At 40.4% G+C, this 72089-nt stretch overlaps 3 protein-coding genes across 7 annotated transcripts in view; 2 read left to right on the forward strand and 1 right to left on the reverse strand.

Annotated features, from left to right (window-relative positions):
- Positions 1-1507: 1507 nt before the first annotated feature.
- LOC132981693 (liprin-alpha-1) lies at positions 1508-43694 on the reverse strand. Of its 5 annotated transcripts, none has more exons than XM_061047690.1 (8): positions 43528-43694; positions 39351-39505; positions 36965-37221; positions 35646-35733; positions 33794-33906; positions 33113-33256; positions 32943-33024; positions 1508-1803 (listed from the first exon to the last, which is right to left on the reverse strand). In XM_061047690.1, exons 1-8 carry the CDS (start codon positions 43646-43648, stop codon positions 1765-1767), a joined length of 999 nt encoding a protein of 332 aa, XP_060903673.1. In that variant the 5' UTR covers positions 43649-43694; the 3' UTR covers positions 1508-1764. The 5 variants fall into 5 exon arrangements, with proteins under 5 accessions (XP_060903673.1, XP_060903671.1, XP_060903672.1 ...); XM_061047688.1 differs by having other exon boundaries at positions 39351-39508; positions 43528-43692; XM_061047689.1 differs by having other exon boundaries at positions 32943-33021; positions 39351-39508; positions 43528-43690.
- A 14250-nt stretch (positions 43695-57944) lies between these two features.
- Positions 57945-60246, forward strand: LOC132981512 (probable pancreatic secretory proteinase inhibitor). The gene is made up of 4 exons (XM_061047458.1): positions 57945-58143; positions 58315-58346; positions 58847-58959; positions 60010-60246. The coding sequence occupies exons 1-4, from the start codon at positions 58092-58094 to the stop codon at positions 60053-60055; spliced, it is 243 nt and encodes an 80-aa protein (XP_060903441.1). The 5' UTR covers positions 57945-58091; the 3' UTR covers positions 60056-60246.
- Positions 60247-62848: 2602 nt separating this feature from the next.
- polr2b (RNA polymerase II subunit B) overlaps positions 62849-72089 on the forward strand; it is a 13637-nt gene continuing 4396 nt past the window's right edge. Inside the window, exons 1-15 of the mRNA XM_061047693.1 lie at positions 62849-62964; positions 63970-64042; positions 64334-64484; positions 64602-64714; positions 64800-65019; positions 65177-65335; positions 65980-66144; positions 66240-66436; positions 66575-66694; positions 67406-67592; positions 67689-67832; positions 67997-68136; positions 68942-69053; positions 69344-69498; positions 71736-71934. Of these exons, the coding sequence (XP_060903676.1) occupies positions 62946-62964; positions 63970-64042; positions 64334-64484; positions 64602-64714; positions 64800-65019; positions 65177-65335; positions 65980-66144; positions 66240-66436; positions 66575-66694; positions 67406-67592; positions 67689-67832; positions 67997-68136; positions 68942-69053; positions 69344-69498; positions 71736-71934 (2154 nt within the window). The 5' untranslated portion in view covers positions 62849-62945. The remainder of the gene's footprint in view (positions 62965-63969; positions 64043-64333; positions 64485-64601; positions 64715-64799; positions 65020-65176; positions 65336-65979; positions 66145-66239; positions 66437-66574; positions 66695-67405; positions 67593-67688; positions 67833-67996; positions 68137-68941; positions 69054-69343; positions 69499-71735; positions 71935-72089) is intronic.

Below are 72089 nucleotides of genomic sequence, written 5' to 3' on the forward strand. Positions count from 1 at the left end.
GTGCATCTTCAGCTGCTTTGGTAGCAAACTCTCACTTTAACAGGAAGGATTCATCAAGTTGTTCTTCCTGATTATGCAGCCGATGTTTGAGCTCAACAGGAAAGAAAAAGGCAGGTCAAGCCAACCATTCACACACTGATGGCTGCTGTGTAACATGTCCCTCAGAAGCAACTAATCCCATTCATACACATTCATACACCGACTCGACCACTAATCCAAAATCTGCTGGTTTTGTGAAGATATCTGCTTCTGGTTTTGTAGTTTATTTCCTTGAAAGAAGCTCGTTTTCTGTTTCCTGTAATTATTTGGCTTTTTGTTAATAAGAACGTCATGCTTTCCCTTTTTCATTCCTGTTTTTTCCTGTTATGCCCCACATGTAACAACAAGTAATTTAACCCTTCCACAAAGCCTAAAGACCTTTTTCCAGTATTTTGTCTAAGTTTCTTTTATCTGCAGAGTGAAAATGTGCATAAATGCTGTCGATTAGAGCCCACCTTTAGTCCGTGCTTCATATGTCTTTCCCCCAAACATTTGCTTTGTGTGTAAACTGTTGTTGTGTGCTTCATATGGTTCACATGTGAGGAAGCCTCTTTAATCAGAGCCAGTAGAAACTCAAACACACACTTTAAAGACTCCTTCTGACAAGTGAAGGCAAGAGATAAGTGAAGAGATTCTCAGCGGGGGGAGGGGGGGGGGTGCCCTTCAGTAGGACTTCTGGTTTTAGCAGTGCTTTTCCTTATTTTGCTCTGTGGACCAGCTGCTGCTTCTTTGTGTGGACTCGCTGGCAAAACAACAAGAGGAGCATTCTCAGGTGCTTTTCGTTCTTGTTAGCGTTAGCTTGTGATCACAAAGGTCTGAATCATGGACGGCTAACAGGAGGATGTGACTTTGGGAACGTATGGTATGGTTTGAAAACGTTCTGTCCAAGCCAAAACTAAGGACATGTGTACAGATCAAAAATCCTTTTATGCCCGAGTTATTTGTAACGTGTCGTTTATCTAGAAGCCAAAGATCCTCGGTCGCATAGTTGAGATCTGCTATTCTCCCTCTAGACGTTGAAGTCGGTCGATTCAAAAATATTCCAGTAGAAAACAGACTTTGTGAGATGTGTGAGTTGGACGAAGTTGAAACGGAGTCCCATTTTCTTTTTGCATTGTAGAAAATCTGATGATTTAAGAGAATTATTGTTTCATGAAGTAAAATCTGAAATATTGGGGCGGACAGATGTGCAGAAACTGGAATGGCTGTTTAAGTTTGATGTGTTTAAATTTGATAATTTTGTTTCAAAAGCTTGGAAAAGAAGACAGGATATTCTGTTTGATTAGTTTGACTTCTTGCTTTCTCTTTTTGTTTCTTGAGAATGAGTATAGCTAACCTAGTGCACTCTGATCCAGGAACGTTTTTTAATTTATGGTGTCATGTAATGCAGGCTGGGAATATGGATGTATGTATGACACAATAATAAAATAAATGTGCATGTGTGACAGTAAAAACGAGGACAGGAGGACGTGGTACAAGTCGTTTAATTCAGTCATCTATCATGAAGCAGATTCTTTTTACAGACAGTCGAAACAATGCTGGAAGAAAAAACTTGAAATGTTTTGGTTCCACAGGTTTGTGTTATTCCAAGAGTTGCTTGACAAAGACTGGGATGTAATCCACAAATTCAGAACCACGCACACAAACATGTAGTCGTCATCTTCTGGTCTGCAGAAGGTGGGAAGGGGAAAGAGAAGACGAGTGCAGGCTCCGGGCTTTCTGTCCTCAAGGAGGTTTCTGGTGTCCGTTGATAGGGCTCCCCGCCTGAGGTCAGACAAATAAAGCGTAAGTGAAGATGACCAAAGACAATAAACATGAAGTGTGTGCAAGAGGGGAAATCAGAGAGAGAGAGAGAATAGCTGGAGGAAACAATGTCCCAGTGTGTAATTATGGGTCAAGACATCCAGATATTAAGTTGTCTATAACGTCTGTTCCAACTGCATATCAGGGATTGTTTTACACTTTGGAAACTGAAGTCGGGATGAAGCTTTTTAAAGAGTTACTGAAGAGGATGTTGAAACACCTCAGAGACTCACAGAGCAGGACTGAGATCTGTCTTTGCTCTAAAGGTTTAGTTCCTGCAAGTGTACAGGAGGCGTCTCTGTTCTCCACAGAGGGAGGCGGTTCGTTTGTTTGTTTTATTTGGATCCCCATTAGCTTCAGCATGTTCTTACTGGGGTCCGCAGTTTATATTGTGACAATACATTTTACAAATTCATATTATATATTATTCTTTTCACACTACACAAACATTCCACAACATTTCTTCAATAACTAAAAATAATAGACAATTTACATAAATGAACAAAAAACCCAAAAGAAACAGACAAACACAAAAGGCTCCGTCTGATTTACAGCATCTAAGACATAACATGGTTACACAAAAAAAGGCCCAGTAGTCCTATCAGTACTGACTAAAGTTTCTCTGTAGATAATGTTCTTTAAGACTTCTTTTAAAACTGTATCCAGTGCTTTGTTGTTTAACATTACTTGGGAGTGAATTCCATTCCAGCATTGTTCTGTGTGTTACTGAACGTTGAGACGCTGATGTTCTTGATTTAGGAAGAGTAAAACAACCTCCCACAGCATGCCTTGTTGGATAATGGTGTGTGTCTGCACTGAAAGATAATCTTCTGTACAAGTTAAAAGGAGTTTTTGTTGTCATCATGTTCCGTAAGAAAACCATGAGTGAATATAATAATCTATGTTTAACTTCCAACCAAGAGAGGCGTTCATGCATCTTACTGACATTTGATCTGAAACCACATGAGAGAGCTACTCGTGCAGCTTTATTCTGGACCAGATGCAAAAAAAATTTACGTTACTTATTGAAATATTTGACCAAACCACAGAGCAATAATCAAGATGAGAGAAAACTAAGGCTTGAATGACTTGTTTAAGTGTTTGTTGTGTCAAGTTTTTTGATCATGGACAAAGTATTTCCCATTTTTGTTATTAATTTCTGTACATGTTTGTCCCATGAAAGTCTGTTGTCAATGATAACGCCCAACAGTTTGATTTCTTCTACTTGTTTTATTATTGTCTGAGTTATACTTAGATCAAGCTTTGGATTAGCACATAAAGAATAATTATTTCCAACCACTAAACTGTTTGTTTTAGATACATTTAGAATTAGTTTATTACTACTGATCCAGTCTACAACTGACTTTAATTCTCTCTGTAAATTAGTATTTAATTCATTGATGTTTCCATCTGCTAAATATATGGTGGAGTCATCTGCATACATTGAGATACTTGCTCTTTCTAATACTGAGGGAAGATAATTCGTGAAGATCGTGTACAGGAGTGGCCCAAGACAGCTTCCTTGAGGAACTCCATGTTTCACAAGTTTCACATCTGAAAAACTTCCATTAAAATACACCGACTGCTTTCTATCAGTCAAATAACTTTTCATCCACAGTAATGCAGTTTGAGAAAAAACATAATATTTAAATTTTTCCAACATGAACTTATGATCAATAATATCAAAAGCTGTAGAGAAATCAAGCATAATAACACCAATTATTTTCCTCGACTCTATATCCTGAGACCAGTCATCAACAATCTGAGTCAGGGCAGTGGCTGTAGAGTACTTTTCTCTGTATGCATGCTGAAAATGTGTTATTAAATTATTATTTGAAAAATAAACCTGAATTTGTTCATAGACAATTCTTTCCATTATCTTACCTAGAATTGGTAATAAACTTATTGGTCGACTATTGGAACCAGGGAACGGCTTTCTTTTATCTTTAGGTATTGGGACAATTTTTGACATTTTCCATGATTGCAAACATACATTTTCATTAAAACACTTGTTTATAATGTGTGCAATTATTGAAGCTATAGGTTTTAGCAGCTTGCTGTCAAGATAGTCAACCCCTGGTGGTTTATTTTTACAATTCACAAGAAGTAATTCCACTTTAGCAACACTGATATTCTTAAATTCAAAGCTGCATGTTTTACTTTCCATTATCTTATTTATTAGTTTGTTTGATATATCAGTCTTTTGGTTTAGTTAAAAAAATCACCTTCATTTTCTAAATAAGCTGGGGTTGATTTAGTATTTCCTCTTAATATATAATTCAAGGTATTCCAAAATTGTTTTTTATCATTTTTTATTTCTTTAATTTTATTTTCATAAAACAATTTATTTTTCTTCTTATTTGATTTTGTGATAAAATTCCTAAGTTTACAGTATATTTGTCAATCCAACTTAAAATGAGATGAAACTGCTGTTAGTTTGGCTTGATCCCTTTGCTTCATTAGGTCTTTTAATTCTTCATATAACCACGGGGCACTAACATTTCGAACCGTGAACTTTTTGATCGGTGCATGATAATCAACAATTGTCATCAAAGTTTGATCAAAAACCTGGAATGCTTTCTCTGGATCTAATTGTAAGAATACTTCTGACCAGTTAGCCTTTTTTACATCATCTACATAACAGGACTGCGTAAATCTCCTGAAGGATCTTTTCATTATGATTTTTGGACCCGCTTTAGGAACTTTAGTTTTCCTCACAATAGCAACAAGATTATGGTCACTAAAGCCGGTCGGTACAGATGTGGCGTTTGAGCAGAATTCTGGTCTATTCACAAAGATGTGGTCTATACAGGAAACTGATCGAGTGCCATCTCCTTTTATGCATATTCTTGTTGGTTTATCAATGACCTGTGATAATCCACAGGCGCAAGATGCACTCATTAGTTTCATCTTCATTGGACAGAAGGAGGAGTTCCAATCTATATTCAGATCACCCATGAAGTAAATTTCATGATTTGTACTACTAGCATAGTCCAACATATCACAGATTTGATCTAAATACCCACTATTAGCACTAGGAGGTCTGTAACAACATCCAATCATAATAGACCTCAAATGTTTCAAAGCAACTTGTAGCCATATTACTTCAATATCAGAAAACATGAAATCTGGCATCACTTTTACAGGTATATGACTCTGAATATAGATGGCAACCCCTCCTCCATATACATTCCTGTCATTTCTATAAATGTTATATCCATGTATCATTAGGGATGTGTCTTCAAATGTAGAATCTAAATGGGTTTCAGAGACTGCCAATATGTGTATGTTGTTTAGTAAAAGTACATTTGTCAAATCATTTAATTTATTCCTTAAACTACATATATTTATATGGGCTATTTTAAGACCTTTCTTAGGTAATGTAAGTATCATACCAAAGATTAATACTTTGATTCATACTGATAAATTCAAAATCGGAGCAACACAAATCAAAATAGAGAACTACATTTAACCACACACACATACAGACACTCAAAAACACACAAAAAATAATGTTTGCCACTCTGCCTGTCAAAGTTGCACTCCTAGGTAGGCTGATCTCCTCTTTTTCTTTAAATTATTCTATTATTTAACACAGTAACTCAGACTGACAAAATATTTTGCTATTAATACTCTTTATTTGCACTGGGTTCTTATTAAATGTATTTTCCATCGAAATAGATTATTGCATTCTTAATCTGTGTACCAAACTAAAAAGGCCCAATGCTTTATCAAATCATATTACTCATTTCTTTTCCTCATTTCCTGACATCAGGTTAATCCGTTGGGTATAATATAAACAGAAAAAATGTATTTCCTACAAAGAATTCTCTCCATTGGTCCAGCAAAAATGTTAAATGTCTGTTATATTTAACAGTACCTCATGTTGTTCAGAAACATCTGTTTACATGTCCATAGAGTTTTTAATTCAGTCCAGTTCTGGTAAAAAGTAAATCCAGCTGCAGTCGTTTTAATATTAACTGTTTCTTACCATCGTTACTTGTCCCTTCTGCACACTGCTATCACCTTTCACGAACTGACCGGCAACGTCGGTGTAATTGATTGATTAAGGTAATTTTCTGCAGTTTTATGATCCTGGAAATATTTTGTTTCTCTGTTAAGTGTTATGATTAGTGTTGCTGGGTGAATCAGACCGTGTTTTATTCCTGCCTGATGTAACTTCATCCTGAGATCCTTGAACTGCGCTCTTTTTTTGGATACCACCGCTGTCAAATCCGGGAAATTTTTTATCTTCATCTCTTTGAAATTCAGCACCCTCTCCTTCTTCGCTATTTGTAAAATAGCGTCTTTCGCCATGTACCTTTGCATTCGGACGATCATCGGTCTGCAACCAGATTTTGTGGCAGGCCCCACTCTGTGCGCATTTTCCACATCGGGTTGGCATGGAAGATTTTTTTCTTTAAATACTTCATTGAAGAATGAATTCGGTAGGACGTCCCTTTTCCACGTCTTTGTCAAGGCCAAACACTCACGTTAAATCTGCGGCTGTACATCTCCAGGGTTTTCAGTTTTTTCTCTTAATTCCTTGTTTTCTTTGCGGAGAGTTGTACACTCATTCTCCACTTCAGCCATCCTATTGTGTACATCCGATAGAGCCAGCTCCACATCATCCAGTTTGTTCTTACATTCCTTTAATCCGATCTGTAAAGTGTCCAGTTGAGGATTTAATTTACTTATTGCCTCGCTTATTTCTTCTTTAATTATTGAACGGATTAATGCAGCCAGTTCGGATTGATTTGCCTGCACTGCTCCAGCTGCCATCTCGGTACTCTCAGCTGTGACAGGTGAGATGATTGTCGTTTCTTTTTTAGCTTTTTTAGGCATCAGATTTTCTCCAGCTCCTCTCCCAATTTTTAGATAGTGTTTAACATCAACTACTGGAAAGTAGATGCTTTTGGATCTTTTAAATTCTGGGTTACTTGTTATAATTGTTTGAGGATTCAGCGGCCTCGGCGTTCCATGCTCTCACTCACTGCAACCGGACATGACGTTGGTTAGTTGGTTAGTCATCTGTAAACCGTTAACTGATCTGCTGAAAGAATGCTATCAGAGGTAATAACTGTGTGAGTGAGCTAACGCTGTAACGGCTCCATTTGTAACCTGAGTGTGGGATTTGATCTCATGGTGTTAACTGTGCAAAGCTGATGGGAAAATTGGCAGAGGGCGGCATATTCAAAGGTATTTTTGTGTGGATTTTGGCGCCCCCTGTGGACAGAGTATGTACTGCGTCGCCCCATTGAGAGCACTGGCAATCCAGATTTGTTAATCCTTAGTATCTAACTGGATCTGGGCCTGGGCGATAAAACAATAACGATAATTATCGCGATATAATTTTTGTCAACATAAATATTAAAAATGTTCGATAAAAGGTCGATAGATTTAAACCTGTAATTACACCATCCAACCACTGGGAAACACAGGGGCGCTAATGTGCCTTGGACGCTAGTTGCCACTCGACATTAAAGAGAAGAAGAAAAAGACTACGAACAGCCAATCATGTCGCAGGGATATGGGTAGGCGGGCTTACAGACGCTCGGAGCGGAAAGGAAACAGCCGAAATTAGGGATAGCTACTCTGAAGAAAACGCCGAACCTACCGGCTCAAAGCAGGAGAAATAATCCTCGACGAGATGACAAGAAATGCCGTTTAACTTCCAGAGTTTAGAGACATTTTGTCTATTTACAGTCCGACAAAAAACAGAGCGGGCCAGTGAGTGTTACTCTCCAACAACAAACGGTCATATCAGTGTTTTCCAGCTCAGTTTGTCTTTGAAAGATGGATTACCTGACACTGGATAGTAAAGAAAGTCCATTTCCATATCTGGATCATTCATATTAAATCTTTCAAAAGTCGCCTATTTATCAGTTTCTTGCAAGTTGACTGCCGGATAAGATGACTACCTGTCCACTTTGACTTCCAGCGTTACTTTTTGCTTCTATTTATCGCTATTGAAACTGTTATTTTCAGCGATATCACACTGGAGGTGGCTCTGTGGGTCGGCTGTGTGTATAATAAATCCTGCCTGAGCTGGTAATGTGTTTTATCACGGTTGGCTGTTTCCTCTCTTGTCTCCGGCGATCCCCGCTCCTCCAGCTACATTTCCCCCCTCTCTCTCTCTCTCTCTCTCTCTCTCTCTCTTTCTCGGGTTTCATCGGGTTGGCATGGAAGATTTTTTTCTTTAAATACTTCATTGAAGAATGAATTCGGAAGGACGTCCCTTTTCCACGTCTTTGTCAAGGCCAAACACTCTGACGTTAAATCTGCGGCTGTACATCTCCAGCTTTTCAGTTTTTTCTCTTAATTCCTTGTTTTCTTTGCGGAGAGTTGTACACTCATTCTCCACTTCAGCCATCCTATTGTGTACATCCGATAGAGCCAGCTCCACATCATCCAGTTTGTTCTTACATTCCTTTAATCCGATCTGTAAAGTGTCCAGTTGAGGATTTAATTTACTTATTGCCTCGCTTATTTCTTCTTTAATTATTGAACGGATTAATGCAGCCAGTTCGGATTGATTTGCCTGCACTGCTCCAGCTGCCATCTCGGTACTCTCAGCTGTGACAGGTGAGATGATTGTCGTTTCTTTTTTAGCTTTTTTAGGCATCAGATTTTCTCCAGCTCCTCTCCCAATTTTTAGATAGTGTTTAACATCAACTACTGGAAAGTAGATGCTTTTGGATCTTTTAAATTCTGGGTTACTTGTTATAATTGTTTGAGGATTCAGCGGCCTCGGCGTTCCATGCTCTCACTCACTGCAACCGGACATGACGTTGGTTAGTTGGTTAGTCATCTGTAAACCGTTAACTGATCTGCTGAAAGAATGCTATCAGAGGTAATAACTGTGTGAGTGAGCTAACGCTGTAACGGCTCCATTTGTAACCTGAGTGTGGGATTTGATCTCATGGTGTTAACTGTGCAAAGCTGATGGGAAAATTGGCAGAGGGCGGCATATTCAAAGGTATTTTTGTGTGGATTTTGGCGCCCCCTGTGGACAGAGTATGTACTGCGTCGCCCCATTGAGAGCACTGGCAATCCAGATTTGTTAATCCTTAGTATCTAACTGGATCTGGGCCTGGGCGATAAAACAATAACGATAATTATCGCGATATAATTTTTGTCAACATAAATATTAAAAATGTTCGATAAAAGGTCGATAGATTTAAACCTGTAATTACACCATCCAACCACTGGGAAACACAGGGGCGCTAATGTGCCTTGGACGCTAGTTGCCACTCGACATTAAAGAGAAGAAGAAAAAGACTACGAACAGCCAATCATGTCGCAGGGATATGGGTAGGCGGGCTTACAGACGCTCGGAGCGGAAAGGAAACAGCCGAAATTAGGGATAGCTACTCTGAAGAAAACGCCGAACCTACCGGCTCAAAGCAGGAGAAATAATCCTCGACGAGATGACAAGAAATGCCGTTTAACTTCCAGAGTTTAGAGACATTTTGTCTATTTACAGTCCGACAAAAAACAGAGCGGGCCAGTGAGTGTTACTCTCCAACAACAAACGGTCATATCAGTGTTTTCCAGCTCAGTTTGTCTTTGAAAGATGGATTACCTGACACTGGATAGTAAAGAAAGTCCATTTCCATATCTGGATCATTCATATTAAATCTTTCAAAAGTCGCCTATTTATCAGTTTCTTGCAAGTTGACTGCCGGATAAGATGACTACCTGTCCACTTTGACTTCCAGCGTTACTTTTTGCTTCTATTTATCGCTATTGAAACTGTTATTTTCAGCGATATCACACTGGAGGTGGCTCTGTGGGTCGGCTGTGTGTATAATAAATCCTGCCTGAGCTGGTAATGTGTTTTATCACGGTTGGCTGTTTCCTCTCTTGTCTCCGGCGATCCCCGCTCCTCCAGCTACATTTCCCCCCTCTCTCTCTCTCTCTCTCTCTCTCTCTCTCTTTCTTAGCTCTGCAGAGACTTCAGGGAAGCGGGGGGAAAAAAAGCATCATCTGCACTCAATCAGAATAATTATCTGAAGAAATGCACAGTGAGAGGTGAGGGGGAATGAAGCACAGAGGCTCCCTCCAGTCTTTATTAGTCATCTCTCTGCGCTGCCTTGGAAGAGAACCCGGACGGCTTTGGGAGGAAGCCATGTGCAGCAGACAGAAAGACAGACGGACAGACAGGGGAAAAGGCCTTAATGTGGAGACTCCCCGTGCCCAGAAAGTATCAGCAATCTCTCAAGGTTTTGGCAGCGGCTGCAGCTCCTCTGGGGACTGGCAGCAACACGAGGATCAGCCCTATGTTCTGTCTGTCAGGCTTCCTCTTATCCACAGATTCCTTAAAACACTGCAACCTGTCAACCCTGAAAGATGTGGGAGCTTTAACCAGAGAGCACCTTTTTAGGGATCTTCACTATCAACATAATCCAGGAGGATGAGGCGTTTGAGGTCCTGTCAGGATTTGTGAGCGCTTTCTGGAGCAGCTCTTTATGAGACACTGTAGGGTTCCTCCTTGATTGCAAAAATGGCTTTTATTTTTTGCAATCAAAGCTCTCTCACTTTTCAAGAGCAGTCAGACAGACAGAAGAATAAATCATTGATTAGACTCGTCTGGTCGTCTGGTGCCCGTGAAGTATCAGTTTTATGAATGTCCTGGCAGAACTACAAGTCCACAGGGGGGCTGGCGGCCGTTCTCAGATGGATATCTCTCCGTTTTGAATTTCTATTTCACCCCCTGAGATTTGCATTTGACCCTGATCCAGACTGGTCTCTCTAAAGGTACAGGGTCTTTTGTCAAATCCAGAGACAGCTTCAGTTCTTTGGAGTCAGATTAATGAATAAACCCTGAGATCAGAGACACAGTATGACTCCTCTCTGATGAGGATCCCTTTTGATTATTTAAAGACACCCAAAAAAAAAATCCCCTCAAAGCTTGTTTACTTGCTGAATCAGGAGTGTCTCATGAATTCAGATAATCCCCCCGCCTCTTCATCTATTCAGCCATGCAACTTTTCTTGTGTTTGTAGCTTTGGCCAAAAGTTCAGTTTTCAAAACCGTTGCTGAGGTCAAGCAATTTAAGGCAAAACTGCCAGTGAGCACATTAAAGATCTACCATAATCACCAAATCCCAGCAGTTAAACAGAAGGTAGGTGGTTTTAAGACATAAGAGCAACAGGAGAGCTTGACTCCTGTGAACAGTAACAAGACTCATAAGACTAAGACTAACAACAGAAGAGACGCCAGCCTTAAAAGAGCCTATCATCTGGACCAAAAAAAGAGAAACAAACTTTAATTTAAGGTGAATGATCAGGTTGACCTGGTTGTGCACTTGGGCCTTTTGAACATTTGCTGCTCCAGCTTTGGTTTTGGTTCCAGAAGATCTGCCTGCCCAGAGACAGGTAGAAGGTGCTTTTCCTCAACCCAGCAGGGCCTCAAGGTCCTCACATGATGGAGGCACTTGTAGGCCGTCACCGACAGCGTTCCCGAGAGACTACTAATAACTATCGACGCCTCCCAATCAGGCTGGGGCACTATCTGAGAGGGCAGGTCTGTTCGGGGTCACTGGGGTTCTGCACAGCAGAGGTTGTACTTGAATCTCCTCGAGATGGAGGCGCTTTACATGGCTCTGTTACTTTCTCTGTAGTATACGGGGGAGGCAGGTTATGGTGATAACAGACAGCATGGCAGTGGTTTCTTACATCAACCATCAGGGGGGGCTGAAGTGTCCGACCCTGCATGTGTTGACTGCTCTTGTGGGCTCAGTCCAAGGGATGGAACAGCGTCCGGCCCATTGGTCACATATCACGGCGGTCACACTGCAGCGTTCACAAACCATCACTGTAAAGAGGTCTGAGCTGAAAGCAGCCAGGACTCCTGGTGTTGTCGTAGTGATGTTTCGGATGTGTTACTGCCCTTATTACTGTATCTTCCTCACAGATGGAATCATCATGATCGGCTCTAAAGCTGAAGTCTTTATAGGTTTTCTGATGTATTTTAACTCCAGTCTGAACCCGTTGATCTACACCTGTGTCTACCCGTGGTTTAGGAGAACTATTAGACTCATTGTTACATTAAAGATAACACATCCTGGCTCCTGTGATGCAAACATACTGTAGGGAGGCACTAACCTCTGGTTTCCACAAAGCGAAAGGAGTCAGTGTTGATGCAAAATGATGAAAATTATGTATCTTAGGCATGAGTAAATACAAATATCAACACACGTGGACCTTGTTCACCTTTGATTTTAGTATCATGAATTCTGCAGTCAGTGAACCGTTTGGCTCTGTCTCAGTTTGCACTTCCAACTATCTCATAAAGTAGGTGCTCTGCACACTACTCCTGCTCAGCATCACCAGTTTATTCGAGAAAAATCACAACAGTGCCTCTGCACCTTTGCCAACACACTTGATGTTGATAAAGGTGCAGAGGGATGTTCGCTAATAATTTGGAGACGCCAAGCAAATATAGATAACAGAACATGACCTGATAATAGGAAAAAAGGACTGTAGGATCATTAAACTGGAACTGAATGGGCAGAATGAGTTTTATTCGATGGACGCTGACGGATGATGTTGATAAATCCATGCAAACTTAACCTCATATTTCAAAAATACATACAAACTACACCTTCTCCACACTTACACTTGCACTCATTAATTGTTCATGTATTGTTCAAGTATTGTTTGCACTATCTGTACTGTTTGTTTTTATTTGTCTGTATCTGCCTAGCTCATGCTAATGTCCTGTAAATGTGTTTGTCTTGATGTGTCATGACTGTGGTTTATGTCTCATGTTCTGCAGAACAGGAACCTGCTGGAAACCAGTTTTTTAAACTGAGTCAGGCCCGTTAAACTGTAACCTAATGTTACTTTAAAACTTTACTGTATCATAAATGAAATGAAAACTTTGTGTTTTGCATTGTCATTACCGTGTTGTAATCCTGCTCTATAATGACGTCTGAAATGTTGGAGAAGTTTGGTGTTATGCTGCAGCACGTCTTGAACCTTACTTTAACATCCTTTTTTTAATGTCATGGTTGTGAATAAAGCATGAATCATGTTAGACGTGGTGTGGTGTATTTCTCTTGGTTTAGACAATGCTGCCACTTTCTGGTCAGAAGCGGGTAGTGTCATTGTTCATCATGACGTAAGAAGATTTGGTACAGTATATATTAACACACTCCAGTACACCACCACCACATGTGTTGCCAAGTCTGCTTATTATAATCGACTTTGGGTTTGTTTTCCTGTAAAGTCGTTTACAAATAGTTGGGCGTATTTGGCCAGAAATAATTGGGGGCCCTACAACCCCACATTTTTCACCATTGTGTGTGCCAGTGTCTGTTTTCTCTCCTATGAACAGATAATTCCTCAATTCATTTTTCTTGGTTGGCTTTCATTGACAAACTTTGGAGTACAAAGCAAAAATGTATGCAATGCTTAGCAGAGGCCCCTTAGGGAGGTTCCCTACTGTCATTCAAAATTTGGACTTTGGGCTGCTGCTGTAGTTTAAAGTTTGTGAGCTATCAAGGGCCCCCTGCTGGTCTGGGGCCCCAAGCAGTTGCCTGCCTTGCCTGTTGAGAAGCAGCACCTCTGTGCATATAACAGTGTGTGTGTGTGTGTGTGTGTGTGTGTGTGTGTGTGTGTGTGTGTGTGTGTGTGTGTGTGTGTGTGTGTGTGTGTGTGTGTGTGTGGGGTGTTTTAAGGAGGCACATTAAACACATTCAGACGTGCATTATAAATCCTGTTATCCCGGCACGCCCTGAACGTAACACATGAACACTCTTACAAACAGAAATCGGTCCTCGTTTCAAAATGGTTCAATTTCACATTAATGCACACGGCTGTAGAAAAAGATACGACGTCTTCTTCCTGTAATTTGTTCAGAAAGCGTTGAGATATTTCTCTGACCCAAATTAAACTATTTGAATTTTCTCTGGACGTTCTTTAAATTTCATACCGGCACACTCAACCTGCTAAGACGGAGGGAGGATGTATATTGAGATGGACGTCCACCAAAGACATTTAATCGACCTTTCAGAAGCAGCAGTCAACGATTTGCAGCGATTTTTTTCATTAAGGCACTTAAACCGGTTTAAGGAGATGAAGTCTGTCAACAGTTAGACGTGTGTATTCGGTGAAGGATGCTCAGAAAACTATCTTTTGTTGAAAATGAAGAAATCAAATCCTGCTACAGGGATGCCGAATCATACCCCAGGGGTGTGTTAGTACCCCGTGGTGTCATCACTGTCGGGTGTGGGCACAAGAGAGCAGAGGTGTGGACTTTGGACTGGACTTGACATTAGAGCTCAACACTTTTCCACTTTTTCGGCTGCTCGGATTCTGGAAGTAAATTTTTCCCCATTTCGAATCCTCCGTTGACATTTCATAAAAATCCTTATATCAACAGATTGAAGCCTGTAACCATGACAACCAGCTACCCCAATACTCGTGACTATAAAACATTTGAAAAAACAGAGAAAAAAAGAAAGAGGGAAAAGACTGTGAACATGATTGAACTACACGTCCCACAATGCATTGCGAATGAAACCTCTTCTTAAATGTACCTTTAGTTGTTGTTATCGTGTTTAAAGTGTTGTACTGTCTTGTAGTTTGCATCGTTGAATATATAAATCACATTCACTGCAGCAGAACAAGGTAAGTAGAACGAGCCGTGTTAGCTAACTAACTAGCTAGCCTGCTAGCGGAACTATCTGTTCGCAGAGGGGCGGGAGACATTGCCATGGTAACAGCGTGCTCCACCATCAGAGTTGATTGAGTGATGGAATATTCGACCAGGAGTTTGTATGTTGTGTTTTATTTTGAAATTGACCGGACGCTCTGTGCATTTCCTTGTCTGACTTCCTGTCGAACGACTCCATCCAGCTTCACAAGGAGAGCAAATTATATACTGAGCATTTTTCTCTGTGTTGTAAGACTTATGCAGACCACAAACAAAGGACTGGATAGGTTTATTTCACATTTTTTGGGTCTGTAGTCACTCAGGTTACCTAAATATATGTTAAAAAACACTGTAGAAGAGGATTTTTCATAATATGTTCCCTTTAACACGACTTCTGTTGTTGCAGGAGGAAAGCAGGAGCTTTCAGAGAGCTGGACAAACAGAGAGACCACACAACATGTTTACAGCCTGGTTAAAAAAAGTTAGAAGTTCTGGGTAACTGTGCAGCTCTACCAAATGTGACTTAAAGGTCCTATATTATGCTTTTTCTAGTTTTATATGCCCTTTAGTGTGTTTTCCAAGTGTCCTGTACATGTTTAGGCACATCTACGTGCAAAAATTCAAAGTCTGCGGAAACGCGGCTTCTCCTATGTCCTCCTGTTAGCTGTAGCATTAGCTGCACGTAACGCTCGGTTCTAGCCCCCCTCGATAAAAATTTGTCAGTCCAGCGTCATTGTCAGTGTGAGATCACTGATCTAAGTCCATTCGCTCATTGTGGCAAGCCCAGCAGCTCATGTTGCACGCCCATTAATTTCTGTAGCACGCCCACGATATGCCGTAGCCTGCGGTAGCACAGTAGTGCTAAGGTGCTAATGTTTATGCTCCCCCCTTGGACGGAGCCAGTGGCTGCATTCCCAATATGGTAAAAGAGGCGGGACAGTTCCAAGAACCGTGCTGAGCAACTGACCAATAACAACAGAGCGGATCAGCAGACCAATCAGAGCAGACTTGGCCCACGTGGGGTTTAACAGTGTGGGCTCAACAGAGTGTAGCTGACAGACTCAGAGTGTAGAGGGAGCAAGGAGGAGCAGTACATGAAAACAGACACTTTTTTCGGACTTTAGCTAACAAAAGTAGGTACATAGATTAAATATACCAACCCCAAAAAGGGCAGAATATGGGCTCTTTAACTAAGTTCAGTTCACTGAGTAAACATTACAACAACACAAAAGGTCAAATCGTCTAAGAAGAGGCGTTTACATTTGGAAACAGACTACATTTTACTGAAGCAACAAAAACAGTTATTCATATTGTTGCATCACACTGTCAATGTGCACGATTGTTTAAAAAACAGACACACGTGTTAGCCGTCAAGTGTATTTTATTATCAACAAGAAGACATTCACAACTTTGACTTCATCAGTTTTCATAATAAAAGATGTCCCCATCATAGTGCACAGGATAGCTGTCTTCACATTTGATTGCAATATAATTGGTGCGAGGTTGACCCCTGTACTGACAGTGAGGAGGCCTGGCTCCCTGGTTTCGCAGAGTGCAGACGATAATATAGAAGGGGGTCGTGCTTTTGATCATGCCATTACCAAGCTGCCTTCCATTCTCACAGACGGTCTTGATTGGGCCGTTGGTAGAGACGATGAAGGTATTGGTCTCTTTACACTCATTGTTGATGGTTTTGATTTTTCTTTTTCCTATTTCAGTGTCACATCTGTTGACACTCATCTCGCCATTGACATGCTGATTGATAAACTTTTTGTGGCGCTCCAGCAAAGCCGGGGTGATGCAGAGCACAGTAGCAGGAAGCAGCAACAAAGCAAACTGGATCCTCATGATTTCCTAAAGTGAAGAAAATATGGAAAGATTGATGATTAGACATTTTCTGTCAGAGGAGGTATGTGTCTACGTTCTTATTACAAACTGTTATTCACAGTCTCAGATCAACAGAGAGCATCTTCGTATTCATGAATACAGTCTTGTTAAATGGACATTACAGTGAGAAGAGAGAACAAACAAACCTTTGGAGTTTGAAGTAGAGCAGCGGCAGTTGTTTTACTCGGTCTGGTCGTGGCGGTTGAAACGGTGAAGAGAAGATTTGAATAGTTTCTGTCAACAAGTAGTCTTACAAATGTTGTCTCTCTAAAGCTCTGAATAATTTATTGAATTTGGATTCGGACTTTGACCTCTTGGCAGATCAAAGCAGTAGGAGGGAATGACATTGCATTTTTTTTTTAACCCTCCTATAACCGGAGGACTTGTGTCGCACCTTTCAGCCTAACAACACAGAAAAATGCTCCATTAAAGACTGCCATAGAATTATTATCTATTAAATCCTTTCAGAATTATAAGAACAAGAAACTCCAGAACTGTATGAGTGTGTAGTGTTTGAAGATGCTAGATGAACGAAGAGATTTCTAACAAGAGTTATAAGTGCCATATTGGGCTACATTCTGGGTGATTTTTAAAACAAGACATTTCCTGAAATGCGAAAACAAATTAAAAAAAAAAAATCTTCTGCTATATAGCCCAGATATATAATAGATAATTACAGAAGGACTGTTCCGGAGATTCTCCTGACCTAGCCGTTCACACGTGCACCTCACAGCGGGAGAATATCCCTGTCAGAGGGGAGGGGGGGTGGGGGATTTCCTGAGGTAAGACGCGGAAGTAGCGGCTGAAGCAACAGAGTCCTCTACACGAAGCTATAATGAGAATATTTGCCTGTATATCAATGGTATGTGTAATCCAATGGAATAAAAACATCCACAAAAGAGTGGAGAACAACATACTGACGAACAGAAAACACAATTCAGCAGGTTCATTACGTGCACGGAGATCATAGTGGTTGCGTGCAGACACTTTATGCACTGCGCGGTAACGCTAAGCCGGGCCAGAAGTGACATTCTTCTGCTTCGATGCAATGAATTTTCCTCGATGATTTTGTCCTCGAATTATTTGAGTTAGTCGAGGAATCGTTTCAGCCCTAGTTCAGACCTTATTTAGTCATATCAAAACATTTCTGTTTTTATCTACAATAATATGGTTTATGTTTGTGAGCGTGCTAGTGTTTTAAAAAAAAAGATGCTAGATGAGCGAAGAGATTTCTAACAAGAGTTCAAAACATTTCCCCCCTTAGTAGGAGTAAATATAAAACAGCAAAGCATGCCCTCATGGCGAGTCATTTATACCTTATGATTAACACGACTTGAGTTGTTGCAGGAGTGGAAGCAGGAGCTTCACGCAAACTGATCAAAATGTTTGTGAATCAAAGTACACATTGAATCTCTATGTCAACATATGCTCTATGTCAACTGGTGCTGTTCCTCCCTCATTTAAACATGCTATAGTGCAGCCCTTGTTAAAAAAAACCAACCTGGACCCCATACCACTTTCCAACTACAGACCCATCTCAAAACTACCCTTCCTTTCTAAGGTGCTAGAAAAGGTTATTCTGGAGAAATTGCTACCCTACCTTCATCATAATAGTATTTTAGACAAATTTCAATCAAGTTTCAGAGCAGCCCATAGCACAGAATCTGCACTTCTCAAAATCCACAACGACATTCTGCTTACAATGGACTCTGGAAACTGTGCTTTCCTGATCTTACTGGACCTTACTGCAGCATTCGACACTGTCGACCACACAATTTTAATTAATCGCCTGCAGCATTGGGTTGGTGTTGGGGGCATAGCCCTGACTTGGTTTACATCATACCTGAACAACAGAACCTTCTCTGTAAACTTAACTAACGCCACATCCTCCCAATCTGGTCTGAGCTGTGGGATACCACAGGGATCCATCCTAGGCCCTCTACTATTTTCACTATACATGCTCCCATTGGGTCAAATTATCCAGAAGCACAACCTCTCATATCACTTCTACGCAGATGATACTCAGCTTTATCTACCGGTCAAACCAAACAATCTCGCAGAACTCACCTCTCTTACACAATGCCTTGAAGACATAAAACACTGGATGGCCCGTAACTTCCTACAATTAAATGAGTCAAAAACCGAAGCTGTTATTTTTGGCCCCCCCGACATCATCAAACAGGTCTCCAACAGCTTAGGTCACTTATACAGCCACATTAGGCCCCACGCCAGGAACCTTGGCTTTATCTTCGACTCAGGCTTTACATTTGATTGGCAGGTAAATACAGTTGTCAAATCCAGTTTCTTTCAGCTCCGTACAATTTCCAAGCTAAAACCTATCCTCTCATTCAGTGACTTACAGACAGTAACCCATGCGCTCATTTCATCCCAGCTTGACTACTGCAATTATTTATATACTGGGATAATCCCTGTCCTGTCTGCAGCTGGTCCAAAATGCTGCAGCAAGGCTGCTGACTGGAACCAAGAAGAGGGAGCATATCAGTCCTGTCCTAGCGTCCCTTCATTGGCTCCCAGTACGATTCAGAATTGATTTTAAGATTGTGTTGTTTGTTTTTAAAGCCCTGAATGGCCTGGCGCCCCTTTACATTACCGACCTCCTCAGGCCATACACCTCATCTAGGCCCCTGAGATCATCAGACATGGGCCTCCTGGCTGTTCCCCGCTCACGGCTCAAGCTAAAGGGAGATTGGGCTTGTTCAGTAAAAGCCCCTAAACTGTGGAACAGCCTCCCTCATCCCATCAGGTCTGCACCCTCTGTTGACTCTTTTAAGTCCTGTCTCAAGACATACTTTTATATTTTAGCATTTTAGTCCCCTGGTCCTGAAAAGACCATTTCTTTCAGGTTCCTTTGTTGCTTTCTTTATATATTCTTTCTTTATATATGTATATATGTATACATATATATATTTCTCTCTTGTGGACATTGTGGTCTGAAGTTGTTTTTTCTTTTTTAATGCATCGTACAGCACTTTGGTCAGCTGTAGCTGTTTTTAATTGTACTTTATAAATAAATATGACTTGAATTTCAGGGACGCGCTGAACTCAGTGGACTGTAAACATTCCTCTCCCAACATGATCAGACAAAAAACAAAGATGCACTTTGCACCGATGAGGTTCTCTCACAGGGAAGACGGCTGCAGATTTACTGTATCTGACTTCATTTTAGCAAAGCATTCCCTATTTTTCAAGACATTAAATATTACTCTGAAGAAAAACAGATTTGAATGCACTGCTGGTCATAAAGATGTTTTTTACATCCAGAGGAACAAGCCTAGATCCATTTCGGGGCTTTGAGCCCGTGTCCACAGAAGCTAATTTTGTGCGTGCAGCGCTCACAACCTTCTTTTTCAGCGCTCATTATTGCTAAGTTATGCAAGTTATCTGTGCTCCCCCCTGTAGTGTCTGTTAGGTGTGAATTAGATAGCACCAGGCCTATTTGCAGATATGGACCCTCTGAGGATGTGATTTAAATTAACTTATGCACATTCAATCAGAACTTCTAGCGTTAGCCTCCTGGCTAACATTAGCACCCTTCAGCTTTTGGAGCCGACAGAAATAACGTTTCTTAACAAGTTCTTGTTGGGGTCAAATGTCCGAGCCAGCTCCCTCCTTTTCTTCTGCTTTCTTTTCTGGCCTCCTAAAGCCTAAATTCCAACAGATGTGTGTCTGGTCCGTCTCTGTTTTTATTTTATTCAATGTGTGTGCTTCCACTGGCTTCGCTGCGCTGCGTCTCAGCTCGCTGCGTCTCAGGTCTCTGCGTCCAGAGTCCTCTGCATCAGATACACAAGGCTTTTGTTTCTGCAGGATGTCAGAGCACGGAGCATCAATTTACAAGAAAACAGAATAAAACACTCTGTTTTGACGATTCAACAATCGGATATGTGTTTGTTGTTGTGTTTTAAATGGTTTTATACCACATACATCGTTTTATCTCGCGCTGTAGCGGGTGAAATTACTGCAGGAATTATTTGTCTTGTGACTCCAGCTGTCCGGTGGTGGTGCTGCTCCGTGCTGCCCTCTGAGGACGCAGCCTGTGGGTGTTGATGGACGAGGGTGCACGGAGCCTTAACGGAGCGGAGCGGACACACAACACACACGTATGTGGTGGAAGTTCTGGGTAACTTTGTGCAGCTTTACCAATTGTAACATAACTAAGTTCAGTTCACTGAGTAAACATTACAACAACACAAAAGGTCAAATCGTCTAAGAAGAGGGGGTATACATTTCACTGAAGCAACAATAAATAAAATGTGTGTTTCTGTTGCTTTAAATTAGGGTGGACCTTGTTTTTTTGCTAACGTCCGTGTACCCTCCCCATCTGACAGGACACCACAAAGCGTTCCCCTTTAACCCCTCTTATAGGCGACCTCGGCTCCATGTGTTTAATAATTGCTTACATTTAAAAACATCAGCAAGAAAAAGATGAAGACGATGTAAAGGAGTCACGTCCTGACATCAGCAGCAGCAGCTCTACACCTCGCCTAACCTCGCATCACTTTTAAAAACCACAACGGTTTCTCCTGCAGGCTAGATTTCTGACCTATGAACTCCCCATGTACTGTCTGGGGCCGGGAGCGCCCCCAGGACCTCCGGGCCCCATGAGAAGATCTCACATTGGGCCCCCTCCACCACCACCACCCAAACTAAGCCCGGAGAATTTCTACAACCACGCCTCCATCACACAAATGACCCACAAAAACTTTAAACAATGATGCTTTGTTTTACACCCACGTAGCATCTCAGTCCTGTGTAAAGCAAAGCATATATTGGCTCACAAATCATTGCATATTCTCTTCTGTTCAATGATCTTACCTTATTTAAATTACTGTGTGGAGGTCTGGGGGACCACTTACAAAAGCTCACTGCTACCACTAGTCACACTTCAAAAAAGAACAATCAATAAAGCAGGATATTATGATCACACCATGATCATCATGTTCAAAGCAAGAAACAAACTGCTACCAGATAATATTCAAAAACTTTTTTTTGACAGAGAGGGGGGTTATAATTTGAGGGAAAAGTTAAATTTGATGCTAGCTGTTCACACGACTTTAAAAAGTCAGTGCATTTCAATTGGCAGTGTGAAACTGGAATGGTATGAGCACGGAGCTAAAGCATTGTCCAAACATGATCCAGTTTAAAAACATGCACAAAGCAATGATTTTCAAAAGGTACAGGGATGAGGGAGAGCTTTAAGAAGGAAAAAATATATATAAATAAAAATAAAATAAATATAATAACAATAACAATAATAATAATTGGGTTTACAAGTTTTGTATACACAGGTGTATGTTAATGTGTATTCTATATATGTAAATTGTACATATAGTAGCCTATATCAAATTGTATATATATATAGATATAGATTGTGTCAAATGTATAATTGTAAACATACTGTACCAAACTGTATAGATATAAGGATTGTATAAATATATAGAATGTAAATATAGTACATCAAATTGTACAAATAGATATGTATATATAGATATAGATATATGGATTGTATAAATATATAAATTATAAAAAATCATAGTATATCAAGTTGTGTATATGTATGGAAAATCATTGGATTGTAAATATCAAATATAGTATCATAAATATAGTATAGCAAATTGTATATAGCTTATATATAGAGAGATTATAAGGAACACAGGAAGTTAATTTAATTTAATAAATATGAATTATTGAGCTGTGGAAAAGGGGTAGGATTAAATAAGTTTTATATTTCTTCCTACTCCTTTTCAGGCATATCAATTGAATATATGTAATTTGCTTTTTCTTTTTCTTTTTTTGTGAAATAATTTGAACATTGTTTTTTGTTTACTGTATTTTCGTGCTTTTCATTTTGTTTTGTATTTTTGATATGTTTGATTTTATTTGATATGTCTGAAATAAATTTAATCAATCAATCAATCAAAGAGGGAGATAAATAATCACTGTGATATTTCCCCATAAAAATAATTTAAAGGGAACATATTATGTAAAGTCCTCTTCTACAGTGTTTTTGAACATATATCTGGGTAACCTGAGTGTCTACTGACCCACAACATGTGAAATAAACCCATCCAGTCCTTTGTTTGTGGTCTGCATAAGTCTTACAACACAGAGACAAATGCTCCGTTTGTGCTCTCTTTGTGATGTCACAGTGAGATTCTGGTTAAATAAAATCCCCTCCCCTCCCCTGATATCTCCACCCATGGACTCCACCCCCAGCCTAGAGAAAAACCTAAGTAGATCTGCCATTTTTATTCTCTCTACAGAGGAGTGATGTCTACGGGGAAAACTCAGGAGGGGGTCATTGCATTTAAAGAGACACACACACCAAAACGGAGCGTTCTGAGAGAGCTGGTTTATACAGGGTCACAAACCTCCTCTGGTGCTTGATTCATGTTATATTTTGACTAAAGCACAGCAGAGATGTTTCATTTAGACCACAGGGGGACTGTTTGAAAAGGTGGAGAAGGGGGATAATATGTCCTCTTTCAAATCTGTAATATTTGCACCTTTCAGATATTTGAACCTTTCCCAGCAGCATTATTCTTTTAACTTGCTATAATTAATGTTCCAAAGGCCTTTTCAGTCTAAAAGGGATCTTAATGGTTAGATTATTCTACTGGCATTAAGGATAAACTGTAAACATTAGAAATCTGAATTGGATTCTGCCATGACTTTAAAATGAGGCTGTAAAAGTTCTTCTCAGTTCTGACTTTTATTCTTCTATCACTTCATTAGAATTAGTCTCACCTGACGCTAAAGATATCGTTTTTTAGGCAGAAGTAGAGGATTCACTTTTAAAGCTAGTGCCACAACATTGATATCGTATCATATGAACATATCAAATATGTTTCTGTAGCTCGCTGGGAAAGGCGTTAAACCTCGCTCCAAAGTGTAATATGAAACATTTATGAAAAAAAACACAAATATGATTGAAATGATATTCTTGTCTGAATTCCTCTAACAGCTGCTTTAACCTTCACTTGTTCTCAAACTGTGAGGTGTGCTCATCTTTCTGTTCAGAGGCTGCTATTAGCTTAGCACACCTTTCTTTTTGTGAAGTTGTTTTTTTGTTTTTTTCCCTCAGCTTGCTCTCGCTCTGTCTTTTGAAACAGGCGACATTATAAATAAAGTGTGTTTCTGTGGGCGGTCAACATACTTTTTTATTTTTTTTACTCTTATCTGGGGGTTATATGTTTTGATAATCAGTTTGTGTTTATATCAAAAGTGTTTATTCCCTCTAAAATAATTCACTTTTTACAACAACATCGTTAATCTGCTCATCTCATCCACACTCAGACACCAGGAGGAAGTGGAAGCACACTTTGACTAAAGTAAAAACCTGATCAAACCTGAGAAACGAGCATGGTCATGAGTTATTCCCTGAAATGTTTGAAAGTTGTTGAATAGATGAATAAAATGAAGAACACAAAATCAACGATGCTGTGAACTTTATTAATATTGCTGCGTCACGCTGTCAACGTGCACGACTGTTTAAGATCAAGAAAACGACACAGCTTTGACTTCATCAGTTTCTTTAAGCAACATAGTGTACAGGATATCCATTAAAACATGTAACTGTGATCTTCCTGGTGACATCTCTACCCGTGAGGTACACACAATCAGGATACGTGGACCCGTGTTGCAGTTTGCAATCAATAGTATTGAAGGTGTCCGAGCTTGTGACCTCGCCATTGTTTTTCCCACACATTGTTTTGATAGGTAGTCCTGGACTGACGATGAATGTATTAAACACTTTGCAATTATTGATATTGATGTCTTTCTTTTTGTCATTCATTTTAGCAGTACAATCGCCCACTCCCATACTGCTAATGACGTGCTGTTCTCTAAACAATCTGTGACGCTCATCCTCAGCAGCGTCGATGCAGAGCACAGTAGCAGAAAGCAGCAGCAACCAAGCAAACTGGATCCTCATGATTTCCTAAAGTGAAGAAAATGTGGAAAGATTGATGATTAGACATTTTCTGTCAGAGGAGGTATGTGTCTCCGTTCTGTTACAAACTGTTATTCACAGTCTGAGATCAACAGAGAGCATATTGATAACAGTCTTGTTAAATATTACAGCTCAGTGGATCGCTCAAGAATTGACAGAAGCTGAAAACTATTAAATCGCTATTTAGTCAGATAAACACTTCATTTAAATGCTGTGCAAATAATATCATTTAGGACTTCATATCAATATTGTGAAACATGAATTAATTCTTTATGTCATTCAGACTAATCTGTGAAAGTCTAAAGTATTAAAGAGCTGAACATGTTACAGTGAGAGGAGAGAACAAACAAACCTTTGGAGTTTGAAGTAGAGCGGCGGCGGTTGTTGTCTTCGTCTGGTCGTGGCGTCTGAAACGGTGACGAGTGTGGTTTTGCAGAGGAGCAAAGGTGTCGGAGGAGGGTCAGAGCAGTACACACAAAGTGAGCAGGCTGACTGACTGACTTTCTGACACTTCAAGCCCCATTTTATAGGAAAAGACGGCCGTGTCCTTTCAGCAACTGTTTACTTTACCAACTGACTAATTTACCTAGAAATAAAATATACAGCGCACAGAGCGCAGCTGGGCTGATAAGTTTATATGGTATGTGCCAGCAGAAAGTTTCACTTCTTTACTGAAGGTCAGTACTGGTTCACTTTCATTTGCTTAAACAAGATAATACATTACACTCCTTCCTTTTTATCATATATGATGAAACAAGACCGTCGAATATGTACTCATCAGTGAGGTTTCTGTCAGAAACATCAAAACAGCATGCACATCCAAACATTTAAGAACTGGGTGCTGAAAAAACATCCAAAGATAGAAAAGTTCTGAGTCCGCACACCAGAAGCTGCTCCATTGAAATTTAATGGAAAAATCTCCTGATGTAACGCTCCGGGCCCTCGCCCTTCATCAGACAGGTTTCCATCAAACATGACAGTTCACTAGGATTCAACTCACATTCATCATGAAAGAAATCTGCTGAGATGCTGTTCTGTGACATCATCACACGCAGGGCCGTAAGCTCGGACCGGATTGCTGAAGTGCCAAAGACACATTAAAAAAATAATAAAAAACACTTTGACCTCTCTTATTACCTTCTCCCCAAATCCGTAAAGAGTAGTAAATGTCTGCATGGGAAAAAGCTGCATGTCTTTTAAACCCGGTGGAGAGCAGGATAAACCCACTGAAGCAGCTGTTCAAAATTCAAAGGGGGCATTTCCTTTTCTTTTTCCTCATGATCTAGCCTACCTACACATGAGCTCAGGGATGAGGGAAGTACGGGTGCTGAGGGAGCTACAGCAACCCAAAATCAGGCACAATTCAGCTGTAACACACCGCCCGGCTCCTCGTTTAGAATGAAGAAGTTTATTTACTAAACTATATAATACCGTTTTCCCCCCCGGAGCTCCCGGTGTGCCGGTGAAGTAAAGCTTAGATCGGGTCCCAAAAAATCCTACCTTGACCCTACCCAAGCCCATGCATGTTCTGTCCGAGCCGGGCCCAGCCCGACCCATTAGCTGTATTCACGGGCCAGAGCCCGACTAAAACCTGACATTTTTGTCAATAAGTTGGCTTTTATAATGAAAGGTTTAATTTGTCTGAATGCCAGAAATCTGTTCAGATGAGATATGAGCGAAACACGGAAGCATGTCGGCTGTAGGAAACACTTAAGTATATAAACATGGATTAAAACAAATAGTTTGTTACAAACTGTCTGCTCGTCTCACGGGCTGTTTGGTGTTTGTGATCTATCAGTGTGATCTGTTCACCTGTCTGTGCTGTAACGCCCGCTCTCGACCATGTCTGCACAGCGTCTGTCTCTCCGACCCTCCGCCTGATTCCGACCATGCTTCTGCCTTTCTGATACTTTGCTGATACGGACTGCTTCCCTGAACCTGCTTCTTTGTGGACCACATCCCCTATCAGCTGCTACATGGTACCGTTTCCCTGTGTTGAACTTCGTGTGCAAAGCGTGTGTGTATTACTCCCTTTCCACACTCTCCGTTTCTCGGTTCGGTCCACTCAGCTCGAGCTTTGAGTTTCGCGTGCGTGCGTGCGTGCGTGCGTGCGTGCGTGCGTGCGTGCGTGCGTGCGTGCGTGCGCGGCCTGATTGACAGCTCAGGATTGGGGAGGGAGGTGTGTCACGTTGACCGGGTCAGTGCTTCAGCAAGCAGCATAAACTTTAGAGCAGCCAAAAGAGCAAAAATGGAGCCCGGCCCGATGCGAGCCCGAAGTCGGACCTAGGGTTCCGTTGGGCTCGAGTCGCGTTGCAAACCTCTACGGTGAAGTGGGTTTACAGCGAGAGGGAGAGACGAGCGAGTGTGAGGGACGGTACAGTTACACTCAGAGGTGACGACATGGTCCAAGACACGTGGGCAAGCTTAGCTGGCTCTGACATGTATTACACCTACAGTAGGGTCAGTGCCAGGATAGATACCAGCTAATCTGCTTTTTGACCAGTGGACTCTATGAACTACTTTGCATTTTAAGACCCAGTGTCTGCACAAAGGATGTGTGAACACGTTTCACTACTGACTGCGTAATTTATCAGAGGCCGACTCCTGGCATGCAAAGAGGTTATTGTTCTAGAGATGATACCTTTGAGGAGAGGGTTAATGTTAAAAACTGTGTCAGTCATGGTGGTAGGAGGGAGAGCAGGGAAACTAGGGAAATTGTTGCAGACAAAGTTTGGAATTGTAAATATCTAAAGAAGTGGGTCACTGACTGATCAACAGATGGTGAAGTTCAAATGATGTAAAGATGCTTTACAGAGACAATCCCATGATCTGCAGGTTACAAAAGCAAAGGGTTGGAGTTAGGAGAGGTGCTGCTTAAAAATCCAAAGTGGCGTCTGAGTTGAGACCAGATCTTGAGGCAGTTTTTAACTACAACATTGCTGGAGTGAATCACTGATGGTGATGTGAGACACAAGAGTGACCTTAGTGAAGAAGAACCACACGAGGACTCCTCAACCTGAAGCCATGGTGGGGGGGGTTGGTTTTTACGCTGGGACCAGTGTGATAAAGTTTGGACATTTGCAGCCCAATAATAAAATAAAAAGTTTGTTTTATTCTGTGGAAATGTTTATTTCATATAAAATGAGAAAGAGAACAATCGAGTGGCAGCTGTTCAAAATTCAAAGGGGGCATTTCCTTTTCTTTTTCCTAATGATCTAGCCTACCTACACATGAGCTCAGGGATGAGGGAAGTACGGGTGCTGAGGGAGCTACAGCAACCCAAAATCAGGCACAATTCAGCTGTAACACACCGCCCGGCTCCTTGTTGTTTAGAATGAAGAAGTCTCTTGAATATAAAAACTCCTCTCCATAAGGATTATGTACGAAACTGTATAATACCGTTTTTTTACAATTGTATTTATCTGAAGAAATTAAGGAGAAAAGCGCTTATAAAGTGGCGCTGCCCGACTAGTCCGCTCTTGCGACCGGTGTGACGGTGAAGTGGGTTTACAGCGTGAGAGGGAGAGACGAGCGAGTGTGAGGGACGGTACAGTTACACTCAGAGGTGAAGTGTTCAGAAACAAGAACTTTAATTTATCATCCGTTCTGATGTCACCCAGGTTAGAAAGCTGTCTGGGTGAGTTGGGTGTAAGAGGAGGACCCTCATACACTATTTCAAAGGGACTCATACCACGTTTGTTTCTTATGTGCGTCCGCATGTAGAACACAACCAATGGCAGAGCTTTTACATAAGTAAGTCCAGTGACCTCCCTTATTCGCTTGGCATGAGAGGGGGGGTCATGATTCAGTCATGATTCAGTCTTTAGTTTGTATTTTGTTTATTTCAAAGTTTAGGTTTCCTTGTGGTTCTTCATCCTAGTGCTGCTCTCCTTTCCCTTGTGTGTTTTTGTCTTAATGTTTCATAGTTTAGTCTTTAGTGTTTCTTTATGTTCTAGTGTCATTTTGTTACATTCTTGAATTCTGTGTGTCTTCAGTGTTTCATGATATAGTTTGTAGTTCTCCTCAGTGTTTCTTATATTTTATTCCTGCCTCTGTGTGTTTCCCTCAGTGTGATTACCCTGATTGTCTTTACCTGTGTCTTGTTAGTCTCACCTGTGTCTATTTAGTCTCTGTGTTTCTTCCCCTCTGTGTCAGTTCATTGTTGTGTCGTATGTTGGTCCTTACCTTTTGGTTTTTGTTGAGTAGTACGTTTTTTTTTTCGACTTTTTGTTAAAATAAATATTTTTAGTTCTGCACTTGGGTCCTCCTCCCTTGTTTTACACACCCAACCTTGACACTTCCACTGTATCAAAACAGCACGCCTTGCTATTAAAGTAAGAAATGTACAAGGTCAGAACAATGAGAGGTCAGTGCACGGTCAGTTAGCAGAACACCAAACAGGCCAAACATGGGTGGGTGCTGGATGTTAGCGGAGGTGATGGTGGAGAGTGAGTCAGAAACAGACTTCCAATATGGAAATTATGCAGGACAGGTCCAAGACACGTGGGCAAGCTTAGCTGGCTCTGATATGTATTACACCTACAGTAGGGTCAGTGCCAGGATAGATACCAGCTAATCTGCTTTTTGACCAGTGGACTCTATGAACTACTTTGCATTTTAAGACCCATTGTCTGGCACAAAGGATGTGTGAACACGTTTCACTACTGACTGCGTAATTTATCAGAGGCCGACTCCTGGCATGCAAAGAGGGTATTGTTCTAGAGATGATACCTTTGAGGAGAGGGTTAATGTTAAAAACTGTGTCAGTCATGGTGGTAGGAGGGAGAGCAGGGAAACTAGGGAAATTGTTGCAGACAAAGTTTGGAATTGTAAATATCTAAAGAAGTGGGTCACTGACTGATCAACAGATGGTGAAGTTCAAATGATGTAAAGATGCTTTACAGAGACAATCCCATGATCTGCAGGTTACAAAAGCAAAGGGTTGGAGTTAGGAGAGGTGCTGCTTAAAAATCCAAAGTGGCGTCTGAGTTGAGACCAGATCTTGAGGCAGTTTTTAATTACAACATTGTTGGAGTGAATCACTGATGGTGATGTGAGACACAAGAGTGACCTTAGTGAAGAAGAACCACACGAGGACTCCTCAACCTGTTTTTTTTTTTTTTTAAGTTTTGGGAACATTTTTGTTTCATATAAAATCAGAAATGGAACAATCGAGTGAGTGGGAAAAATGTTTTGGAATAAAAACGGGTATATGTTGAAAAAGATGTCAATCATTATTTGTAGAGCACCGATTAATAACAGTGTTATCTGGAGACGTTTCAACAATATGGGATAATATTCAGAAAGGATTTCTCCTTTGTATTCCTCTCGTTCCTGTTGTCCACACTTCCTCTCCGCTGAGGTGGAGGTCGGAGCAGGCGGACGACACAGTCTGACACAGAGCTTAATCCATTACATACATTTGTGGCCAAAGCCAAATATTTTTAATAAACAGCTCAGAGGAAATGCTTTTCTACACTTGATTGTGTTTCCCCACTTGAAACCATAAACTGGGTTCACTGGTGATTTAATTTGGCTTGTCTGGTTAACAACACTTTTAACACCTGACGATGACATCTCAGCCTCTGATGTATCATGGCAATCAAAGGTGTGAAAAAACAATGAGCTTCAAATTAAATTAAATCACATGAGATTAACAATTGATGTAATCGTTGCCTAAACTTTTAGTTGATTAAGTCTAACATGACCTGAGAATTTCTGGTAAAAGAAGGTCCAATCAGTGAGATGTGTAGTGAGTGAAACGATAAAGGTACCTTTCTATCTGATCAGACATTAAGGAAACATGCTATGTTGAAGTGCTGGCTTCTCTGACAACAATGCAGCAGTCAGTATGTCCTCCTTCTAACTTTAGATTCTGCTCCTGAATGCTCTGGATTTGTTTGGACCAGAGAAGGTAGGCGGTTTTAAGGCAACCCCCCCCCCACACACACACACACACACACACACACACACACACACACACACGGCCGTTTTGGACGCCCCTCGGTTCTCCAGATATGAGAGCAGTTATCAGGTCAAACCAACAGGTGTTGCAGCGATGGAAGCGGGCAAGAGAAGTGGTTCAGATAGAAGTGATTGTATCCGACCTAAAAAGCCTCTGCATGTTTCTAATAAGCTCCACGAGCAGAAACGTGCTCAAACTAGGATCAATGTTGGAGATGCTTTTGAAAAATGGAGAGAGGTTAGAACGCAGAAAGGTTTACAGACCCATGCAGAGCTGGATAAACACTGAAGCTTCAGAGTCCACCACATGGTGACCTGCATGAGCATGGACTCTAGAGAGGAGGGGGCGGGGGGAGAAAGCTCTCTACAATGTTTAGAATTTAGACTACAGTACCCATTTTGAACACTAGGTGTCAGAGTTACATAATTTCCTACTTTAAAGCAATTAGTAGCGTACGGTGTAAATATTTAATGATTGCGAAAAACGTTAAAAAACATTCAGGGACTGCGAACATATTTCACCTGCTGCAAACTGTTTTATTCTGCAAAATCCACATTTCATGAAATACTTTTGCATGTAGTGAAATGTTTTTCGCAATCATGACATATTTACACATTTGACCTTCAGGGCCACCGTAATAGTGAACTGTCCTGATTTTGTTATATTGTCTGCATACTGCATGTCCTGTTTTGATCTATTTTTATGTTTTCAATGTTTGTATGTCATTTTCAATTTGGTAAAATTTGATTTCTGATAGTAAATCTTTCTGTAATTTATTTTAACTTTGTTTAATCTCTTAAGGTGAGGTTTTGAGATAAGCCCTGATGGGTTTCTACCTCACCTGCACGTGTTTTATTTTTTATTTTGTTTTATTTTTCTGTTTGACTCTTCTTTTAAAAAATGTGCAAATAAACTAAACTAAACAGCGCCCTCTAGTGGCTGTTTATTTGACTTGTGTAATAAGTCTTCCAAAGACGTAGCTACTTGTTGTTTTGTCCTTTAAAAAGACGGACAACAGATGGACTAAATAAAAACACTGATGAGAGTGTATTTTAAAGTTCAGACCTTTTTTTTTCTTTTTTTTTTAATCCTGGCACGACAGTAAGCTCCGCACCGCAGACTGGCAGCTTTGCCCAGACGGATATCAGCCGTTTATTTTGGACGTCTGACATTCACCCTCAAGATCTGAACTAGTTCTGGATTCAGAGATTTCTTTACAGATACAGAAGCTTTCTTTAAATCTGAAGGAACATCAGCCGAAAGGTTCAGCTGCTCTTTTCACGACCTGAATTAATGACATTTTAGCCACTTTGGGACAGGATAGCATCAGTATTTAATGGATTCTGCAGAAATCCATTGATTGCATTTATTTTGTTTTTCAACCTTTAAAAGACAAAAAAGTAAAGATGAGACTCCAGCTGCGTTAATGTTTCAGAGAACTGGCTGTACAACAACCAGTGTAAGGTCTGGCAGCCTCACCCAGATGAATATTAGCCCTGTGGTTTTAGAAGTCTTCTGTTTCAGTCATCAGATCTGTCCTCGACCTCCATCCAGAAAGATTTTTTTATTCCTTAAGTTGTTGCTTTTAAAAGAAAAGTTCATGTGATGGGACCAGAAGAAAAGGCAAAAAAAGATTGTCCTACAGCTTTCATTGAAAGACGTTCATAGCAACTATTTTGTTTGATAAGTAATATTTTTTATGTAGGAACCTGTGCAGGTTCTCAGTCATCCAGCTCATGGTAAATCTGAAGCTTGATCCAAAGGCAACTGGACTGTTTGAAGATCTTGAAGACGTTTCACCTCTCCTCCCAAAAGGCTTCTTCAGTTCTAAACTATCTGGAGGACGGAGCAAAACATGTTAGCCTCTGTGGATCATTAGCATGCTAATGGTCAAAGATGACTTCAAGATCTTCAACCAGCTGCCTTTGGATCAAGCCTTGAATTTCCCCTGTTAACGTTCACTGTTTTCTAGGTCTGATTTGTCAAATGTGAGGCCTTTTGTTGTTTTCTTAGTCATGAATGAGTGTAAAGTGAATGTCTTTGTGGTTAAATGAAGAAAGATTACTTGGTCGTTTGGAAAGTTTAGCACTATTCAGACTGCTGTTGCTGAGCCCTGCTTCTGCAAAGCCAAGCGCAATGTGAATTCACAGACTGGGACACAAATTTGATGGTGTCGCAGAATCAAAATGTACATACAGGACAAAGTGACCATAGTACACAAGAGGATGGAAAGACAAAGCAACACCTCTATACAGATTAAGAGGTCAATCACAGGTAGCCACGCCCAAAATAGTAACCTGCTTTATCGTCAGTTTTTCTCAAAATGAGGCCGAATTTTACAAATTGAACATCATGCTTATTCAAGATAACATGTGAGTAGTGATTAAGTCCATGAACTTATGGGGGGGTTAGTAAATGAATCAACTTTTTCTACAATCTGACACTTTCTGCAACAAGTTAAGCTGCCCCCTGCTGGCCGATAGAAAGAATGCAGATAGGGGGCGCTCCCTGCATTGTCTTGACATATAGGAAATACACAGAGCAATCAAGCATTGTTAAAAAAATAAAAAAAATTCAGTCGTGTAGCATGCGATCAGAAACCTTTTTAACTGTTACCTGTGTAAAGAGATCCGTGTTTGATTTCTCTACCTGAGACTCCAGGTGGACCACTGAATCTGCCTCCCACGATGACATGCTGCTTCAAAGACAGAAAGGTTAGCTACTTCACAGCTGAGTTTAAGTTCATAATGATACATGTGTGTTTCTCTCTGTTAGTTCTCCCTCACCTGTCACAGCATGAAGTCTCTTTTAGCGGACAGAGGACACTCTGTGTGTGACCTTCGTCATGTTCAGTCTTCATCAGCTTCTTTTCCAGCGTGCTGACCTGTCGCAGCAGAGATTCTCTCTCCTCCATCAGGCAGCGTTTGAATCTGTAGAAGTCAATTAGTTTCAAACACAGTGACCATCTGAGCTAATGAAAAAAAACGGTAAATGACAGTAAAATGAACATCCTAATGTTGTAGTGGATAATGATTCTGCATCGTTTTATGTAATTAGCTGCAGGTTTTTCTCCAAACAGGAGCACAAAATACAGACAGGAGGAGTCTAATTTAACTAAAAATAAGGCTTCATATGAAGATCAGTTTATTGGGTTGAGTCCCATAAATCATATTAAAAGGCAGGGTTGGTAAAAGTCGAAAACTAGCATGATTTTGAAAGTAGCATTCCCTCAGTGCTCCGTCTGCACCCGACACCTCCCCTACGTGCTCCCTCTAAAGCCACGCCCCTCTCCCCTCTGTGCTCCCTCTAAAGCCACGCCCCCTCCCTACATGCTCCCTCTAAAGCCACGCCCTCCCCTCTGTGCTCCCTCTAAAGCCACGCCCCCTCCCCTATGTGCTCCCTCTAAAAGCCGTGCAGACTGTTTGTCGATGTGAATACATTCAGATGCAGTTTGAATAAATACCCACCTCTTGACACAACACATCCAGTATCTCTGCTGCTGACAGAGCCACTCACACTGCTCCGCTGTCTCCTGCAGTTTCCCCAGACTCCTCTGATTCTCCTGCTGCAGCTCCCTCACCTCAGAGACAACACAACACATCACTGCATTCCCCCCTTTAGTGCACAATGTGTTTAAACATAGTGACTTAATGTGACTTAAACTCCCTGGAAATAGAGTCGCTCTTACTCCCTGCCTCCCAGAACGTTTTGCAGTAATTCACAGAGAGATCCACCACAAATAAATGTTCTCATTTAGTTTTCACCGTTGGACTTGTGCAGCTGTCCCTTTGGCGAGATAATGACAGTAGAGTTGGATTGTTTGCAGCATGATGGACTGGATGAAACACAGGCCAGTAAGGGAGAGAGCCTCTTTGAGGCCCAGAGTAAATAAAAGAATCCTGACATTGTGTAGGAATGTCTCTCCTGCGCCCAGACTCAACACATTAATGCCAGCAAACCTTGAGTTACTGTTTTCTCCGGGGTGGTTGTAGTTTCTTTAAATGCGGCCCCATTATAATCATTTGAACCTTGAGGGTTTTATGTTTCATGTCATTAATTATTCAAAAATCTCACAGCAGGTTTTCTTTTAAACGGGGCACGCTGACCTGAGAGAGAACAGTGTTCATCAACTTATCTATGTGACAGCGGTGTCATGCTGTTCTTGTTGTTTTGCTGACAAAGACAAATACTGAACATATATTTAAAAAACATCAAACGTTAATTATTAATCATCTGCTCACTGGTATGCCTAATTACAGACAACAAAAGCAGTGTTGAAAAAGGTGTACAATCACGACATCTGCTGGACTAAAGTTGCATTACAACCGTTAAGTAGCTGCAGCTTGAGTATGTTTAGGAAAACTTGAAACATTGTGGGATTTTTTTTTTGTCTACTATGACGTCTTTGTGACATTTCATAGCAGTGGTTCCCGCCCTTTTTTTGGCTCCTGACTCCACTCCAACTTCACAAAACTCTGGCGACCCCAGACATCAGAAAAACACACATAGAGCTTTTTGCTCGATTAATTTGTTTTCAATCATGTAATTGTTTGTCTACTGTGTTGTAAGTCAACATTTAATTTAGAGCACATTTAGACTTTTTCATGTATATTATTGTTGACAGAGGAAGAAAGGCTGGGATGACATTTCTGCACACTTTCTGCAAGCTTCTTGTTTTGGCATTAGCTAATGTCCCACAGTGTTCAATATATATCCACAATTTCCCAGTTTGGGATCAATAAAGTCATTCTATTCTATTCTATATTTTTAATAAACAAAATATGCATTTTTTTTGTAAATAAATAAAGATTTCAGATGACCACATTTGAAATTCTATGCGACCCCACCTTAATTGAGTAATTAAGAAAACAATTTGCAGTGAGAAAGAAAAACTTGTGAAGGGGTTGCATTGGGGAAAAAAATAATAAATCAAAATACACAAACTGCACCATAAAAATAGAGGCAGTTTAATTCTATGACTCCTATAGTGTGTCTTGTATTCACTTTTAATGACATTTGCAGTATGTATTGTTTGATAGAATTCATTTTTAAATATTCAACCGTGCCCACAGAGCACCTGTTCTGTATGTGATTACAGATCCTGCAGTACATCCACTTTGTGAGTTTTTAAATAAGTTTCACTGGTGGTTTTCACTCATTATGATACTTCATTTTTGGTTTTTCTTTGACTCTGTCAGCACATTTTGAACACAGATAAAATCCTTTATCATTGCCTTTGATAAGTCCAGGTTTGTAGTTCAAAAGCTTTTTTGAGAAAATACCAAAGAAAAATATACTTCTGATATTTCAGTTTCTCACCTCCTGCTCATGAGCAGAGCGTAAACCCTGCAGCTCTTCTCTCAGAGTTTTGTTGTTTTCTTGTAGCTCCTCCAGCTCCACTGATTTACTGTTTGGTGACAAATACAAAATCTGTGTGAAATATAAACCTTTCATATACAGACTGCATGTACTAATTAAACTGACGACAGGATGTAGCTGCTTCAATTTGCTTTGGGTCGTTTAAGTTACTAGAAAGAAAACTAAACTTCATTAAACTGACCAATGATTGGTTTTATAAAATGCATTTGATGATGTAACACACACGGCACACTCCATCAATCTGATCTCTTAAATATAAACACAGATATATAACATATGTAAAATGATGACCTAAAACATCTGACAACAGACCTAGTTCACTGTTATAATATTCAAAATGTCTTAACTTGAGCAGTCATCAAAAGTCTTTATATGATTTTTCACACTTAAATATAATAGAAATCAAGTATATCCTCTGAAAATAACTCTGTGAGTCATGACTGTCTACAATGGGTGTAATACCCGAGTCTCACTGTCTGTGATGCTTTCAGAGTTTTCAGAGTCCTATCTTCAGTTTGTTTACATCGCCAGGACGGCCGGTTGACTCCTCCCCTCACATATAAAAGTTGTTTAATTGAGGGACTAGAGAAAAGAAGAATAACATACTGTACTCACTGCTTAACTGTGTTTCTAGATCACGCTCATTTCAGGTAAATTTACATGCAGTGTGAAGATACGAGCATAATAAAGATAGCTAGCATTAGCATGTTTACACAACAATGCAGCGCAAATTGTTTTGGTTTCATGCTGGTGCTCAAGGGCGACATCTGCTGGATCAAAAAAATCGCATATAAAACCTTTAAACAATCAGTGTTTGTATCATGAGCTGGCAACTTGAAAACTTTTCATTTTGAAGGACTTTTGTCAAAACAGAGCAGTGTCTGTTTTTCTCTTAAATGTTGGCCTAATAAAAACATTTTTCATAGATCGATCTTTTTTTCTGGATTTCTAGTTTCAACCTTCAATGATCTCTATTTCTCTGTCAAAGATTAATCACATTTGTTTGTCCACTAATCTATTGTTACTTAATGGTACAGTCATTATACAGCTTCAGAGTGTTTTCTGCATCCTGCATCGTGAGACCTCCCCCTCATGTTCGACAGCGAGAGTCTCCCACTTAGGTGCATGTGTGAACAACCAACTCAAGAATATTTCAGGGGCGTTCTGTCTGAATTTTTTTTTTTTGCTTGTTTAACTGGAGTGCAGCTGTGAAATCAGCTTTATTTACACAGAGGAGATGAAGTCTGTGTTGGGCCTACCTGCTCAGCTCCGCCTGGAGGCTCTCTGTCAGCACAGCCCTGTGCTGGGCCTCAGCATGCAGCTCCACCTGGAGGCTCTCTGCAACCACTGCTCTGTGCTGGGCCTCAGCGTGCAGCTCCTCCACCAGGCCCTCAAGCTTCACCTCGGAGCTCTGCAGACACAGCAGCTCGGTGCCGACCTGACGCAGCAGCTCTGCGTCCCGGAAGCTCTCCTCCGCCAGCAGGACAAACCGCTGCTGCAGCATGTCCACCAGGTCCTGCAGCGGAGACACACACAGAGAGACACACACATTAACTACACATCTAAAGAGATACCTGCATGCAAACATCCACACTAATGCATATATATTTACTAAATGTAATTTCAATGCTACTACATACTTGTACTGTCCAGTCAGATAAATAAAGTTCAATACTTTAAACATCTTTATCTGTAATTCCTGACATTGAAAGATTTCCCTGGAGACGTCCCGATCACAGCATAATTATCTTGTACAGACTGCACAGGTGATATCTAACACACCTATAGGGTCAGACGGTTTGGGACAAGCCCAAGCTTGATGTTATATCATATCTCTGTGGGTGAAGTGAGTGAGTCACACTCTCCAAATCTCTAACAAATACAAAAGAGTTTAATAGTAATAACAGTGTGCAACAGGAGAAATGCCCTTTTTGCACCTTTATAAAGAATCATACACATATAGGGGAAAATCTATTTTTTTCATACAAGCCTCTATTCAAATAACATATTGATGTTTAAACAGTTCTGTCCAAACATGAAATATAACATTTCTAACAGCTCTTGTGCAATGAAGCCAAAATCCCCAAAAGGTTGGTAACCAGTGCCAAACCCTCTGTATTAAAGTATGTTAACACTTTGCTCTTACTGGAAGCCTCATTCCTGGACAATCACAGTAATTACAGCAGCGGTGGCTTACTGGTACGGTCATGGCTATGTGCTCTTAAATTATAGGAAAGTCAATGAGGTTAAACACTGCAAGGTGAAGTGATAGAAGTGTAAAAAACTCTGGCCGTCAGGTAAGTGTGTCCTAATGTTACAATTCACTTAGCAGACGCTTTTATCCAAAGCGATGCACATCAGAGAGTAAGTACAACACTAAGCCATTCATACATTCATTCATGTATGGGGGAGCAATGCAGGGTTGAGTGTCTTGCCCAAGGACACATTGGACATGCTGCTCAGCTGGGGATTGAACCCTTGACCTTCTGGTTGAGAGGCGACGACTTTACCAATTGAGCCTATGATTGTAACAACATTTTAGGTTAAAATAAAGCTGAGTCTGTTGTTTTGATTATTTAAACAAGAGTTGCTCAAAGTAACACATTCAAAGAGAAAATGTGTAAAACTGGAAGCTATTAGGCTTTTCCTCGCTGATAGGTTTGGTTTTTTACGGCTCATTTTCTGCATGGTTCAGTCTCACGCTTACAGAAGTAACTTGATTTCTGACAGATGCCTTAAATTAAAAAAAAGTATGTAGAGGAATCTCTTCAGGATTTGTAACTGTAAACAAGTTTCCCATTTAAAACTTCAAAGTGGTGAGTTCTTGTTTTTGCTGCCCTCAAGTGGCTGATAAAAAATCCATCCATCCATCCATCCATCCAACCATCCAACCAACCATCCATCATCCATCCAACCATCCATCCATCCATCCAACCATCCATCATCCATCCATCCATCCATCCATCCAACCATCCATCATCCATCCAACCATCCAACCATCCATCCATCCATCCAACCATCCATCAATCCATCAATCCCCTCAGCCACCCTTCTATCCATCCACCCATCCAACCATCCATCCATCCAACCATCCAACCATCCATCCATCCATCCAACCATCCATCCATCCATCCACCCATCCATCCAACCATCCAACCAACCATCCATTCAGCCAACCATCCAACCATCCATCCATCCAACCATCCATCCATCCATCCAACCATCCAACCATCCATCCAACCATCCATCCATCCAACCATCCATCCATCCATCCATCCATCTATCCATCAATCCCCTCAGCCACCCTTCCATCCATCAACCATCCATCCATCCAACCATCCAACCATCCATCCATCCATCCATCCAACCATCCAACCATCCATCCACCCATCCATCCAACCATCCAACCATCCATCCAACCATCCATCCATCCAACCATCCAACCATCCATCCATCCAACCATCCAACCATCCATCCAACCATCCAACCATCCAACCAGCCATCCATCCATCCAACCATCCATCAATCCATCAACTGAGTGTATCTTTATTGATGAAGGCCAAACTCTCTCTGCACCAATGAATGCCCTCTGTGGTTTAACTCAACTAAACATTTAGAACATGTCTTTCTGATCCCTCACTTCACCTGCTGCTGGTGGATCCTGCTGAAGAGTTGGTCCTGTTGCATCCTGAGCTCCATGTTCAGCTGATCCTGGTGAACAAGTCGGGCAGTCGCAGCTTCCAGATCATTCTGCAGCTTCCTCTCTCGGTCTTTGGATACCAGGAAGTCCCTGTCGAGCACTGCTGCAGAGAGCCCGCAGAGAGTAGAGACACAGTCAGGCTGGACCGACTTTGAAGTTCATTAACTGCAGCTCTGCTTGGACGTGTTTTCATAAAAGTTAATGAAAAATTATGTTTTTACTGCCCACAGTTTAAAATACCCACAATGTTTTAAAACCATAAAACTTCAAATGTAGGAAAATGTAGGTTCAGATTCTGACATTTCTTGCAAAAAGTTTTACAGCTTTAATTCCACATCACCTCATCACTGCTCTCATGAGGGAGTTAAGGGTCCTTAATATACTTTTTAATGCATTTATTTTTCTTGTGTAAACATGTCACCTCATCGTCAACACACGAGCTTCAGTCATTTGTCTCTTATAGCTGACCAAGCTACTGCTAAGGACTTTTCTTTGTGGTCCTTTTTCCATGTCCTTGTCTCAGTAAGAATCGTTGACGCTGACTAGACTCTTCTCCTCTGTCGCCCCCTGGTGGTGGAATGAACTTCCAAACTCCATTTGATCTGCAGAGTCCCTCTGCACCTTTAAGAAAAAGCTAAAGACCCAGCTCTTTCATGAATACCTACTAACTTAATGATGATGGTCTCCATATTATTGATGATGATGATGGTAATGACGATGGTTTTTGTTTGATAACGACGACTTATAAGATGGTTTCTATACTGATTAGAGCTCTCAAGAACTGCCCTCAATGTTGTGCTTTGCCTCTGGTCACTTCCTGTCAGCACCTGTGTGTCCAATCAGACTCAAAGCTGATCGTTTGCTCTTACTGACATTGTTCCCTTTTTTTCTAGATCCTTGCTTGTGTTGTACTTACTCTCTGATGTACGTCGCTTTGGATAAAAGCGTCTGCTAAGTGAATTGTAGAATTGTAGAAGAATCTAGTATTCATCATATAAATATTCATCACATGTTCACGTCTTCATCTAAACGCTCGACAAGCAGAACAACAACACACACATTGTAAAGTTGACCCTGATCCTCACACGTGGAAAACCACTCCTTCATGTGTCATATTTTAAACATTACATTGATTATGGACTTCTGTGGAAACGTTGAGGTGTGGTTTAATGATTATACGACACAAAGTCAGAGGAAATACTTTACGCTGCAGAAATTATTTAAACGAGCTTGTAGGCCAAAACAAATTAAGTTTTTAGACAAAACAACAACAAAAATAATGGGAACAGATTCATCAAGACCATCAGCCAAGAAATAACCAAACAGAAAAACAGAAAGTCACTGCTCCAGCTCATATCTATTCAATATTTGATTCCTGAAGAGTTTTTTTAGTTTAAATATAGTGTTGCATTTCTTCAGCTCGTCATCACAGTTGTTCCACAGACTAACACCCTCAGTTGTTACACAGTGAAGTTTTGCATTAGTTCTGATCGGTGGTTTCTTGAATATACAGGTTCCTCTAAACTTATGTTTGCTTTCTCTCGGTTGGAACAACTCCTGGATACCATGAGGCGATTGCTGATAGTTTGCTTTGTACATAATTTGAAAAGTTTTATAGTCAATCAAATCTTGAAATTTTAGTGTTCTTAGTTTAATAAATAATGGATTTGTGGTTTTATGTATAATTCTTATAGGTCTTTTTAGCAGGATGAAGATTGGATGTGTATTTGTTTTGTATGTGTTCCCCCATACCTCCACACAGTAGGTCATGTAAGGAAGTATGAAGGAGCAGTATAACGTATGCAGGGAGGTTTGATTTAGTAGGTCCTTGGCTTTATTAGGGCCCAAGCACGAACCATGCGAGGACCCTATTGAAACCCTAGCGATTCTTCTTCTTCTTTTTATTGTTCCTCCTCTTTGCAGCCACTTTTGAGGGCCTGAACGTGCCCGAAAACTCACCAAATTTTCCACGGTCATCAGGTCTCGTGAATTTGATATTTTGGTGGTTTCGTAAAAAAAAATCGCAAAATGGCCCAGTGGCGCCCCCTTGAAAATTTAAAAATGGCCTCCCCATAAAGGGTTTTTTCATGTACACTCACGAAAATCGGTATGCATATTAAGCATGTCGGGACGGACTAAAAATCCTCTTGCGGCGTTTAAAACAACCAGACAGGAAGTCCACAAATTAAAGTTGAATTTCACGATAATGGCCCAAAATGGCTCAAAATCGCAGATTTCAGCCTTCCTATTTGAACACACTTGTCCGAGGGCGCTCATCCGATCGACGCAAACTCAGTGTCAGTGCGTTCTAGACAGGCTCAGCATATTTCGTTGTGCTCCGCACGTTATTTCATCAAAGGGCGTGGCCATGGCGTGCGTTTTAAGTTTTTTTAGCGTTTTGGCAAGTTGCCAAAAAAGTAAATGCTTATATCTCTGCCAATTAGTGTTCAATCATATTAACATTTCTCATGCATGATACGGGACCTGCCCTGAACACATCCATGATTGACATTTTTTGATTAGTCACAGTGCCACCTGTTGACAACAGGAAGTTACTGCTTCTCAGTTAGCATTAGCCATTGCTACACGGTAGCTCAATTCCCCCTCAAAATTGGTGTGGACCATGCTAACACCTTGGCCATACAAGACTTTCAAGCTCAAATGCCTACATCCAACGCTCTCGCCATACGGATGCATCATTCGCCGTCAAACAGGAAGTGGTTGTAACTCTCATATACTTTGTCTGATCTGCCTCAAATTACATAGGTATAATCAGGGTTGGCCTCTGAACACATTGACATAACAATAGTCAACTTTAACCATAGCGCCCCCTCCTGCAAGGAGTAAGTACTACATCCTATATACTTTGATCTACTTCAAATTTCACATGTATGATCAGGGTTGGCCTCTGAACACATTGACATAACAATAGTCAACTTCAACCATAGTGCCCCCTACTGCAAAGAGTAAGTACTACATCCTATATACAATGCTCAATTTCCTCCACATTTCATAGCTATCATGACAGTGCCAGCCATAACCGTCAAAATTGTTTGTGTTCTCCATTAAGTTGCCTATTTCAACATACCATAGTACCACTTTTACACAAATCGGACTGCTGCTTAGCCACGTTCCGCTGCTGCTGCACTCCCGCGGTCGCGACACATCCCGACATGCATAAGGGTGCGAGGGCCCTTCATCACCGCATGCAGTTTTAATTCAGTATTGCTATTGATTTGGATATTTTGGCTATATGAGGTTTCCAGCTTAGTTTGGTCTATTAATACTACAAGAAATGTAATTTACTTGTTCTAGTTCTATGCCATTTATTATGAGTTTCTTGCTTCAATGTAGGTATATTTTCTGCACGAGGCTGAATGCAGACCACCCTCCAAATTCTGACTAAGCAGCTTATTGCAAACCATATACAACGTTAGCTGGCAATCTCTTGTGTCTACAGTAATTATGACCCATGATGCATGCAAAAAAAATCTGGGTATGAAACAGTATGATATGACACTGTAAGATATGATATGATATGATATGGCCCCTACAGACTGAGCTACTGCCACCCAATAAATGTATGGATGTATGGCCGCTCAGGGCTTCCATAGTTCTTATCAAAACGAACAAACTCATTCTACCACAAACAATGACTTTTTCTAAACCTCACTAAGGAAGGCATGTACTGTGTGGTGTGTTTGTAAATCATCTCCAAATGTTTTTTTCTGTTTTCCTCCTCAACCCTGATCATGCTAACTCGATGAAAAACAAACAGAAACACATTTTTTGTATATTGTGCTTATTTACTATGTATCTATTCTTATATTGTTATTTTGCTCTGATAACCTGCTGCTGTAACACCACAATTTCCCAGTTTGGGATCAATAAAGTAATTCTATTCTATTCTATTCTATCCTATATGCACCTGTGACTCATATAGAGATGACTTGAGCATAATTTAAAAACATTTCAAAGCAGAAGAGACAACATGACACATAAAAAATAAAGAACGACAGTTAACACCCAACTTGAATATCCATTCAAGTCCAGGAACGGCTGAAGAAATGTAAATGTGTAACTGAGTCCTCAGAGGTCAAAGTCTCGTCCTCCAGGTCTTACCTTTATCATGAGCCAGCCGGGTGCACTTGGCCGTCAGGTACTGGATCTGACCGTGGTCCTCGTCCCTGTGCGCTTGGAAAAACCTCCTCATGCTCGTGTGCGTCTGAACTTCTCTCTTCATTCAATCTAAAAATTCCTTCCCAACTTCCCAGGATCCTCAGGGCTCGGCGGGGGGGGGGGGGGGGGTCCCAATGCGATCAGAAATACAGCGTGCAGGTTTTTCTGCAGTATCTGACTCCTGCTGAGCATGAAGCACAGTCTGTATCTGAGGGCAAGTTTAAGCATTAAGCCGAGCTGCTGTTTTCACAACACAGAGGCGAGGCCTGCTGCAGGTGTGTGTGTGAGTGTGTGTGTGTTAAGGCCTTTTGGCTCCGTGCTAGGATCAATAGGAAAACTATGACTTGTTTTGTGCACAAATGAAAAGTTTTGATCTGACGCAATAAATGTTGTTAAATTCCTCCCCGAGGCGATGACATCTGCAGGAGAGAGAGAGCTGAGGGAAGTCGGGCGTGTTACATCTAGCAGGTGGGCGTCTTTACGACAGCAGCCTCGGGTTAGAGCTTTTATTTTATAGGATTATATAACATAGGAAAAATACTATCGGTATTGAATAGCTGATGTATTCTATGCACTGTGTTGTTGTGTTCATGTGTTTGTAGAATATTCTGTCTGCAGAGAGATTGAGACTCATCCATTTAAAGAGGTTTGATTTATGAAGCTTAGGGTTTATGAAGCTTAGGGTTTTTATACCTCAGTGGGTGTTTCCTCAAATCTGAGGAAGAGCATTTTGTCTCAAAACATCACTTAATAAAATCTCTCAAACGGGAGCTTCTAGGTGTGCAGATCTCGTTTTGTAACTCTACAACACAGACAACAGTTCACAAAATTTATCACAAAGCCAGAGTTTCTTTCTTTGTTATTATTTTAGTTCCAAAATATTTGTTCAATAGTTATGAGGTTTAGACTTCACTGGTTCAAGGAAATTATTCTTCAAGGAGGATCCCAATGTATCCCAGACTTGTCTTTATTTTCCTTTAGATTAAAATGTTAATTAGTGTAGTATTGTTGTGCTTTATTTCAGACACTCCTACAATGTGATAACTGAAAGAAATAAAACATGCAGACAACTTGCTCTTGTATTAATACACCTACATCTTAAGGTTAATAATCACCAGTTAAAGTTTGTGTTGAAGAGAATAAAAGCGGTTATTTTCTAAATCTTCTTACTTCTAATAGTGAAGTCGTTGTTATTGAATATGTTTTTATAGGTTTAAATTACACTTTTAACTCTCTTCTCTCCTAAAAAGGTGATACAGTATTGATGTGTAATTTCCAGTTTATAATGAACTCAGTCAATGAGTCTGCCAGCAGAGGGAGACAAAGCACAATATATCCTCTTAAAACAATCTTTAATGGATTTAATAAAGGATTCAAAACTCTGTTTGTATCCCATTAAATCAACCTCATCTCTTTGTTCTTAGCAGCAAATATCATATCATAATATTATTAATTTATGCATTTTTTTTAAACTAGTTCATTAAAATTGTAGTGTCAACCCCACACATTTTAGTTTCGTTGCCATGGTAACAGGAGTTATACATCACAAATCTACATTTCTTAAAGTGAGGTGTTGGAGAGACTTTAAACTGTCATAATAACAGAGTTCTTTTTTCAGTTGTGGGGTGTTATGGATAGATTCCCTTTAGGAAACTAGGTCAGGAGCTACTGGCTGCACCTGTGATGACAGTCAGCTGGGCTGGAGGAGGTTTCACTGCTCAGTTGGTTGTGTGTCTCCAGACAGTCGACACCATCAATTGGCTTTCTGTGCTTTTTGTTTTATCTCAGTTGTGGTTTTTTGTTTTTTTGAAAATGGGATTTTCTTTAGGCCATTGTGTGACTCCTTCCATTCAATTCAATTCAAAAAGCTTTATTGACATGAATGTGTAAAATATATTTCCAAAGCATATAATGACCAATAATACAATAGTAATAATGAAAAGTAATAATTAGCTATTAAATATTTTAACAATGAAAAAAATAAAAATGTATTAATTTAATTTAATTTTAATTCAATATTTTAAAATGAAGGGCCCTCGCACCCCTGTGCATGTCGGGGTGTGTCGCGACCGCGGGAGTGCAGCAGCAGCAGAACGTGGCAAAGCAGCAGGCCGTGCAGTTCAATATGTGTAAAAGTCGTAGTAAAAAGTGAAATAGGCAACATAATGAAGATCACGTAAAGGTTCAGGCTGGCACTGTCATGATAGCTTTGACATTTGGAAGAAATTGAGCATTGTATAGAGGATGTAGTACTTACTCTTTGCAGTAGGGGGCGCTATTGTTGAAGTTGACTATTGTTATGTCAATGTGTTCAGAGGCCAACCCTGATCATACATGTGAAATTTTAAGCAGATCAGACAAAGTATCTGAGATGCAGTACCGCCTCTTTCCAGTAGGGGGCGCTATGTTAATGGCATAATTGTATTAGGTTAGATGTGATCATGCCAGTACTGACATTGTTCATGTGAAATTTTGAGCAAATCTGACATTGTATATGGGAGGTAGTACTATTACTGTTTTGTGTCACTGTGTTCAGAGGCCAACCCTGATCATACCTATGTAATGTATTGTTGTTAAGTCTTAATCTATTGTTTGTGGCTACCTCCTCCCACATACACATCCATAGGGCCCCATTATACCAGGTCACCCTGAAATCCTGGCTGCACTAGTTTCCTGTTAGGGGCTGGTGACAGTCAAGTGAAAAGTCAAATAACTTGATTTTATGTTGAGATAACAGTCTAAAGAAGATACAAATGACATATTTTAATGTTTGCTGTCCTTACTTAAAAAATGACTTTTTGTGTTTGTATTTAATTTTTGTTTCAATTTTCAATTTCCGCCTAAACTACATGTGTGTTTAAGTGAGAAAAATTCTAAAATTTAAAATGGTATTGATAAAAAAACTTTGCATAATTGAAACTAATAACTATCTGTGAACATCCTGTCCAAATTTGGTGAAATTCTGATTCTGATTCCCAGAGATACATGTGATAAGGCTAGAGCTGTCCCTTTTGGAGAAGCCCTAATTTGACCTATTTTCGTTTTTTGGTAAGATGCATAAAACATCCAAAAAAAAGTTATTTTGCAGTAAAATATTTTTATACAACCATCCATTTCATAAACTAGACATGTTCAAGTTATGAAAAAATATGGTTGTGCTTTGTTCTACCTCGGGTAGGGGTATCTCGAAAACTAAAGCCTTTTTGGGGGGTTTGTTCCTCTACTAATTAGCACCTTAGCACTACTGTGCTACCGCAGGCTATGGCATATCGTGGGCGTGCTACAGAAGTTAATGGGCGTGCAACATGAGCTGCTGGGCTTGCCACAACGAGCCAATGGGCTTAGATCAGTGATATCACACTGACACATTTTTTTTGAGGGGGGCTAGAATCGAGCGTTACATGCAGCTAATGCTACAGCTAACAGGAGGACGTAGGAGAAGCCGCGTTTACGCAGACTTTGAATTTTTGCACATAGATGTGCCTAAACATGCACAGGATACATGGAAAACACACTAAAGAGCATATAAAACCAGAAAAAGCATAATATGGGACCTTTAAAAAAACTGATATTTTCAGGAGGTCCTGAATCTGAACTTTGACATATAGGAAATACAAAGAGCAATCAAGCATTTGTGAAAAATACTTTTTCAGTCGTGCAGCATGTGATCATAAATCTTTTTAACTGTTATCTGTGTGAAGAGCTCCGTGTTTGATTTCTCTACCTGAGACTCCAGGTGGACCACTGAATCTGCCTCCCACGATGACATGCTGCTTCAAAGACAGAAAGGTTAGCTACTTCACAGCTGAGTTTAAGTTCATAATGATACATGTGTGTTTCTCTCTGTTAGTTCTCCCTCACCTGTCACAGCATGAAGTCTCTTTTAGCGGACAGAGGACACTCTGTGTGTGACCTTCGTCATGTTCAGTCTTCATCAGCTTCTTTTCCAGCGTGCTGACCTGTCGCAGCAGAGATTCTCTCTCCTCCATCAGGCAGCGTTTGAATCTGTAGAAGTCAATTAGTTTCAAACACAGTGACCATCTGAGCTAATGAAAAAAAACGGTAAATGACAGTAAAATGAACACGCTAATGTTGTAGTGGATAATGATTCTGCATCGTTTTATGTAATTAGCTGCAGGTTTTTCTCCAAACAGGAGCACAAAATACAGACAGGAGGAGTCTAATTTAACTAAAAATAAGGCTTCATATGAAGATCAGTTTATTGGGTTGAGTCCCATAAATCATATTAAAAGGCAGGGTTGGTAATGTTGAAAGATCAGAAAGAGTTATGCAATTGTTGAATTTGTTTTTGTTTTTTTCTTTTATTTATCATTTAATTCTTTCATCGTTTAATACATAGGTCATAAAGTCATAACCTTTTTCTGCTTTCAACATTTCCTGTTAAACTTACACACACATCCTAGTGCCTACGCTCCTGTGAGGTCAAGATAAGTGTGCCATACATTGAAGCAAGACCACATAGGAGCTCGTAGGCGTGTAGCGTTTCTGAGTATCAGCTCTTCTGTGTATCTGCTCGGTTCACGGTCTTCGAGCTGAAACCACATATGAACTTGGCATGACCTGTGGATGCATCACGTTTCTGCGAACGTGCATTGTTGAGGTGTTACAGGATCTTGAAAAAAGAGAGATTTTTTGGCTATAAAAACTCTGCAGAAAATCTGATCAAGGTTCCTTTTTGCTTCGCTAAACGAATCCACGTCACTCTGACTTTTGAAACCCCATTTTGGGACTTAGTCTCTAAGACCAAGATCTTTTAAAACCTCAAGTGTCTACACTCACAGGTTTAGGCTTTGGTCTTTGAGTTTTCATTTTCTTTTCCTTTTTTATATCTTTTACTTCTACTGTTTTGTATTTGCATTTGGAATATAATTTGAAATTTTTAAATAAATTTTCGGAAACTTTTTAAAATCATTTTCTGACTAAAATCATTTACACCACAAAGACTGGGAGTTCCCCTTAAGGACCCCGTGTACCTCGGAGGGTAAGTTTTGAGCAGTCACACCACGGCACACTTGTCTTACTGATTTATATTACACACTTCATACACACCTTACATCCTAGCGAGGGGAGTTCACAGTTATTCCCTCTCTGGGGGGTAATCTAGAGTCCTATACCAGGGGTTATCCTTGAATCTAATTATTCTAGAAATGAATGTTAGGCAGATAATCCTGGGGCTGTGATTATAACTTGTTCATCTGTCCTCCAAAGGGTGTTAGAGGAGTAATTTTACATAGCTCCTTCGACTAGGAAAGAGTAGACTAGCAGGTTGGTAGGGAGTGAGCTCTCATTTAGTTCTAGGAAAGAGTAGTCTAGTTAACTAATGGGTGGTAAGCTTCCGTTAGCTATAGTAAAGTTATTCACCCCTTTTTGCGTGTCCAGGACATGCTACAGTAAAAGTCGAAAACTAGCATGATTTTGAAAGTAGCATTCCCTCAGTGCTCCGTCTGCACCCGACCCCTCCCCTCTGTGCTCCTTCTAAAGCCTGGCTCACACTGCGATTTTTCCCCGATTGTATAAAAGTCGGGGTGGCATGTCAGCTCACACTGTACGAGTGAAAATTTGAAAAAAACAAAGGACGACGGTTGGTGAAAGAGAAGGAAGTGGAAGTTGTTGTAGGATATAGAAAAGTAGATACAATCGTAGATATATGGATACACGTTTCAGAAAAGTGCTGCACTGATGATCTGTACAGAAAAGTAAAAAAAAAGAAAACACCGGGTTGTGTCCTGCCGCTGGTCGCCATGACGACAGTCCTCCATTGTCTCTCGTGATTATATTGTAGTCACACACAACTTCTGCCGGACCCTTTTCATGACGTAAACGTCAAGATTTTAAATTCTAAATATAAAACATGTTTGAAATAAATCGTTAAGATTGGATCTTTGTACCGCTCACACTACAAGATAATCTGAACAGATAATTGGGTCCGAGCAGCCTCGAGTCGGGAGCGACCCTGAGATTGTCGGGAAGGAAGAATCTGAGCTCAAATCGAGCCTGATTATCCTGCAGTGTGAGCCAGGCTTTAAGCCACGCCCCCTCACTTACATGCACGAGCGCCGTCTCTCCAGAAGTGGACCTCAGCTCATCTCTTTCATTGTGTAGAAACTACGTCGTCTCATGTCTCATTCAGCGGTAAGTAAACTCACATAAACTCCTAAAGTCATCGATGACGTGCTTTGAGTGTGAGCTAGAGCACGAGAGGTAGAGAGCGAGCAGGGAGACAGGGAGCCGTCTTATTGGTTCATCAGATTGGTACCTCGTAGCAGACATTGGTTGAAGTTTTTACAGACTTAGAACTGATACAGATGATGGATTTTCTTTGTTCCTTTTTCAGAGAACATGAGTTATTCATTTCTGTCAGGACCTGAAGACAAATCAAATTCAACCAAAATCTTAAAAAGTGGATCTGGAGGAAAATTAACAACACTGCCTTTAAGACTCTTTTCTCAAATGTTGACTGCATGGTTCATTGTAGTTAGTCTGTATTGATGTGTGTAATTAAAGCCGTGCAGACTGTTTGTCGATGTGAATACATTCAGATGCAGTTTGAATAAATACCCACCTCTTGACACAACACATCCAGTATCTCTGCTGCTGACAGAGCCACTCACACTGCTCTGCTGTCTCCTGCAGTTTCCCCAGACTCCTCTGATTCTCCTGCTGCAGCTCCCTCACCTCAGAGACAACACAACACATCACTGCATTCCCCCTTTAGTGCACAATGTGTTTAAACATAGTGACTTAATGTGACTTAAACTCCCTGGAAATAGAGTCGCTCTTACTCCCTGCCTCCCAGAACGTTTCGCAGTAATTCACAGAGAGATCCACCACAAATAAATGTTCTCATTTAGTTTTCACTGTCTTGTCACTGGACTTGTGCAGCTGTCCCTTTGGCGAGATAATGACAGTAGAGTTGGATTGTTTGCAGCATGATGGACTGGATGAAACACAGGCCAGTAAGGGAGAGAGCCTCTTTGAGGCCCAGAGTAAATAAAAGAACCTGACATTGTGTAGGAATGTCTCTCCTGCGCCCAGACTCAACACATTAATGCCAGCAAACCTTGAGTTACTGTTTTCTCCGGGGTGGTTGTAGTTTCTTTAAATGCGGCCCCATTATAATCATTTGAACCTTGAGGGTTTTATGTTTCATGTCATTAATTATTCAAAAATCTCACAGCAGGTTTTTTTTTAAACGGGGCACGCTGACCTGAGAGAGAACAGTGTTCATCAACTTATCTGTGTGACAGCGGTGTCATGCTGTTCTTGTTGTTTTGCTGACAAAGACAAATACTGAACATATATTTAAAAAACATCAAACGTTAATTATTAATCATCTGCTCACTGGTATGCCTAATTACAGACAACAAAAGCAGTGTTGAAAAAGGTGTACAATCACGACATCTGCTGGACTAAAGTTGCATTACAACCATTAAGGCGCTGTAACTTGAGTATGTTTCGGAAAACTTGAAACATTGTGGGACTTTTTTTTAGTCTTCTATGACGTCTTTGTGGCATTTCATAGCAGTGGTTCCCGCCCTTTTTTTTGGCTCCTGACCCCACTCCAACTTCACAAAACTCTTAAGACCCTAAGATCATTTATGCACGTTTTCTCTGCATCATTGTAAATGAGGGTCGCCCTCAATGATCTCTCCAAGAACTTAAATAAAGGTTGATGATGATTATTGTTGACAGAGGACGAAAGGCTGGGATGACATTTCTGCACACTGGATGACAGACAGAGACTCTGCAAGTTTCTTGTTTTGGTATTAGCTGTGTTCAATATATTTGGTAACACTTTATATTAAGGTGCTTGTAATAAGCTGTAATTAACAGGTAATAAGTCACTTATAAGACGTTATAAGACCTTATTAGATTCTTATTAACACAAATAAGACTATATAAGTGTTAATAGAGGCATAATTAAAACCTTTATTATGTCTTATAAGAAACTTATAGGCTCTTGTTAGAAACTTATTAGAGCTAATAAAGCTCCTCTGCAGGTACTGGATCTCAAGTGGGAACACTACTTATAAAGGTTAATAAATACTTTATTATGCACTTATTAACAGTTAATAAAGCTCCTCTGCAGGTACTGGATCTCAAGTGGGAACACTACTTATAAAGGTTAATAAATACTTTATTATGCACTTATTAACAGCTCAGTGGGAACAGGATCCAACTAGTAAACGCAGAAACAAAAAGGAGGTCTATTGAACTTCCACTCAAACTGTTTTTGAAAAAAAAAATGCTACTACAAATACAAGTATTATCTTTAACGTTAACTGTAAACAACATTATAAAAACATTTGATGTGTCATAGCTACCAACATATCTGATCAAATTCAGGGAAAAAGCATAGTTGTTTTTAACCCATGTTACTGTAAATAAAGTGTTGAAGGTGGACAAACATGAGAAGACTAGGACACCTTGAGCCCAAGGTCTGAATACCAGTCAAGAGATGCACACAGGAATACATTTTCAAACTTTGTATGTAAGGAACACAAATATTGCAGGTCAAGATTACAGTATACAATTTACTAATGCAATTAACAACTTAATTAATAAAGTGTGCACATGAAATAAAACAAACATTTGAAGTGTCTAAGCCCAGTCTTCTCACTGCATTTGTTAACTGTGCTTCAAGTTGTTGGAATGGCCCTTTTTAAGGATGGACTGCAGATTGTATTTAGAAGTGTTTCCGCTGGAGTGGAGAACAGCAAATGTTAAACAAAAAGTCAAACTTGCCTTATATACATGTTTGATAATTCTCTTGTCAGTATCTGTGTAAAGCTAAGTGATTCACAACACAGAGCACATCACACGATGAACTGATCTAGTTCCATCCCTCAGAAATGATCACGGAAGCAGAAGAGGTGATCACAGGACCATGAATGCACTAATCTAATCAATATCCTCCTGTTCCTGCCACTGATTTTAACGACTTGTTAAAACTTTCTGCTGCTTTTATGGCTGTTAGAAAGCCACGTGTGAGCTATCTTCTTCACTGTGTTTCCCCTCCACTAGCAGTTGGCCACCCTAAAAATGAAGAGCCTCCAGGGAGGATAGGGTTCAACTGACTCGGAGGCCAATTACACCTGGATCATTGCAACAAATACTTTGAAACACATACACAAGAGGGTTTGACAGTTGTGATAATGGTCTTGTTTTGTTGGTGTTTTCACTTTTAAAATGAACCTGCCTTCCCCCCCCTCCCCCCATGAAAAGCCTTTTTACTGCCCTCCTCCAATCTACAAACTCCCTCCTCCTTCTCCATCCATCCCCTTCCTCTCACTCGGCGTAGCTACAGCGGTTTCTCCAAGGCTCACCAGGCACAGTGCTTTAGACCTGTGTAATCCTGCCAACCCCTATTTCATTAGCCACGCGGACTAAAGAGCTTAACAACACAGCCCATTCGCGGGAGTGGGAGAAAGAGAGAGAGAGAGAAAAAAAACAACACAACACAAATTCTTTAGAATACATGGTCGCTCAGCCAGTCTTTATAATCACAATTCACATATGTGTTTAGACATCTTGCACAAAACACTTTTACTTTTTACTAAGCCTGGGGTTGATTGATCTGAATAGGCAGGGTCTGAACCAGAAGTTGTTGATCATTAACTTGAAGTTTGGTGAGAAAGTGGCGGTGGTGACAGGGTAAGGGGCCATGGATGAGGGAACTGAGGATGAGCAGGATGGTGGGGGTCTGGTCAGAGTCGGGGCATGTTTGTCAGCTAAGGGCGTGAGGTGTAGGGGACAGGGGCAGGGGCTGCTGCTGCCATATTTCTTCATGAAGGTGACAGAGCTGCAACAAAACGAATGGCCTGTCAAAACAAATGACAACGAATAGTTCATGTGTTCTGTGGAAAGAAGACCCCTTCAAGCATCAAGGGGCAAAAACCAGGACCAAGTCTGCAGCTAGCATGACTGCTAACTACTGTTAGCTCTGAGTCTCTAAAGAGGAGAAAATGTTGATTATAATTAATAAGATGGGTATACATACAAATGTTAGTAACACTGGCTCTGATGTCTTTTGCATCAGTTTGACAGAACTCAAAACTTATTGATAAAAGTAATATAAAAAAATTAGACTAAATTTGATTCCCATTCATTGCCAGGGTTTTTTTTTTTTTTTTGGTTCATCCATCCGTCCATATATTTTCTTCTGCTCATCCAGGGCCAGGTCCTGGTGACAAGTCAGCCAATTTGTCCTTCTTCCCAGCAATGTTTTCCAGTTTTCTAGCTCCTCCTGGGGGATTTTGAGGTGTTCCAATGTCGGCTGGGTCATGTAATCCCTCCAGACCCCCAAGGTAGACCCAGTAGGAGAAACCCAGGATGCCCGCTAATCCAGATATGGAATCTGAGCTCCATAGAGGGAACCCATCCACCCTTTTTGAGAAAACTCTATTCAGCAGTTGTAACATTGATCTCTTCTTTTGAACATTACTCAAAGCTCATGACCATGTGAGTGGTGGTGGAACTTGGATTGCTGGTTAATCAAAAGCTTTGACATCATGCTCAGATCCCTCTTCATTAAGACAGTCATAAGTATTAGGCCTGCATTACTGCTGTTGCTGAACCAATCTGTCTATCTCACAATACATCTTACCCTCAATTGTAAACATGACTCTGAAGTACTTGAACTCCTTCGCTTTGGGCAGGTTCAGGTTCAGATTCAGGTTCAGATTCAGGTTCAGAATCAGGTTCAGGTTACTTTATTTTTACTCGTAGGTAGTTTTGTTTTGCAGCCAGCAAGATGTTGTGATATTCATCACATAAATTACAGAGTGGATATAGCAAGAGACAACCACATAAGAGAAAAGGAAAAACTTTAAAACCCACTAAAATATGATACAAGAGCTCCAGGTTCCACCAATCAGGGCATATAGGAGGGAGAATTTTTAACCAATAAGAGTTATACAAATCACAAATAAATGAATGATTCCTTCTGCTCAGATAAAATGACTTTTGTTTGTGCAAATATCGCGACAGCTAGTTTAGTTCAGTGATAGCAGCAGGAAACTTTCTTCTGCACCTTTGGACCTCCGTCCACAGGAAAGAAGCTGAAAATAACTGTGCAAAGGGGTTGTTGTCATCCTTTAAGGTAGAGGTATATAGCTATCCGCTGTAACTGTCCAGTAAACAGGGATGCTGGGTAGAGCTGTGAGTCACCAATCAGCCAACTTTACCATTTAACACTTTGGTTTAGGGAATTTCTATCTTTTAAAGATGTGTTGACCAAACCATGACACCAAAAAAAAAAAGTGTCTATACTGCAATCTGGCCTAATGCTGCGCTATGACCTGAAAGTAAACAACAGGACAGTGGAAGGGCATCCGATAGCGCTACGCAGTTTGGCAGTAGTTTGATCTATAAAATGGAGAAAAAGGTGTGACCACATTTTGCATGGGCATGAATACTTTAACCTTTAAGGAGGACTGAAGGCTGTTGTTAGCGATGCTAACGTTAGCCACACTCAGCAAACCTATTTGACATCGTTTACAGGCGGCCAAATTTAACCCACAATGCACTGCATTTTGGTTAACTTCCCTCGCTTGGCTCGGACCACGTTCTCACAGGGCGAATCAAACTCTGGTGCACTTGGAAGTTCCCCGTTTTCAAGTACATAATTTGTTTCTTTTGTCAATACCAGGGTTAAAAACAACTATGCTTTTTCCCTGAATTTGATCAGATATGTTGGTAGCTATGACACACCAAATGTTTTCATAATGTTGTTAACGTTAAAGATAACTTGTTTCTGTGTTTACCTGAAAGTTGGACCCTGTTCCCACTGAGCTGTTAATAAGTGCATAATAAAGTATTTATTAATCTTTATAAGTAGTGTTCCCACTTTAGATCCAGTACCTGCAGAGGAGCTTTATTAACTCTTAATAAGTGCATAATAAAGTATTTATTAACCTTTATAAGTAGTGTTCCCACTTTAGATCCAGTACCTGCAGAGGAGCTTTATTAACTCTTAATAAGTGCATAATAAAGTATTTATTAACCTTTATAAGGCATTAATATGAACCTAATAAAGTCTTATCAATGTCAATAAACATCTTATGAATGTTGTGTTGTCTATAAACAAGTTTCTTTGTGTTAATTAATATCTTACAAGCCAATTATGAATTAATTTATAGTTTAATTAACACTCATGAAGTCTTATTAATGTTCATAAACATCTTCTTAATGTGTTAGTACGTTTCTAATAAGAGCCTATAAGTGTCTTATAAGACATAATAAATATATATCAGCCTATATTAACACTTATATAGTCTTATTTGTGTAAATAAGCATCTAATAAGGTCTTATAAGTGACTTACAAGTGACTTATTACCTGTTATTAATGCTTATTACAAGCACCTTAATATAAAGTGTGACCAAATCTTATAAAAAAAGAAACCTGAGCAAGCCTACAAGCCTGAACTGTCCATGCTGCATTTTACACAATGTTTGAAAGTTGCCTCTAAAGGGGGGGGGGGGGGGAGTGTTGCATTTGTTTCCTTTAATGTAACAAAAATGTACCGTACTGTGACTTCAAAACCAGGGTACAAACCGAGCTGAGAATTTTGTGTACCGTTACACCCCTAGTGTATAGGAACGGGAGGTCATCCACTTTTGCTAGCTGGAGTAACAAGTACTCAACAGTCATGGCACCAACAAGGATGCAGCCCTTTTGTCACCTTGTGTGCCTTGAGACTTGCAAATGGGTTAGATCTAATTCTGCCCAAATACAGGTCAGCCAGCAGCACATTACCCACACCAATTTCTGATGATGGAGCCTCAAAGGTTTCCATTAATGGAAAGTGCCCGGTCATGTGGGCAAGTGGGCTCCACAACCATGTACAGTGGAGAGGAGCAAGACCCAAGAATCCCCTACAGTGTGTCAAGCATTTAATGTTCTCACTGCAGGTGCCCCGTGATGCACTGTAATATTAATCAGCTTGGGATAGCTGATGGCCATAGACCAGCTCCTTGAAGGCAATCTTCAGCTGTTAAGCCTACCATGAGGTCTACAACCACCCATGCCCTCTTTGGACAGGAACAGGTCCTTCAGCCTGTTTCCTAGCTACTCTACTGTCTTATAGAGTATCCCTGTCAGCCCCCGTTCCTCATCCACATTCACAAAATACATCCCATCCCTGGAAAACCTTGCCTGCTCAGTTTAGTATTGTTGAAGACTACACATGATAATATATGTACATGTGGTGGGTCCACATAGAACTGGAAAAAGGGAATCTGGAACGTTCCAATCATGGACAGGATTTAGCCTGAGTCATCTGTCCATTGATTGCCTCAAGCATACCCAACACAGTCTTAACATTGCCATTCTGAAGTCTGTAGTGCAACCTCAGCAGGTGAGCTTTGGGGTCTTTTGCTCTGATTGTTGCGGCCAATTTGAATGAGACCGCTGGTACCTTGTTCAACTTAAAAAAAGGATGATGAGGATGTTGATTGTGCTGAGGTGCAGGCTAACACACACCTCAAGTTGCGGTGATTGAACAAAATTGCAGGTACCCGTATAATTTGCAGGAATTGGTTGAATTTCTGAATAGTTATGATCATGACATCACCTGTGCCAGACAGAGGATGAACTAAGGGTTTACACAGAACACCAATGCAAGATTCATTTTGAGTTTTTGAACTGTTAATCAATGTATTGTTTCTCTAGTGGGATCAAAGAATAGAACTTTAAATCGTAAACTATTGGTCCCCTGTCAGTGATGTATATGTATACTATTATTATACTCAGCTGTGCACTGAACAATTGTAACCTTTGCTTCATCATGTCTTCCACTTTTCAGAAAAAAGGTGTTTCAAATAAAATGCTGAAAACATGTTTTTTCAGTCCCCATGTTTACAGAGAAAATAACCAATTTTAAAATCTGTAAACTCATTTTAAAAACATATTTAAATGTTAATCTAAACCTCAATTCTAACACTTTTTATTGACATTTTGTCTCGTCTTGTGTCTTGTGAGTGCTTTCAGATTTTTATGTGTAAAAAATGTTGAGTTTCATTAAATCAAGTTTACTTTGATCGATCTGGATTAATTTCTTATCGAGCAGCAGTGTTGCATGTTCTATCTTGTGTATCTTGTTTATCTTTTCAGAAGTTGTTTTTCAGTCTGGGTGACTCCTCTTCCTGTTGGCCGAGTCAGCGATATTTCAGGCCTGCAGAATGTTGATCCCCAGATTAAAGTCCAGACAAAAGAGAGCAGCCGCCGTCACAACAACATCAGGTCACATTTTCCCAGACAATAACACAGAGCCCATCATACTTGTGACCACCCAGGGCCAACCTCTATATGATGGCAAAACAGAGCTCATCCTCTTAATGACAACAACACAGCTACAAAAACTTCACACATTTAGCAGAGCTGCAAACAGACACATCAGACGCTAGAAAATATACAGGCTTAACCTCCTCTCTGATACATTCTGCCTTTCTTTTTGGCTTTATCTGACTCAGAGCTTTCATCCAGGATGTTTGTCAAGACTCTTCTTCTCGTCTGTGCCGCTGTTTTCCTCTATGCAGGTAAGACTGGGGAAACAGAGTGTCAGGTGTATAAAAGGTGTCAGGTGTACAAGCAGTGTCTCAAATTATTCATAAACAGTACAGTGATTTATTTGGCTGTTGTTGTTGGGTCGTCATAACCTGTGAACACATTCAGGAGTCACTGACTCGACGTTTTCTGTTTTTGGTCAGATGCTGAGGATAAATCCAGAGTCTACAGGAGGGTAAGAAACAAAGACATCCAACAAACTTTATTTTACAAGATGAACATGTTTAATGTTTAAGTCACTTCATTACAACTAGTTAAGCATTGTTTAAGTATTTTAGTCATTTAAAAAGAGGACAATTTTCAGTCAATAATTCCTCAAATTAAATGTATAGGTCATGAAATATGAAATATCCGTAGAAGCTGGACCTATATGGTCTCTAACACAATCTGTACTTAATAAATATTCATAATTTAAACATCAGAGAAGTGATGTAACATCTACTTCATCTTTTTATCATTGCATTGTTGTCGTTTGGTTCGGTATCGTCTTTTGTTTTTTCTTTTGTTGTATTCTGGTGTTTATTGTTGTTCTTTTGTTTGTTTGTTTTATTTTGTTTGTTGCTTTTTTATGTTATTGTTGATCTTGTGTTGTTGTTTTTTTGTTGTGTTGCTTGTCCTATCTTACTGTATTGTTGGTTGTTGTTGTTGTTGTTTGACATATTATTGTTGTTTCAGCCTTCCTGTGTGGGGATGAGCGTGGCTCAGGCATGTCCCCTGAATTACTCTCCGGTGTGCGGCAGCGACGGCGTCACGTATCCAAACGAGTGTGCTCTGTGTGTCCACAGACTGTGAGTGCTGATGTGTCAATAGTCCGACCCATTTATCAGTTCAAATGAATACTTTTTGTATTTCAAATGTTTAAACTGTGGAACTCTGCGACCTATTGATCACTATCAGGTGAGGGTATGTTGGGGTATAACTGTGATCAATCAAAATAGACTAATCTAAACTGATGATTAAAATGAAACCAGCTCAGTGTCCTGTGAGTCTTAGTTTATGGTGTAAAGTCAACACTAAACCCTACGTGTGAACTAGTTAGTTTGTATCAACATTTGTCTCATTGTTTGGTTACCAAGGCGCTGAAGGTTCATCTCAACTGGTAGAACTTAATGTCCAAACTAACCAAAGAATTGTATCAGAAATTATTCTTTAACTTAATGTGACAAATGAATGAAAAGTATTTTTCTCAATGCAAAGTTTGTTCCAGTGTTTCCTCTCAAATTGTCTCTCAATAGACTAACGGCTGAAAATAACTTCTGTTGACTGATGTTAATCCACAAACAGAAACTACAATGTTTGTCAAATATTTCGGGATGCACAATATGAATTGTATTGCACCGATAGTTACCTGCTCCTGAGGGCTGATACCGGTAAGATTACAGATATATTCTTTACATCATTACATTAGAAAAAAAAGTTCATAAAGTGTAGTTTATGCACATCTGAGGGTTAGAAAGGTTCAGTATGTAGTCAGTAAAGATGTATATGTAGGCCTACATTAACATTCTACACGAGCTGACATCAACAATGTCAACATCAAAATTACTGTCATGCCTCATGTATGGAGGCTCCAATCCTCCAAGCGGGCGGCCAGGGTTTGAGTCCGGCCAGTGGCTCCTTTCCCGCATGTCACCTACTCTATCCACCAACGAAAGAAGCAGCAGTGCGTTGAAGGGACAACATGACAGCTTTGTTTTGGTTTGAGAGACTGGTGTTAAAGTGTGATATCTACTGGACATCTACTCTGGATATATTTTATGAATGATTAATAATTCATTAGTTTGGGTAGGGAACAACTATATAATGTTGATTATTAATCACTGATTCTCTGTTTTCAGGGAGAAAAATGCCGACATTTTGATCGTGGCAGACGGACCCTGCTAAGGGTGACCCTGCCAAGGATGACATCATCACCTGTATTTTTGACTTTTAAATGTAACTGTTAAACACACACACACACACACAAACACATAATATTTCAGACATATATATATATTGTTGCTGTTTCATACATTTCATATTTTGTAACGACCTTTTTCCATGTTCAACTAATAAAGATTTTGATTTTTCTTTGAGTTTGACTTGAGTCGCTATCTATCTATCTATCTATCTATCTATCTAAGTGTTCATATGTGGCAGCGGGCTGGTTCTCTTCCCTAGCCTCTGCTGAATGAGATGACTTCGTGGTGACCTGGACAGTCGTTTTGTACAAAAAATGTATTATCTCCTTTTTTTGATATGCTGTGCCTCCTACATGCGCTCCATAATTGTAGCATTTTTAATTACTTCTGTATATGCAAACAGAGTAGGGTAGCCCGAGACAAACCAAGACAAGCCACTTTAACATTAGCTTGAGACAGTCAGCAAGCATTGAAGGAAGTGGCCCTCAGATGCATTTGGGGTGAGTAGTACACAACCTAACCAGGTTACCTTGTGTTAGCTAGATCTCTAGAAAGTAAATTAGTTTGATGATGGCAGACTTCTAACATGATATGTATATGTAGTGACATTAAATAGTATAAGCTGTAAACTAAAATGTAGATACAACTTAAATATTAGATGTAAATTAATCCTGCAGTATCTTTTTGAGAGGTGAACATTGTTATTTGATAGCCTGAGTGTGGAGTATTGTGTCTGTCCATGATCCACACAATTAGTAGAGGAACAAACGCCCAAAAAAGGCTTTAGTTTTCGAGATACCCCTACCCGAGGTAGAACAAAGCACAACCATATTTTTTCATAACTTGAACATGTCTAGTTTATGAAACGGATGGTTGTATAAAAATATTTTACTGCAAAATAACTTTTTCTGGATGTTTTATGCATCTTACCAAAAAACGAAAACAGGTCAAATTAGGGCAGCTCTATGGTTTGAAGATGTCTGGCGCCTGCCACTCCAGACTCACTAACTGCCAAAGCCAACCAACTACAATAGATAACAGTAAACAATAAGTAGAAAAATACATTAAAAAATAAACCTATAAAGCTACCTTAAAATGTACATGCACCTGGCAATATTACTTTTCACACAGAAAGAAAACGTGTAATGAGAAGGAAAAGTTGGCATGGCCCTTATTGAAGTTACTAAAGGCAGACGTAAACATTTTCATATTTCACCAATAAGCTTGCAGGTAACCAACTTTCAGATAGATAGATAGATAGATAGATAGATAGATAGATAGATAGATAGATAGATAGATAGATAGATACTTTATTGATCCCGAGGGAAATTCAAAGCATCCAGTAGCAGGTTACAAAGACGTACATGACATGAAACATTTGTTACAAATGAACGACAAAACCGACGCCCCCCCTCCCATACATATATATATTAACCTGAAAAAGATTTAAAGAATACCCCTAGATGAATCAAACTTAAACTGTGCAATTAAAAATAGACTTATAACAAGAAATGTACATAACCCGTGCAGGGATAAAAATATATGTGACATTTAAACAAGAACCTATAAACAGTTGAGGAAAAAAATCTGTAATTAGACCTGAATATAAAAAAAATAAAAAGTGTTGACCTCCTGATGTTGTGTTGTTTATATATGTACAGCAATGTTTTAAAAATCAGACAGTGCAGAGTTATCAAAAATAGATATTAAATAACAGGTAGTGCAAACATTAAATTAAAGGTGCTATTTAAGTAAATTGAGGTGATCATTAAAGTGTCCAACTAGAGGCTGACTCTTGGGACAGCTGTGCAGATGGGAAATGGAAAAAGGAAGATTTAGTCCAAGTGTGTGCTTTCCTCCTGCCATAACCGTGAGGTGTTGTACAGCCGTATGGCCAGGGGGACAAAAGAGTTCTTAAGCAGCGGCTTTTCAGCAGCGGTCACAGATATTCCTTTGGGAGTTTAATTTAAAATATATATATTTTTATTATTTTTTACATGTGTTATTAGACACCTTTACATCTTGTTCCCATTCTCCGCTATCATATCTCAAACCATTTTTCTCTTCCTTTTTCTTGGTAACAAATGTATTCCCAGATTGGCCAAAAATCTGAAAATATTCCCCTAGTAATAATAGTTTTTCTTCCTTCTCTTTTAAAAATATATTTTATTCTGAAATGCACTTCCTGACTTTTGACAGAGCGGTCATAAAACTCCTTCATTCAACTGGCCTGTACCTAAAATTATAACAGGCTACAAATAATAGAAGAATCTGTCTGCACAGTCTACGGTCTGCATCTGTATATGTATTAACCTTAAAAATAAAAAACAGTGCAATTATATAATGTGGAAAATATGTGTGCAATAACCTCAGGTGCAATAAGAGATGTAGAAAGTTAGAGACAAGAAAACATATTTATATTTTCATCTCATTGTACAGTGTTCCCCTTTGTTATTTTTTTGTATTATATCTTTGCTTTAATACAGTGTATAACTTCTGTACAGTTTATTTTAAATCACTTAGCTGTTACTACAACTTATTTATTTTTACTTTTACTTTTTTTTTACTTTTCTACTCTTTTTTTTCTTACAATGTTATTCTATTTTATATATTTTTTTTTTACTTTTTTGCAGAAGCTGATTCAGGGAGAAACCCACACAAATTCCAATGTACCTGTGCAAATGACAATAAACATCTATTCTATTCTGTATGTGTGAAGTGTTGGGGTCCAACCAGAGGAGGGCAGCAGCGCGTCATCTCTTCGTCAATACGGAGCGGAAGTGACGCATGTGTGGTTCCGGGGCGCGCTGCTGAGCGTAACGTTGTGTCGGAGTTTACACTTTGTTTGATTTTTTAATAATTATTACAGAATTATGTACGACCAAGACGAAGGTGAGCTGCTGTCTGTTTCATCTGCAGGACTTTTATCAACGCACATGTGGATAAATATATTTTAAAAACAACAACAAAGACCGATAACAGTTTAATTACGAGATGCTAACAGGAAGCTAACCTGATCTCTAATGCTAACTCATCAAACTGTTAGTTTACCATTAACGTAAACAAACATAATAAGATAATCACAATTAACTTTAAATCACAGGTAATGTTACCTTCATCAGAAAACACCAACCTCCTCTGACAGATGTTCAAACAGAAGCTGATGTTGATCATTTCGTGGTGATTTGTTTGTTGAACATTTGGACATTTTCACTTAGGGGTGTACTCACTTTTGTTGCCAGCGGTTTAGACATGGTGTGTTTGAGGGGACAGTAAATTCACACTGTTATACAAGATGTACACTCACTACTTTACATTGTAGCAAAGTGTCATTTCTTCAGTGTTGTCCCATGAAAAGATATAATACAATATTTACAGAAATGTGAGAGGTGTACTGACTTTTGTGTAAACACTGACTCACGGGTGTTTCAGTATTATATGTTATATTATATATTTATGTATCAACACTGACTCATAGGTTTTATATATGTGTTCTGTATGTCTTTGTTTCTGACTTGTTGCCTCCTGCAGATCTAATTTCCTGCAGGATAATAATAAAGTTATGTTACATTTAGGTGTTTCAGTCCTGTATTTAATATTATACATTGAATTAAGGTATATAATAACAGATGTTTCAGGAACGGATCTCTGATAGTTTCACTTTGTGTTTGTCTAAACTTAATTTTAATCCAATTTTGAAAAGAAAATCTTCAGTTGAAAACATTTTCAAAAAACCAAGGAAAGCAAAAATAATATAAATTCATTAATAAATACAGCGGGGGGAAAAGAGCAACTTGAAATAAATGTCGACAATTGAATTATCAGACATCGATCTGTGAAGACATCAGTAATGGTGAGTTATAACAACACTCAATTTTTATTTTTTCTCATTGTCAGATAATCAATATGATGAGGATGAGGATGAAATCACTCCAGATCTGTGGCAGGAAGCGTGCTGGATCGTCATCAGGTAAACTCACCTGGATCATGGACCAACTGCTTCAGTGGACTGCAGAGAAACATCATAATAACCTTTAATCATCAAGCATTACATTTTGATCTTTAATAGATTTGATAGAGATCAGAGTTTTTCTATCACACAGTAAACCAATGATGTGTTAAAGTGAGATCATCATTTTACTGAATACAAAGATGTCAGAGTGTCATTGAATGTGGACAGAGGAGCAGATGAGACGAGTATTAAAATAAACAACAATAACAGAGCAGTTTAATTATATATTTATGTCTTTCTCTCTCAAAGCTCTTATTTTGACGAGAAGGGCCTGGTGCGGCAGCAGCTGGACTCGTTCGATGAGTTCATCCAGATGTCAGTTCAGAGGATCGTGGAGGATGCTCCGCCCATCGACCTGCAGGCTGAAGCTCAGCACACCTCAGGAGAGGTGGAGGAACCGGTGAGGACCCTCATCTGGTCTGGCTCCTGGACTGGATCTAAATACCTGAGGCTGTGTGGGAGGTGTAGAGTTTAAAATGATGACATCACTGTGACATCATTGTGACCTGTGTTTCAGCCTCGTTACCTGCTAAAGTTTGAGCAGATCTACCTGTCCAAGCCCACCCACTGGGAGAGAGACGGAGCCCCATCCCCCATGATGCCCAACGAGGCCCGACTACGAAACCTTACGTAGGTCTTACCTGGTCTAATCTGGTCTGTCCACTCAAAGGGCCTCACTGTTTGTTCTTTACACCTGTTCTCACCTGACCCTCAGGTACTCAGCCCCCTTGTATGTTGACATCACAAAGACAATCATAAAGGAGGGCGAGGACCAGCTGCAGACGCAGCACCAGAAAACCTTCATCGGTAAAATTCCCATCATGCTTCGCTCCACCTACTGTCTGCTGAGCGGGTTGACAGACCGTGATCTGTGTGAGCTCAACGAGTGTCCGCTCGACCCCGGAGGTTATTTCATCATCAATGGCTCCGAAAAGGTAAATTTCTACATCTCTGTGTGACATCGAAGAGAGTTTAAATGTGAAGTTAAGCTATCTAACTAACTAGCTAACATCGACTGTGTCTTTAACAAGATACAAAGAACTTTAGTACCTGGTGTTTTCTTGGTTAAACTGGTTTTCTGTTGGTTTTCAGGTGCTGATCGCTCAGGAGAAGATGGCCACCAACACAGTGTACGTGTTCGCCAAGAAGGACTCAAAGTATGCCTACACGGGCGAGTGTCGCTCATGTTTGGAGAACTCATCCCGTCCCACCAGTACCATCTGGGTCAGCATGATGGCCCGAGGAGGACAGGTGAGTCCACCAGGATAGGAAATAATAAACAACATGATATCCAGTTTCAGGTCATGTTTTTCATAAAACTAACTTGTTAGAGGATCAATGTTTTGGATTCTAACAAAATGTATAACCTGAGATCAAATCAGATTGAGTCTCAGCTTTTTTTTAAATGTATTTTTGGGCTTTTTGTGCCTTATATGGAGAGATAGGACAGTGGATAGAGTCAGAAATCAGGGAGAGAGAGAGTGGGGAATGACATGCAGGAAAGGAGCCACAGGTGGGATTCAAACCTGGGCCGCCCGCTTGGAGGACCATAGCCTCCATACATGGGGTGCCCGCACTAACCACTGCACCAACAGCGCCCTTTGAGTCTCTGAAGTGCTGAATTCCACTTTTACTTCACTATGACTCCACCTCAACCTGCTCCCTCGTGTCCCCTTTAAGAGTGTAGAAGAAGAGGTAGAACACGTACACACACACTCACACACACACGCAGTTCAGAAGAACATTTTAGGACATCAGGAGTTGATTGACTTAATTCGATAATAATATATTTTAAAAAAAGTTTAAACACAACTACTTTCCTTCTTTGTACCGACCAATCGTGACTTTAGAAGTGTTCAAGGACTTTATTGATGATGTAATGATCGTCTCCACAGGGTGTGAAGAAGAGTGCGATCGGTCAGAGGATCGTGTCCACGCTGCCGTACATCAGACAGGAAGTTCCCATAATCATCGTGTTCAGGGCGCTGGGCTTCGTGTCCGACAGAGACATCCTGGAACACATCATCTACGACTTTGACGACCCCGAGATGATGGAGATGGTGATTATTGGTTCTTGATTGTGTCCTAGTGTCCTGTTCTGTGAGTTTTGTCGAAGTCATACGAGCGCCGTTCTCCGCGCCCTCTATGTGACCAGGTGAAGCCGTCTCTGGATGAAGCGTTCGTGATCCAGGAGCAGAACGTGGCGCTGAACTTCATCGGCTCGAGAGGAGCGAAACCGGGCGTGACGAAGGAGCGCCGAATCAAATACGCCAAAGAAGTTCTGCAGAAAGAGATGCTGCCACACGTCGGAGTCAGCGACTTCTGTGAGACCAAGAAGGCCTACTTCCTCGGGTGAGTCTACCTGAGACACCTCTACAGTGAAGTTTAAACCTGAAATACACTTAAGTTAATACCTATTGTATATGAATGTGTTTTTGTTTGTGTGTGCGCGTGTATAAGTACATGATGTTTACATTTGTGTGTGTACAGGTACATGGTGCACAGGTTGCTGCTTGCGGCTCTCGGCAGACGGGAGTTGGACGACAGAGATCACTACGGCAACAAGAGGCTGGACCTTGCAGGGCCGTTATTGGCCTTCCTGTTCAGAGGGTAGGGGTCTTTAACTCTCACATCCTCACACACCTGTCACAACCTGTACACAAAAAACAGAAATTAATTAGATAATGAACACATTTTATTTCTTGCCAAGTCCGTCACAAAAAAAGATCCACGGTAATAATGTGGTTGAAATGATTTTATTATGAAACAGCCATGTGATGAAATAGGGTGTGTTCATCATCAGCAACAGAACACAACTTGGACGTCTGAAGTACGAACGCAAGGGAGAAACAAAAACTTCAAACCTCACAGATTCAGTGAGAAGCTGTAACGTCCTGAGAAGTGAACACACAGTGACTTCATGTTTTCTTCATTAGTCGAGGTCTAGTTGAAGCTCAATTCGTTTTTGATTTTTGGGGATTTTTATGTCTTTATTGTAGAGATAGGATAGTCGGAAATCAGGGACGGAGCGGGGAATGACATGTTGGAAAGGAGCCCCAGGTCGGATTCGAACCTGGGCCTCCCTGCTTGGAGGACTTTAGCCTCAGAGCATTGGGCATGCACACTAACCACTAAGCTACCGGCGCCTAAACTAAATTAGCCTGTGAGGTCATAGTGAAGAATCTAATCAACCTCAATAAAGTATGGTTAATGGAAACAATAACTTTTTTATGAATAATGTAAAGATTGAATAATGTGAATATAAATAAATGTTGTTTTGTGTAAATATAAACAATGATTTTCCATTCTTTCTGCGTTCAGAATGTTTAAAAACCTGCTGAAGGAGATCAGGATTTACGCTCAGAAGTTCATCGATCGGGGGAAAGACTTCAACCTGGAGCTCGCCATCAAAACCAGAATCATCTCTGACGGACTCAAGTACTCGCTCGCCACCGGGAACTGGGGCGACGTCAAGAAGGCTCACCAGGCCAGAGCAGGGGTGTCACAGGTAGGAACATCTGTCCCAAGTGAAAACAACAGCTGCATGTGTTTTTAGCTTTCTTGATGGGAAAACTTCACCGCGTCTTTATCCGTCTGCTCTCAGGTGTTAAACCGGCTGACCTTTGCCTCCACTCTGTCTCATCTTCGTCGAGTGAACTCTCCCATCGGAAGAGACGGAAAGCTGGCGAAACCCCGACAGTTACACAACACGTTGTGGGGGATGGTGTGTCCGGCCGAGACGCCCGAGGTAAAAAAAAAAAAAAAACAACAGATAAAAAGATAAACCGGCAACATTTAATACACAGAGGACCTCATGAAAATCACGAAGAGGCAGAACATTTAAAACACACAGAACCTCAGAGATAAACACATGTATGCTGATCCCAGCGTTAACACTTTGCTGTGTTTCAGGGTCACGCTGTCGGTCTGGTGAAGAACTTGGCCCTCATGGCGTACATCTCTGTGGGCTCTCAGCCGTCTCCCATCCTGGAGTTTCTGGAGGAGTGGAGTATGGAGAACCTGGAGGAGATCTCACCCGCCGCCATCGCAGAGTCCGTCTCTCATTTATTATTTTATCTTTCATATGTTTTACAAACAAAACACTACCAGTTACTTTACAATTTTACATCAACAGTTAATTTTAGTATTAAACCAATTTAGAATAATCTCTAGAATTTAATTTAAAGTTTGAGTTTTTCAGAAATTGTGTAATGAAAATAACACGTTTTTTTTCTTCTACTTTTAAGCTTGTTATTCATTTGTAATTTCTCAAACTGGCCTGCAGGGGGCAGCATCACTTCTGTCAGAATGAAAGCTGACAGGACACCACCCTACCGCTTGGACTAATATTTATATTATTAATATTTATTCAATAATAAAATTAATAAATTAATTTAAGGAATGAATCCGAACACTGACCCTCTCAACCAGCTTTTATTACAAGTAATCACAACACACTTCTCTTTGAATTATAATAGAATTCACTAAATTAAGCAGCACCAATCAGAATCAATGACACCTCATGGCACGAAGAACTGTAAGAAAATTCAACTGGTTTTTGTGTCAGTCTACCTTTGATTTCTCCTTCAAACGATTAAGTTAGTATTCAGTCTGGTCCTCTTCGCTCCGGGTGAATGAATGTGTGACGCTGATGAAATATGTGGCAGACTTATTTTATGTTTCCATCTCTGCGTATTGCTACATGATAGCTTATAAATGAAACTGCAGTGTTATTAAATTAGATCCCTCGGCACAACAACAGTGTAAAATGTTTTATCATGTTTCATTAATCAAGTTAAACTCACTCCACAAACTCTGACCTAACATTAATTTGTGATTTTATTTTTTACATTTTAGTGCCACTAAGATCTTTGTGAACGGCTGCTGGGTGGGAATCCACAAAGATCCTGAACAGCTGATGAACACTCTGAGGAAACTCAGAAGACAGATGGACATCATCGTGTCTGAGGTAACAAAACACCGAAACACAACGTCAAATTTACAGCCCAATCTTTCCATCTTTAACAGACTCACAAAGCACCAAGCTACCACACAGGCTAAACTCTGAACTGAAAACACAAAGTGAACATTTTTGTTTTTCAACTTTAAAAAATGTTAGTTGTGTTTTTGAAGATAAAAGTCTCAACAAAGAGCTGACTGGCAGGATGTCAAAAAAGTGCGGGTTGCTTGTGTTCTCCGCGAGGGATTTGATACTGAAGTACCTGAAAACAAGTGTCCTGCTGGTTCTGAACGTTTCAGGTATCGATGATTAGAGACATCAGAGAGCGAGAGATCAGAATCTACACGGACGCCGGACGAATCTGTCGGCCGCTGCTGATCGTCGAAAAACAGAAACTGCTGCTGAAGAGGCGACACATCGACCAGCTGAAAGAGCGCGAGTACAACAACTACAGGTGAGACAGAGAACAACTACAGGTGAGACAGAGAACAACTACAGGTGAGACAGAGAACAACTACAGGTGAGACAGAGAACAACTACAGCTGAGACATAGAACAACTACAAGTGAGACAGAGAACAACTACAGCTGAGACATAGAACAACTACAGCTGAGACATAGAACAACTACAGCTGAGACATAGAACAACTACAAGTGAGACAGAGAACAACTACAGCTGAGACAGAGAACAACTACAGGTGAGACAGAGAACAACTACAGCTGAGACATAGAACAACTACAAGTGAGACAGAGAACAACTACAGCTGAGACAGAGAACAACTACAAGTGAGACAGAGAACAACTACAGCTGAGACATAGAACAACTACAGCTGAGACAGAGAACAACTACAGCTGAGACATAGAACAACTACAGCTGAGACAGAGAACAACTACAGCTGAGACAGAGAACAACTACAGCTGAGACAGAGAACAACTACAGCTGAGACAGAGAACAACTACAGCTGAGACATAGAACAACTACAAGTGAGACAGAGAACAACTACAGCTGAGACAGAGAACAACTACAAGTGAGACAGAACAACTACAAGTGAGACTGTACAACAGCTAAAGGGAAGACAGGGATAGGTGAGAGAGTAGAACACACTTTCAGTCCTTAGTGATGTCATATCATATCACGCTTCACATGTGCTGGATATTAGTAACGTTACTAAGAAGCTAGCTGCTGGAAGCTCTCGGACCGTTCTGTTGGCATTACCTTTTTTAAATCTGACTCCAGGGGCAGCAAGCAGCTTTGCTCTCTCTCTTTCTTCATGTTGCTATTCCTACACTTCATCAGTGCAGCATTGCTATCCCACTACTGGTTGGGTGTGCTCCGCTCGTTTATTTTTATGTGTTTGGCCGCGGTGCATCCACTTCCACATCAATTTAGTGTATTGGTAACAATGGTGGTCGTACCTGTTTCTTTAGAGATATCTTCTGTTGTTTGTGAAGGAAGTGTGTCCACTAGGCTGGAAGGGTGTTTACATAATTTCAAAGGCAGTGGCTGCCAGAGTTTTGAGAATATGGGGGAGATTCCTTCTCCTGTGAAAATTGCTTTTTTTTTCCTACCCTGAGGTTACACATAGCTGCCATTTTTTCTTGCCACATCTCATCTGAGAACAACACAGTTGGATGCTATAGGTTGGTAGTACTTGTTATGAGAGGGTTTATCAGGCTTTTCCCCCCCAGGAGCCTCAAGAGCTCCAACTTGTGATCTGCTGCTTGTGCTGGAGGATTTATGCGTGCCTCCCCCTTAAGCCTTTGACACAGGCTGAACTGAGGGGGTTGTCGGCAAAGACTGCTTTTATAATCGTAGACATACAATGCCTTTTCAATAAGTCCTTCATGTTAGAGGTGGAACCCATACTACTCAGGAGTCAGTCTGTAAATGTAAATCAGCTGATACAGCTGGCACAGTTTGATCCTGGTGAGGGAGGCTACAGGTCTGTGCGGCCCGGCCTTAAGACCATATGTGGAAAGTTCAACTAGTAATCAAAGGTCCAACCAACAGTGTTGTCATCACGGCCTAATAATGGTTGTGCTTTCTCCAACTGGATAGTATATGCCATCAGTCATGTCTATCAGGCAGATGGCCGCCCTCATCTGTGAAGTGCCATTCCACAAAGAGGTGTCTCAAAGTCATGGGTGGCCTTGAGACCGGCGCCCCTGAAGGATGTTTGTGCTGCAGCCTCATGAGCGTTGCTTAGTAGCTTCCCATCCACTGGGCGCAGTCTTTTCCTGCAAGTTTTCTGCATCAACAAACTGATGTTTGTATTTTGTGATAACTTGTGACTGTTGGAATAAATCATTCAGTGATCAAAGCGTTGCCTCTGGTGGTCAGGAGGGATGAAATAGAATGAAAGTTACGTATGTAACTATGGTTCTATGAATGACCTTGGATGACCGCCAGAGAGTTCAGACACTCCTGTCCTGTGGTTTTGGAAGAAGATTCTGCAGAAATTGATCCTCTAAAGACACCAGAAGATATAAACTGATTCTGGGTTATTTGGAACCACATGTGACTTTTCCTGGAATAGCTACTAGACCTGCGCGTGTGTGATTTGGTTTCACTCGATCCTTAATGCAGGATCCTCCAGGATTGATAGAACTGTGGTAACATAAATAACTTTTGTTTGTCATTGATTTTGATCATGGGGTTTTTTTTTTCTGTGTTTGTCTTCGGTGGTGGTTAGCTGGCAGGACTTGGTGGCTAGCGGTGTGGTGGAGTACATCGACACTCTGGAAGAGGAGACGGTGATGCTCGCCATGACCCCTGATGACCTCCAGGAGAAGGGTGTGGCCTACTGCTCCACCTATACGCATTGTGAGATCCACCCATCTATGATCCTCGGAGTGTGTGCGTCAATTATCCCCTTCCCAGATCACAACCAGGTAAAAAAAACAAAAAACAATGATGTGATCACAGGGTTTAACCTCACAGGTGTGAAGATTTAGAAGTTATCAGAAGAGATTATAAAACAGAATCTAACTGTATACACCTGTGTGCATCTGTTTACACCTGTCCACACCTTTGTACCCCTGTTGTA

The sequence above is a fragment of the Labrus mixtus genome, chromosome 10 (assembly GCF_963584025.1).
Source record: "Labrus mixtus chromosome 10, fLabMix1.1, whole genome shotgun sequence".
Lineage (NCBI taxonomy): Eukaryota > Metazoa > Chordata > Actinopteri > Labriformes > Labridae > Labrus > Labrus mixtus.

Excerpts from the sequence above, each read along its gene's own strand:
- LOC132981693 (XM_061047688.1), bottom strand. The coding sequence starts at position 43,648 with ATGAAGAGAGAAGTTCAGACGCACACGAGCATGAGGAGGTTTTTCCAA. Across the intron at positions 33,257-33,793 it reads TGGATGTGTTGTGTCAAGAG|ATTCAAACGCTGCCTGATGG; the intron begins GTGGGTATTTAT and ends TGACTTCTACAG. Across the intron at positions 33,025-33,112 it reads GAGACTTCATGCTGTGACAG|CAGCATGTCATCGTGGGAGG; the intron begins GTGAGGGAGAAC and ends CTGTCTTTGAAG.
- LOC132981512 (XM_061047458.1), top strand. The coding sequence starts at position 58,092 with ATGTTTGTCAAGACTCTTCTTCTCGTCTGTGCCGCTGTTTTCCTCTAT. Across the intron at positions 58,144-58,314 it reads CGCTGTTTTCCTCTATGCAG|ATGCTGAGGATAAATCCAGA; the intron begins GTAAGACTGGGG and ends GTTTTTGGTCAG. Across the intron at positions 58,347-58,846 it reads AATCCAGAGTCTACAGGAGG|CCTTCCTGTGTGGGGATGAG; the intron begins GTAAGAAACAAA and ends TTGTTGTTTCAG.